The sequence below is a fragment of the Juglans regia genome, chromosome 7 (genome assembly GCF_001411555.2).
Source record: "Juglans regia cultivar Chandler chromosome 7, Walnut 2.0, whole genome shotgun sequence".
NCBI lineage: Eukaryota > Viridiplantae > Streptophyta > Magnoliopsida > Fagales > Juglandaceae > Juglans > Juglans regia.
This window is the reverse complement of record NC_049907.1, coordinates 21,006,232-21,078,320: the sequence shown is the minus strand read 5'-3', so window position 1 is coordinate 21,078,320 and position 72,089 is coordinate 21,006,232. Positions and strand designations below refer to the sequence as shown.

General features: G+C 37.0%; 3 protein-coding genes across 5 annotated transcripts; 1 reads left to right on the top strand and 2 right to left on the bottom strand.

The window, feature by feature from the left end:
• The first annotated feature begins 18,240 nt into the window (after positions 1-18,240).
• LOC109003435 (O-fucosyltransferase 1) lies at positions 18,241-29,820 on the top strand. 2 transcript variants are annotated; one of them, XM_035692566.1, is made up of 10 exons: positions 18,241-18,446; positions 18,544-18,697; positions 23,634-23,712; positions 23,827-23,903; positions 24,216-24,304; positions 25,265-25,388; positions 25,484-25,767; positions 27,083-27,212; positions 28,288-28,899; positions 29,543-29,820. In XM_035692566.1, the coding sequence occupies exons 1-10, from the start codon at positions 18,439-18,441 to the stop codon at positions 29,564-29,566; spliced, it is 1,581 nt and encodes a 526-aa protein (XP_035548459.1). In that variant the 5' UTR covers positions 18,241-18,438; the 3' UTR covers positions 29,567-29,820. The 2 variants fall into 2 exon arrangements, with proteins under 2 accessions (XP_035548459.1, XP_035548458.1); XM_035692565.1 differs by having other exon boundaries at positions 29,476-29,560.
• A 319-nt stretch (positions 29,821-30,139) lies between these two features.
• Positions 30,140-40,759, bottom strand: LOC109003437 (TBC1 domain family member 13-like). Its single transcript, XM_018981551.2, has 9 exons — positions 40,317-40,759; positions 40,103-40,195; positions 39,344-39,448; positions 35,257-35,409; positions 34,036-34,134; positions 33,816-33,944; positions 31,911-32,090; positions 30,588-30,704; positions 30,140-30,500 (listed from the first exon to the last, which is right to left on the bottom strand). The coding sequence occupies exons 1-9, from the start codon at positions 40,638-40,640 to the stop codon at positions 30,336-30,338; spliced, it is 1,365 nt and encodes a 454-aa protein (XP_018837096.2). The 5' UTR covers positions 40,641-40,759; the 3' UTR covers positions 30,140-30,335.
• Positions 40,760-42,781: 2,022 nt separating this feature from the next.
• Positions 42,782-66,181, bottom strand: LOC109003438 (peptidyl-prolyl cis-trans isomerase CYP59). Of its 2 annotated transcripts, XM_018981555.2 has the most exons (15): positions 65,931-66,181; positions 65,216-65,320; positions 64,828-64,945; positions 64,611-64,661; positions 62,218-62,309; positions 62,019-62,118; positions 61,343-61,465; positions 61,123-61,200; positions 60,924-60,970; positions 60,761-60,816; positions 59,906-59,946; positions 54,880-54,985; positions 44,092-44,224; positions 43,230-44,015; positions 42,782-43,134 (listed from the first exon to the last, which is right to left on the bottom strand). In XM_018981555.2, exons 1-14 carry the CDS (start codon positions 66,026-66,028, stop codon positions 43,271-43,273), a joined length of 1,893 nt encoding a protein of 630 aa, XP_018837100.2. In that variant the 5' UTR covers positions 66,029-66,181; the 3' UTR covers positions 42,782-43,134; positions 43,230-43,270. The 2 variants fall into 2 exon arrangements, with proteins under 2 accessions (XP_018837100.2, XP_018837098.2); XM_018981553.2 differs by having other exon boundaries at positions 42,782-44,015.
• Positions 66,182-72,089: the final 5,908 nt, after the last annotated feature.

The following is a 72,089-nucleotide window of genomic DNA, read 5'->3' as shown; positions in this document are numbered from 1 at the left end:
GATCTTAGCCATACTTGGTGAATAATATTGGACACTTGGCACCAAGAAGAACCATGAGATGGTTTGTAAAGGAATTAAGGTGTGACATCATGCCACCTAAGCAAAATTCTATTCCATCCAACCATCCAAATTGTGCCAAACCAAAAGGGTTTCAACCCTAGGGAAACCTTAAATGGTTGGAATTTAATTGAAATCTCAAAAGTTCAGTTGAAACTGAAACCCTAAACGATTTCCCCAAACCCTAAAGTTGGCCTCCAAATCCTATTTGACCCGATTTCAAGCATTTTGTTTAATCACGTGATTAAATCGTTTCCACATGCTATTAATTCCTCAAATTCATGTTATAACATCATTATCCAACCCTTTAAACCTTGAAAATTTTATTAAGCCAAGAAAATTTAGATTTGGGTTTGATAGCGTCTCAAACCCTAACCAAACCCTTTTAAATCCCAAATGAAGCCCACTTGTTTAAGGCCCATGAATTTTGGCCACCTTGGCAAAACTTCTTGAGGAAATTTCCACCCATCGATGTCAGATCAACCTATGCCCTCAACAGCCCTAAATAGTCCCTTGACGTGAGAGAAAAACCCACCTCATCACCCTCTTCCATACGGCAACAGCAGTAGCCCACTCCCCTACACTATTTTCACATATTATTTACCTAACCACCATACCTCAAAATTTCATACAACATCATACCTCCCTTTTCAAAATTACTTGAGGCATGCAAGTCACCGCTTCCCTCACTCACCACTGTTCACCCCCATTCTTGAAAAGAAACCCTTAGAAGCTCTCTCGAGTAGATTCCAGAGACTTTTTGCGTGACATTTTTGGAGCCTTTGTAAGTATCTTATCATAATGATTCCTTCATGAAAGTTGTTCTTCCTCAAGTTTCGTTTTTGTGGGTACCTCGTTTGTTTAATTTCATTATCACTTGGTCGGTCAAAACTTGTTTTAACCATGAAAAGATTATTCTGTGCGATAATCTGGATAGTGTGTTGTGTTTTGAGATTTTTGACAAAGCTAATAGACAAGTCTTGGTCCGAGATTTTTATGTAGTGTTGTTAGAATGTATATAGGAATTTGTTTTAGAGATTATTTGCATTATTAAAGCTTTTGAAGAAATATTTTCTCAGATCTAAAAACTTAGAAACTGAAAGAGGAAAAACAGTTTTTGTTTTAAGAAAATTTGAGTCTTTTGTGGTTTAATCTTACTCCAATGGCTATGATATTTTTATTTAATTATCCTAAGCTTTTTATATACATATTAAGATGTTATTTTGAATATTATTGATATTAGTTTCAAATATATGAATTTTTATGCAAGAGAATACTCGGTTGGGTCAAAAGTTTGATTTTTCCGGCTTGATCCATGTTTTGGTTTATTTTTAGCCATGTAATTTTAAGTTTAATGCATGGATATACTTTAGGACACATTTTTAAACTACTTGATGCTTTGTTTTGAAGATCTCATCATGGTATGCTGTTTGATCAAAACAAGTTGAGAAAATATTTTTGTTTTTGGCTAAGTGTTGGAGCCGAGTACTTCAAGTGAGATTTTATGATTTTTGGTTACTTTTATGTGTTAATTCAAAGCATGTTAGTTCTTAGGAATGTGTTATGAACACGTCAGAAGAAAGTTTTAGATTTTTGGAGTTCTTGGAAATGTTTTGAAATAGGTCAAACCTTGAGATTCAAGAGTTGGTATTTTAGTTAAAGAGTTTGGATCTTTTTACTAAAAAGTTTTGTGGGTATGAGAAGTAATATTTTATTGGATGTTTTAAGAATGTTTTTAAGCTTAATATAGGAGGATCTTTGTTGCAATATTTTTGGTTTGAGTATAAGTTTGAAGTTGGATAAAATTACAACAAAAATTAAGAGAAATGGCCATTAGAAGTTTCGGCCCTATCATGTTTTATATAGTTGTGTTTAGTTTCAATTTTTCTAAGTTGATATTTGAGTTTAGGACAAAATTTACATGAGGAATGTAAATTTTGGTGATTTTTTGAGTTATAATGTGAAACTGTTAAATTAGGGGTAAAATGATCATTTTTCCACATGTAGAGAGTAAAATGATAATTTTACTCTAAGTTAGTATTTCTTCATATTTCTAATTGTTAGTGATTAAGTTTCTAACATTTAAAACTCCTACTTACAGTTTCTCATGTTTCGTGTTTTGCCTCCTAAAACCCAACGATTACTGTAAGTTAGCTTCTAACTTACTATCAGATTACTATGTATGTGTACTGAGTAATGAAACTGTTGTTTATGTACTTATGTTATCCTATATATATGCTATGTTAAATCATGTATGTTTGTTATGCATGTTATATTCCGTCACGACCTATGTATATGTCACACTATTTATTCTATCATAAAATATTTGTTTGTTACATAATATATTCTATCATGTAATGTAATCTGTTAGACATTATGCCATGTCATGTAATGTATTCTGTTACACGCTATGCCATGTTATGTAATGTATTCTGTTACACGTTATGTCATGTCATGTAATGTTATATGTTACACGTTATATCATGTCACGTAATGCTTGTATACCTATGAACTGGCACGTACAATACGTGTATCCATGGCAAGTGCAGATACTTGTAAACTGGCACATATGATAACGCACTCACAACTGATACATATACCTATGATGTGATGCGATAATCGGTAGAGACATACGGCTCAAGGAAAATCATGTAGCACCTACATTTCACTTTTATTAATCATGCTTATTTATTGAAAAACATTCAAGTTCATATATTTCACGTTCATACTCATGTTATTTAACGTTTAGTTCAAGTTCAATTCATGTTCATTTCACGTTCAACTTTATATCATGTTTAAGTTCACGTCAGTTCAGTTCTTCTCATGTCAATTCATGTCATGTCACGTTTCAAGTTCAATCCATGCTCTGTTTAAGTCAGGTCAGTTTATGCCCTGTTATATATCAAGTCAAATCATGTTTATTTATGACTATGATTATGCATTCACGTCTTTACTGTCATGCCTGTATTTGTAAACTGTATATTAAGTTATCCATTAACTTACTGTGATTTGTAATCAAATCTCATCATGGTAGTCCCAACTACCATCCCCCGGAATGGTAGATCGTGTGTCAGGATTAGGAGATGCGGCAAATAATCGTCTGAAGGAGGTCGACTAAATAGCGACGGCACGACGCGAAGCCCATCAATTCGATGTTCCATTTCATCGATAGTTTTATGGTGTCCTTGACCGAGTTGTGCGAGCTACTCGATGGATTAGCGTAATAGTTACCTTAGTTTTACGTGTACTTAGGGAGCTCTGTCTCTAGTACTATTTATGTTACAGCCTTGTTGGACAAGTACTATAATATTTTGGATGCCAGTTATCATGTGAATTTCATAAAGTATGTTTACATTTTGGGATACATTACTTCTAGTACATAGTATTGCTAAAAAAAAGTATCAACTACGAATATTACATATTGTTATATGCATACTAGGTGCACCATATCCTTAATTGTTATGAACGGTGGCAGGTAACCTTGTGTTGCATGTCTCGATACTTTAGAGCCTGTCTGATCCCAAGCGGAATCTGGGATCGTCCCATTCATAGTTAATGAGGATCTACTTGGAGAGTTTTATGCAAATTTCCAACTTTATGGAATGAGACTTGTGTTTGGAAATGTATTGAAGATATGTGATTAGTCTTGAGAAAAGAGTTAAGCTACTCAACCGCCTACTGTTCATGCACTCCACACACCGTTTTTTTTTTTTTTTTTAAAATCAAAACGACTCATTTCTTACATTTGAAATGCTTTCCCAGAAACCCGCCCCCCCAAAAAAAATCCAAATTCAATTTCCCACCCACCCTCCACCATCACCTCTCCGCCACATTCTTGTTGCCGACATCATCACCATCTGTCACCGTCGACAAGGGTAAGAGAAGCCCAAAGAATGGTTTTTTTTTTTCTCTCTTTTCGTTTCCCACTAACTCTCCATTTCTATCATTACTTATTTTGTGTTAAATGAATCTGCAATTTTGTGTTTGTTGGATCTGTGTTATGTGGGTTTTTGGTGCTGATTTTTTGGGTATTTTCTCATACGAGAATGGCATCAACTGTCCACAGCACACATAAATTTTGTATACCATGCCACAAACGCATCTACTGTGATTTTTTGGAGATAATTTTGTATACGATTCACTGGTTTTTGGGTTGCTGATGTATACCAAGCTTCTCACCTTTTTTACTTTTAAAGACTGTCCGTCTTTGAAAAAACTGATATTAATTTGCTACGGAAGTGTTGAATAAAGAATTAAGCAGAAATAAATTAAAGCAATGGAAAAAATTATCGATTTGCTTTTTACAAAAGGTCTGTAGTCTAAGATCATGAAGCAAGCGGACAATTTATGATTGCAAGGCACGCCATCATTTTTGCCAAAAAGTATATAGTTTGTGTAAGCTTTGAAGCTTTGTAAGCTTGTATATTTGGGGAAGTCAAACCTATGCTACCAGAAATGGAATGGTTCCAACCTTTGGTCTGATGGTCCTACTCATGAGTATGGATGTTTTTTATGTTCTGTAATCAAAGAGTCCCCAGATGTGTTGATACAGAAAAATATTTAATACATTGTCTTCTTCTCCTACCAATTATGTAATGAAAAAATTGTTGTGAGAGTGGAGATCACTTAGGCTTAGAAGTCTAAACTCATTAGTTATGTTTGCTACTACACGTATTCCCTAGATCATGAGTTGTACAAGGTTAATCTTGTTCACGGGTAAAAGCCTATGTTACAACTTGGTTTGGTTTTTTTTTTTAAAGAAAAAATAAGCTAGCATGTTCAAAGTCGAAAACTGAACATGCTCCTAGAGGCTAGAGCTCACTGCCATTAATGGTGAAATCTGTCCTCGAGTTTGAGTTAAGCCGTGGCCTACTCATTGTGTATTTGTAAATGGGTAATTTCAGCCTCTATGAATTTAAAGAGCTGTTAGTGTTATGTATTAGTGGTTTTTTTTTCCTTGGTTGCTAGATGTATATACATAGTTGTTAGTGTTATGTATTAGTGTCAGAGTTTTTTTTTTTTCCTTTGTTGGTACAGTTATATACATAGTTGTTCAGTGTAATGATTTTTTTTCCTTTGTTGGTACAGATATATACAATGAAGGTTGAACATGCAAAGGACACTAGAAGTTCAAAGGCCTGCTTTCCAACGAGAGATTAATGTTAATCTGATAATGCATCTTTTATGCAACTATGTCACTGCAGCTGAGAAATTTGAAGTTGATAATGCATCTTTGGCATTGGGTTATAGTGTAATCTGTTTCTATGAAACATGGGGTATTTTGTATCTAACCTTGGTTTTTTGCTGTTTGTAGTGCTTTGAAACATTGGGTTAGAGATTAAGATAATTATTTTGCTTTTAAGAATAAAGGGATGTGAATGCCTTGGAGAATTATAGCTTACAGATGAGTTCCACGATAAGATAAAGGAATTGTAGATTGTTCAAATGTAAATAGGTATGTGCAGATTTACTGGATGAAGGTGGTCTTGTCTTTTGCAGCTTCCATCAGGGCGTTTAGTGATGCGCCCAGTGGTTTACAGATTGTCTTGTCTTTGGCAAATTTACTGAATGAAGGTGGGATGGTCCTGTCTTTTGCAAATTTTGCTGTAAATGATTGTAAAAGCAGTAAAGAAAAGGGTAAGAAATGGGTAAGGTGTGTTCTTAATTTATTGAAGTGTTTGATAACGTCTACAACATATATATATATATATATATATATATATGAGAAACATAATATATATATATATATATTATATGTTCATATATTCAAGAGGTTTGCGAATAGCATTGTCCAAATCATGTTCTGAGTTAAAAATTACAAGTAATCAACTTGAGAAAAAAAGACAGATCTTTTGCAGTCCATAAAATCTAAAGTTTAGGACACAGTTACACAAAACAAGGACTGTTGGGACCAGAGGATAGGATAGACAAATTAACACCAACTCATGTGCTATAAATCCTAGCTACATTCTAACAACATTTTAACAAAAGATTATATTACATTTAGGCTACTGGCTTCAACATTTTAATGTGTTTCTCTAGATCTAAACTGCTTCAATGCTTCCTTCTAGTCACTCTTCATTTTTCCTTGTAAGGATTGGGGTAGCTGTAACTTCAAGATCTGCAGAAGTAGTATGAAGCTGGGGCAACTGTTTAGAGTATTCAATCACCGGATACACTTTTCCCCTACTTCTAACTCATCTAGCATTATCTATAAGAGCAAAAGTAATTGACAGAAACATAGCATTTACGAGGAAACAAAAAGCTAAATTACAAATTGAAAAAACATGAGGGATCCAAATATTTGATCATGAAGTCAATTTTGTGTGTATGTAATATACATCTAAAGAATAGCACAAAACTTTCCAATCTATAAAACCACATCTTGATAACATCCAAATATTATTGATCTATAAGGCAAGTATCCCTCTTTTCCACTAAATACCCCACTGAAACCCTCTATCTTGATAACATCCATACCCAGATGAAATTTCATCAACCTGGGCCACTTTCTACTAGAACCACAAACTCAATTCCTACCAAAATATGATGTTAATATTTAGCTGAGGCAAATATCTCGTACAAAGTTTTTCTTCTTCCTCTTGATTAAGAAAAATGTAGACGTACATAACCTAACCCAATATAAGAAAAGTCCCAAATTGACAGAAACAAACATAAATCTGACATTAAAGAACAATAGGAGGTATAAATAGGAAAATTAAATTTTAAAAAATGACTAATAGGAAACTGAGAATGGGAGGTTACCAATAGGAAAAAGAGGGTTCCTGGTGCTTCTTCTCCTCAAAAAACTTTTCCAAGTTAGGCTTCATAGTACCCATCTTCTACGCAATATATTTAATATCTATCAAATTATTTTACAAGCAAGTATTAGACCCAGAAACAAGGGGATTTGAAATCGACGGAAGCATGGGGGTCGAGTTTACCATCGATTCGAGCTTGCCACTTGCCCTAGATTCACTGATATGGGTCAAGTTTGCCCTAGATTTAAGCGCCAAGCAAAGGGTGAAAAACGTGCTCGGCTTGGAGCTTCGTTTAAGTAAGGGACAAGGGTTGCAGAGAGGGAGAGGGAGGGGCTTCGTAGCGATAGGCAAACCGAAGGTGGGGGGGCTGCGCAGAAAAGGGAGAGTGAGTGTGGATGGCTTCGGGTTTGTTCGCAGAGAGGGAGAGTGAGGGGTCGGGCTCGTCTAGGTGAGGGAGAAGGGCTTGTGAGCAGAGAGGGAAAGTGAAGGTTGGGGTGCGTCGTGAGGGAGAAGGAGGGATTGTGAGCTTTACTCAGGGTTGGGGTGCGTCGTGACAGAGAAAGAGGGATTGTGAGCAGAGAGGGAGACTGAGGGTACAGGTGGGCGACAAACTGGGTTTGCCACGTCAGGTGTGTGTCGTGCGATTGACAGATTGGGGGTTGAGTAGACTTTTTCTTGAGGAAAAGGGATCAACTTGTTGGTAGTGAGTGTTTATAAAATATTGGAATGAACATATTCATAATTGTAGTTCCGACCAACCCTAGAAGTTATCTGGATGACTTGAAGTTTTGTAGTAAGGTGTTGGAAGGTTGGGGATTTTGGAGCTAGCATGTTTCGTTTTATTTTAGATGTACTAGTTTTAATTCTATTAATTTTTAGTTTGTATTAATTATGTTTATGTGTCATTTGGTTTTTTCCAGGCACTATGTGAGGCAATTCAAAAACATTAAAAAGTTCCGATAAGCGGTGCAACTATGCTAGACTTTGCCTAAACAGACTAGGGTTATTTTATGAAAAACATGCATATTCTGTAATGAAAAATTTGAAAACAACATCGGTCATTTTTCTGCACAACTCACTGTATCTAAATAAGAAAAGAAAAATATTTTTCTGACATGATTGGTGTAGACCTGAGTAAATTTTTAGTTATCTGTTCTCGATTGTGTAAAAAGAGCAAATATAAAATATGAAATATGAAATTGTGTATATGATTATGTGATCTGTATATGTTTATCACTATGTTACTGATATGAAATGTTGCATTTGAAAACATCTGGCTTGACATTCTATTTTTATTTCCATTCTGACCTTACTACGGGTGTAAAACTGTGGCCTTTATTATTGTGTTAGTACCAACATCTCATTTTCTGCTGCACCCACTTTAGAAACAAAGTAGTTTTCTGTCTGGTCTTCCTTGTGTACACACTCGGGATTTCGAGAATAATAAGGGGAACATTTGATATTCTATTTTTGCTCGGTTGGCCGTCGGGGTTTGTACATCCCTACCATGGGAGTTAAACCTAGAATAGGTTTTGATTTGATAATGTTTAGTTATGCTATGCCAAAGGACTTTGTATATAAATATTTCTAAATTGTCACTCTGATATTTTGATAACATGTTTGGTTTTACGTTTTGTAACTAGCTTATGTTTACACACTGATATATATTCACTGCTTACTGAGTTGTTGATAACTCACACAATTACATTCAATATTTTCATATGCTTTTGATGGTTCAGCTGAGAATCAAGAGTAAGAAGTATGGGCAGGATTAGCTGAGGATAGTGGATTTAGTACCTAAGGGTACTAAGATTATTAGAGGATTTTATTCAGTAGATTGGATCTTATTATATTGGATCTTATTATATTGATTTGGTTTATTGATATTTTATTGAGACTTTGTGGAATTGTTGATTAATTATATTGAGGTCCTTGTAAAGGAATATCTATATTTAGTTTGAACAAATGAGTTTATGTTTATATAGCCTTTTGGAGTATATATATTGTATTGTTGGGAGATAATTTTAAATAACATGAACTAACTCTCTAGACCTCAGGTTGCAAGGCATTACATTGTACGTTAGATTGATAGTAGAGAATGCAAAATGTAAACACCCAGTCAGTGCAGTACGACACATATAATTGAAGTTCTTATTAGACGTCCAAGTGTCAATAGTTAAACTAACCCGCCCAACTGCCTTAAATACTTTCTTCAACTTCTCCTTATCTTTTTTAAATAGTTTAATATAATCTCTCGTTGCAGTGGTTCGAGATGGTACTTGTAATCTTGGTTCTAGTGATTTACACACCTTCCTAAATTCTTATGCTTCCACCACCCTAAACGAAACCTCATCACAAACTATCATTTCTGCAATTGCCATTCTACATCCTCTGGATCAAACTTATGTGTAGTTTGTTGATCCATGGTTCTAATTCTGTTAGGATTTTTCCTACAAACACTAACATGATGCAGCATACTTGATGTACCATGTTTTTTGGGGGGACAAGCATAAGTCTTGTGGCAGTAATTACACCTCGATTTTGGGTCACTTAATGAGCATCCAACTATTTTTGTGAAGTGGTCCCACACTGCTGAGGGATCCCTACTTACCTTCTTTTTGGGAGGGAGGATGGTGTTACTACTAGTAGACAAGTTAATGTTTAAAGCTAAAGGAGTAGTAATCTCATCGTCTCTTAAATTTGTAGAAGTGTCACTTCTGAAGTAATCCATGATATGAACTGACATATAATAAAAGCATGATAAAGTAAGAATACCATACTATTTTGAACAATGGAAATTCAATTTTTTCTAAATGCTAAAGAGAAACAGATGAAAAGACATAAAACAAACAATCTTGGTTTGGCTCAAACAAAGCATGGCTATGATTCAGTTGGCCACTGGATCAACTCTACAATCAAATTATAAACAAAATTAAAAAAAAAAATCACGGTGGAAGTGTCTCAATTCTAATCACATCAATAAAAAAAAAATTTAAACTGAAGTTAGGAACTCCAACTCACTGACTGCTTTTCTTAGGATTGTGGAAATTTAAAAGTTTTTGGTGAACAATTATTTTAGGGTTGATTCACCCAAATCCCAACCTTCAAAGCTCATGGGGTTTCCCTATTTTGCCGTATCTCTGTTTTCATAAAGTAAAAAGTGCAATTTTTTTGAATGCTGCATCACAATGTTTTCTGTTTGTGCTTTTATCCTTTGTTTCTTTGTAAAAGACTAATCCTCAGATCTTCATTCAAACGACCATAATCACTAGATGGTCATTGCGGTTTACTAGAGAAAAATAACACAACAAATCAAACCTCTCTACCATTCATACGATCTAGTATCTACCAGAGAAACATAACATAACAAATCAAACCCAACAGTCCTAGATTAACAAAGAAAGAATCAGACCCAAATTATGGCGACAAAGAATGCCGATGGAGACGGAATATACCTCAGCAAATCGACTTGATCTTGGAGCTCCAGCCGAACAGTGATGGTGAACGGTGACGGAGATCGCCGATGGAGACGGCATCAAGAATGGCAACGGAGAATGCCACTGGCTAGGGTTTCTGCAGGCAGGTGAAGTGTTTGCTTGGAGTATTCGGTTGCTTGGAGGGGAGAGAAAGAGAGAGAGACACTCGGTTTCCTGAGGTGTGATTGAAGAGAGAGAGAGAGAAAATGAGTGAGAGAGAGGTCTAGGTTTGGAAAGGAACTATCGGGCTACTCTTTCGCCCGTTAAACAGCGAGTTGGATGATTTCCAACCCGTTGTTTAGTTGAACCCGCATTTAACAGGTGGGGTCGGACAGATTTATCTGGTGGGTGAGGGTCAGTAATTTTTGAACAGGCTTAAGTGTAAGGGTGCAAAGCAAAGTTTTAAATTTCGTACCGTATCGGCCGGTACGGCCGAAATTTTTCGTTTCGGCCGTTCGGCCGGTACAGGTATTATATCTGTTCCGTACCGGTTAAAATACCGGCCGTACCGGCTGGTACCGGCCATTTCAGACTGAATTTCGACTTGTACCGGCCTATATTTCGGCCGATACCGGCCGATATTTCGGCCTATATGTTTTTTTTTTTTCATTTTTTTAAACTACAAATTTATTTTTTAACCCCTAATTTAGACTGAACTATTTATAATTTTTATATATATGTATTTATATATAATTTATTTATATATAGACTATTATTTTGAAATATAATTTTTATATATATTTATATATATAATTTATTTATATATCGACTATCCCGAAACGTTATCCCGAAACGCTATCCCGAAACGATATTGGTACCGAAATATTTCGTTCCAGTGTCTTGACCGGTACGACGTCCGGTACGGTATTCAAAACATTGGTGCAAAGTATATTTATCTCTAATTTTATTTATACTCCATTGTATGTGTTCCATATACGAATAGAGAAATATTTTAACCACAAAGACATTTCATAAAAGTAAACCTATAAATTGACGTAACTTGATGTTGTGCATAAGATCATAAAACTGCTTTTATTATAAAGTAGATCTAACATATCATATGAAATCATGTCAGTTTGTGAGTTTACTTTTATGAAATTTTTTTCTGGTTATAACACTTTTTATATGAATATGAATAGACTGGATTGAGGATGTGACAATGTGTGTCATTTTACGCTGTTTACAATGTGTATTCGTTGTTTAAAAAAAAGAAGTGCAACATGATACTTACATTATGTTATCTCATTAAGAATTAATAGATATGAAGGTATTTTTTAATAATATAATATGGTAATATGCATACTATGAAAATAACTAATAAGAAACTTTGGTTAGACACCTTATGTGCTGTGGTTTTTAGACTTAGGACCATGTGACATGAGGATGAGAACGTGTGTCATTTAACGCTTTTTACTATGCATGTTTGTTGTTAAAAATGAGTTAAATGCAATATGACACACGATATTTATATCTTATCACATTATGTTATATAATTAAAAATTAATAGTTATGTAGGTATTTTTAATAATATAATACCATGATATACGTACTTTTAATATAATAGAATAATATTACTCATCATATTTCATGATGTGTAATTAGATGATTGGAGATTATTTATTATATTTTACTTATGAACCTATCATATAATGCCACATGTCAAATTTAATTTTTCTTTAAAATTATTCTAAAAAATCAAAAATAAAATCTCATTATAACAAAACTAGTTTTATATTAAAAATCAAAAAGAAAAAGGGTTGAACTGTGTCTTTATTTTTACATTTTTTATTTTCTTTAATTTTTTATTTTACTTTAATTAAATGTGCACTAGGATTTAAAATTAAGACGTATCAATTTGTGATTCAACCACATTTTCATGGCTAACGCCGATGGATAGAAAATTTTACAAATGGTTGTCTTTTCTAATAATAAATGTATGCCAAAAAGAACTGGTTCAAGAAATAAAAGCTCCAATTAGCTATGTCTCATGGTAACACAACTATCCACGAGAGAAAATTATTAGGTATTTTCTGAAGGATGATACGATATTTTTATTTTATCATTAAGTTAAAATTTATTTATATAAGTACTAACTTTAATTGACATGAAATTTTATGATAGATAAGAGTGTTAATCTTCAAAAATAATGCTACTTAGTTATTTGAAACTTACCGCTCATATGACTATCTTGAAGTGTTTATTAAAAAATAAATAAAAATAAAAACACAAAAAGGGTAGATGGATGTTACCGGTCCAATTTTGGTCAAATTCTAGAACCAAACCGACCGATATATACCGGTTTTGAAATTTAAGAATCGATACAAACCGATTCATCACCGAAATCAAAACTTACAGTTTTTCTGATTTCGATCTGGTCCAGTCTGATTTTTTCAATTTACCATTTACACATGTGGCGCTACATAAGTTAAGACTTGAGAGCCAGTTCCTCTAATGCATGTTCTATATAAGTTAATCGTTTAGCAATCAGCCATTACAAGTGAAGAAATACAGGGAGCAGTGGCATCTATGTCTACCAATTCAGAAAGAAGTATCACAGCTTCCTGAGCTAGTCTATGAGCAACCATTCTGTCCTCTCTCTTAACATGTCTAATTTCCAACAAGAACAAGCAAATAAAAGCTTGATATCTGATACAAGAGGACTAAAACAACCAGAAATAGATTCTTTTGCTTTAATGGCATCTACAACTTGAGAAGAGTCCCTAAAAAAACAGCATTGTAGCCCAAGATCCTTGCAAAACAAAGCAGCTTCAAGTAGTCCTCGAGCTTCAGCTATTGAAGGTTCTAAGCAAAATATCAGTGGCTTCATCAAACTAGAAAGAACCTTACCATCACAGTCTCTAATAACAACTCCAATACCACAAAGATCTAGCAATAATAGCAAACCATGTTAAGTCCTGCAATGTCAATCTTTCTGTCATCTGCTTAAAAATAATACCAAAGTCAGTGGTTGTGATCGAGGCCTGCTGGATTGTTTTGTTTCCAAGTAACCAAAACAACAGTAGCTGAAGGCCAATATCACAGAACACGATCTGGTGTCTCATTCTCTCTCAGAAAAATAAGATATACAAGGTCTGCGAAAACATGTTTCTTATATAAGTTCAGTTTTGTGGGCAGAGCATTTGTACAAGCACGCCACATGAAACCTTGACTGCATTAGTGGTAGGTAGAGCCCAATCTTCTTCCAAATCACTTCAAATTCTTTCTGACTAGATGATTCTCCTTTACTGCCAGGTTGAAGATGCATATGCAGATGATAGGCGCTTTTCACAGAAAAAAAAAAGCCCATTGTCAGTTCCCCTTCACACCAATTTATTTGAACTATTTGATAAACTCACTGGGAGTTTTAGAATATGAGGGATGTCATCCTCATTAAACACAGCCTGTAACAGATCCAAGTTCGACCAACCATTCTGCTTATCAATCAATTCTATTTATCTTTCCAATATAATAATTTTACAAGAGCGCTCTCAGTATCCATTTACCTTTCCAAATATGGATTTGTCTTCCATTACCAACCCTCCACAAATGTTACCTAAAATGTTATATTAATAGTTATATGATTAATTTTAAGTTATATCAAATATTATATTAAAATATTATAAAATTAATTTTATATTATATGAAATGTTATTAACTTTTTGTTATAAGATTAATAGGCATGAATAATAAGATTAAAATTTTATATTATATTAATTAACAATTTAGTATATAATATAATATATAAAATTATATATAATATAAAAAATTAAAAATTATATCTACTAGTCTGATTCCGTCGTTTCAACCGATTTTTTTTATTTTTTTACACTCCTAAAAGAAATCTAGAGTTTCAATCTTTCTATTTTTATGTTTTTGGCGGCCCTTTTGTTTTGAATATTTTTTTTTAATTTTTTAATAAATCACGTGACACCACATGGTAATATCTTGTCAAAATACATTTGAAAATTACATTTCAAATGCCCAATAACATTAGTCAATCTTCAAAATAAGGGGTGGCAATATGTAACACGACCTGTGAACCCAACACGAACACGACACAAAATTAGCGGGTTTAAGTTTGATGTTAACGGGCTCAGGTCAAAACGGGTTGACCTATTAAGACAATTTATAAACGGGTTAACGAGTCAATCTACTTAACATGAAATCAATCACTTTTGACCCTTCTAGAATTTATTTCAAAATTAAAATTTTATTATTGTTAAATTGTAATTATGGTATATTTTAGTATGCTTATATTTTTATTATTGATATTGTAGTTTTAGACATATGTTCATATTTATTATTGTATGGTTTGTAATAGTGATTTTATTATACATTAAAATTTGAAAAATATTTATATATTTTTTAAGATATTGTGGTTATTAATAAATATAGATTTTAATTTTTATGTGAAATTATGTTAATCAGGTCAAATAACTTGTACGTTTTAGTTCAACTCATTTACATGAAACAAACGAGGTTAAATAAGTTGTGTCATTTAATTTATTTCTAATTAATTATTAAACGAATCAAAACGAAAAATATGACACGACCCATTATCTAAATAGATTGGGTTAGAATTTAGAAGTTTGACACGTTTAATTTAATGAATTAAATTTAAGTTGATCTATATAATCAAATATTCATGACTTAACACGACGTAAATACCATCCGAAAACATATTTGCCACCTTGTTCAAAACACGCTAATCAAATAAAAACAAGTACAGCAAAATCTTCATCGACAACGGGAAAATGAAGAGATACTTTGGAAACAAAAATCGAGAATCTCATGGCTCACTTCAACTGATCTTAATACAAGATTTTTCCATCTTTCAACAACAATCAGAAGACGGGGGAATTCCTTAGACTCCATCAAACTGAGTCCAGGTAATTGGTCTATGGACCAAAATACAATTGAACATACTTTCAGAAATCATTTTAGATCACTCTACTCCAGTTCAAATCCAAGCGTCCCAAATAATGTAGACAATCTTTTCGAGAGGCAAGTAACAGACCAAGAAAATGAAGCGCTCTAAGCGGTGCCAACTGAGTAAGAAATATTTGGGGCTTTGAGGCAAATTCCAAATCATAAAACACCAGGACCAGACGGTATGACAACCTTATTTTTTAGACATTATTGGCATATCATCAAAAAAGATGTTATCAATACAGTGCAAGCTCTTTTCAGAAAAGGGAAACTATTGAGACAGATCAATCACACAAATATTACACTCATTCTAAAAATTCAAAGTCCAAATAACCCAACCCAATACCGCCTCATTAGCCTTACAAATGTCATATACAAAATCATCACCAAGATTATGGCCAACAGTTTCAAAGCTACATTGAGCAATATCATCTCTCCATTGCAAACAGCATTTGTTCTTGGAAGGTACATAAAAGAAAGCACAATAATTGCTCATGAGTTATTTCATCATCTCAGAAAAAAGACGGGGAAAAAATGATTGATGGCCATAAAGCTGGATATGGAAAAAACTTTTGATCAAGTGGAATGGAATTTCCTTTTCATGGTAATGAAGCAGTTGGGTTACAACACAGTTTGGATCAATCTGGTAAAAGAATGTATCACAACAGCAACTTTCTCTGTATTAATAAACGGTTCTCATAGATGGTTTTTTAATGCACAAAGGGGATTAAGACAAGGAGACTCAATATCATCTTTCTTATTCATACTGGTTACAGAAGCATTATCAAGAATCCTCTTAAAAGCAGAAGCACGGGGTACAATGGAAGGAGTCAAAATTAGTAGAAACAGTCCTTCAGTTTCTCATCTTCTTTTTGCGGATGATACGATTATTTTTGCAAAAGCAACAGAAAGAAGTGCAAAAACAATATCAGAGAGTCTTGTAAAATATCAGCAGTGGTTAGGCCAAAAAGTTAACATGCAGAAATCCTCCATCTTCATCACAAGAAATACTAGCCAAGCAGCAAAAGCTACAATCAAACAATGGCTACCATACAAAGCAACTTCGGAAAAAATGAAATATTTGGGCCTTCCAACTTCATTTAGCAGAAAGAAAAGGGCTGACTACCAAGAAATGCTAAGTAAGGTGGAAAGAAAGCTGGAATGATGGAAACTTAAGCTGCTCTCCCAAGCGGGAAGAACAATGTTGATAAGAACGGTTGCAAGCACCATCCCAACTTACTTCATGGCTTCATACAAAATTCTCAAGTCAATATGCAAGGCACTTGATACAAGCTTTAAAAATTTCTGGTGGTGCTTCCCTAAAGACAAAAATCACAACTTAACTCTCAAATCTTGGAAGTCTATATGTCAGCCAAAAGCTATTGGACGTCTTGGAATTAGACAAATGGCAAACATGAACCAAGCAATGCTAGCAAAAATGGGATGGGAGATGAGCAAAGGACAAGATAGTCTCTGGTATACAATACTATCTGCAAAATATCTCAAGAACACAGATTTCTGGCAAACAAATCCAAAACGACAGACTCAAGCCTATGGAAAGGAATATTACAAACAAGAGACACTCAAAAAAGGAATGTGCTACCAAATCAATCATGGAGGCTTGATTAATATATGGACACAACCATGGATTCCCACTATGAACAACTTCAAGCCCAAGCCGCTACAAGGAATGGAAGAGGCACATCCATTATTAACAGTTGTAAATCTCCTTACAGATATTCCCAGATCATGGAATACTCAAAATATGCAAGGGCTGTTTGACGAAGAAAGCATAACTGAAATACAGAAAATACCCCTGGCTTCCTTCTCTCGGGGCCAAGACAAAATAATCTGGATCCCAACCAACTCAAGTGAATTCTCTGTTAAAACAGCTTACCAAATGGTAATTAACAATCAGAAGACAGTTTTACAATCCCCAACTCTGAACATCTACAAAAGTATATGGAAATTAAAAATTCATGATCAACATAAGTTATTGCTCTGGAAGCTTCAATGGAATATACTACCTACCAGATCAAGAATCAAAGAAGCTATTCAAGAAATTCCAATTGAAGAATGTCTCCTATGCAACCAAGAAGAAGAAACACCACTTCATCTTTTCTTAAAATGCCCAGTTGCCAAAATTATGTGGTATCAAAGCTCATGGCCACTAAAGCTAGAAACCTTGCCAATTCAATCCATATCAGACTAGATAAAAATGATCATCTCCCCAACAAAAGAATTAGGATTGAGAGAAGAAGAAGCACATCATTTCCAATTATTTGCTGTGATAATCCTAGATTTCATCTAGAAACAAAGAAACAAAATACTGCACAAACACACTTCATTCTCTATTGAATCAGCAGCAATCCAGTTAAACAGAATATACCAAGAGTACAAAGCAGCATGGCAAGAAAGAAAACCAAGACAGGTAGAAAGTTGGAAGACTCCTCCTAAAAACTTCCAGAGCTTTTCATTTGATGCAGCTATCAGAGATTCTTTCTCAGTGGTCTCAGTAGTCTGCAGAGATAATAGTGGAAATTTTTTGAAAATTCAAACAGAAAAGCTCCTCACTTCCAATCCCTTAGTAGCTGAAGCTAAGGCTGCCCTTCTAGTCACGAAAATGACATTCCAAAGACGGCAAAAAATGGTAATCTTGGAAGGTGACTCGAAACTGGTAATAGAAGCCATTGATAACAAAGAAACTGTCCCTCATTGGAACATTGAACCCATCATTGAAGACATCAAACAAATCTCTGCTTCTCAAAGGTATAGGAAATTTGTAAAAATTTATCGATCTGCAAATCGATGTGCGCATTCTGTGGCGCAATGAGCAACAATCAATCTTGTTTTTTATTGCATACCTTCTTATTTATTATCTAGATATCTGTTGTTTCTTGATAGTAAAAATGATCCACCCTATATCATTATTATTATTTTATAATAGATGCAAGCTTGTTTAGGAAAAAAAAACAAAAAAACAAATAAAAATAGGTTTCTCGGACCAACCGACACACGGCGAAGGCCCACCAAAGAGCACCACCGCCAAACCCAACTTCTACGTTTGTACTTTGTACATAGAAAATTCGTATCCTCTTTCACTGAGATGAGATCTGTCTTTCATTTCAGTCTCTATAACAGTCTCAGAAGTGGTGGCAGTTTAGAGACCGAAGAAGCTGAATCCTGAATAAAACTCTTTCCAATTTTTCGTAATAATGAGAAGGTACATTGCTCCTTCCATTTTCCTGGAAAATAGTAAAGTGCCCGGTCTTCCATCGTTACAATCGGAGTTTAGTAATTGAGTTAAACCATTTTCTCAGGCAAGGGCATCATAGGCTCCATGCGAAGCAAGGAGTGGTGAAGGGAATGGTGGGGAGGTTATCGATCGCGGTGTTGGTGCTCCTGATCTGCACAGTTTCGCTGATGTTTTCTTCCTCCAGCAGTGGAACTAGTCGATCCGGAAATCGCTCGGAGGTTAGTTAGGTCGATTTCTCAAAGCGTTTTGGATGTGATTGTGATTTTTTTTCTGTTTGATTGCTGAGAAAACGTGGGAAAATTGAAAGAAATTGGAATTCTGAAAATGCGGATATTATATTATTTGAAACCTTTTAGATGGCTTTGTTGGCTTGAGTATTTGTGTTTTTTGAAGAATTGGAAGGGTAGTAGCTTTATGGTTTATTGGCTTCAGAATCTGAATTAGTGGACCGATTAAAGTGAAACATCGACAACTAGTGAATTCTATTTGGAGACAACTTAGTGAATTCACTCAGTAAAATGTTAGCTTGATCAGAGCGGCTGATGATTGGGAGCTCGAAGCCCTTACCACATATTTTAATCTGTTCTACTCCTAGTTTGAGGACAAGAGGTGAGGTCAAGTTGCTTTGGGCCCCATCCGAGAAAGGTGTGTTCAATGTCTGTTCTTCTACAATGTCCTTATTTCCCATAATAATAACCCCTTTCCTTGTGAGAGAATATGTAAGACTAAGGTACCTTAAAGAGTTGCGTTTCTTGCTTGGAAAACATCTCTTGGGAAGATTCTTACCATGGACAATCTGAGGAAAAGACACATTTGTGCCATTGAGTGGTGTTCCATGGGGAGGATTAAATGGCTTGTGCTTTATGGAGTGACTTCTTCATCTGGGTTGTTTTGGCTTGAGTCATGGAGAGGACTAGGTGGTAGTTCACAAAATCTTAGGAGTGTGGAAGATAGTTCCAAATATCCACAAAGACTGATTGGCCTGAAATCTGAAAAAGGTGGCTGGAGATTCCTTTTTCCGAGTAAGGTTAATTGTTGTTGCATTGATTGATCTAGTGATGATACCACCATGAAAGAAATACAGAACAACAGCAATCAAATCATTCAAGTCGAGGGAAATAAATGATAGAAATTTTGATGATTTAGAATGGACGATGGAGGAGCTCAAGACTTTTTTCTTCAACACTCCTCCACTGGACAGCATCCATGGGCTTACTCTTTGTGATTATTTTGTATCATTTTCTGTTTCTAGCTAGATGACTTTCACGCTCATTGTAATTGGAATGTGCCTTTATCGTTTCATAATGAAAGGATAATTACTTATCAAAAAAATGTGAAGGAGATGTGAAGTTGGGGAGAGTGGTGCAATTAGATAGCTCAGTGTATTTCCATTGTGCACTTTTTAGTCTCGGTAAATAGCATTTCCACAGGTCATTGATAGCTCGCGTGGGTTGCGACCGGGAATCCTTTGTCTCCTTTGCTGGTTCTTATTATTATTATTATTATTTTGATAAGTAATCAAGTTGTATTAATAAAAGAATAGGCAAAGCCATATGTAGTACAAAGAATGCCCTAACTACATAGGGACAATAGATACAAGGAAATCATGGAAATCTTGGCCATTAAAATAAACGGTAGAGGCCCAAGTATAAAGGATTCTAAAAAAGAAAGCAATAAGTTCCTCCTTTGATCTCTCTCTGTCCTTGAACATCCGTTCATTGCTCTCCTGCCATACACACCACATGATGCATATAGGAATCATTTTCCATACCGCCTTGATCTGTTGATTTCCTCTTAGATCAGTCCAGCTAGCCAAAACCGCTACTACTGTCTCAGGCATAACTCAACCCAAGTCTAGTCTGCTAAATACCTCATTCCATAACCCTCGAGCTACTTCACAGTGTAGTAGAAGATGGTCCACAAATTCACCCTCATTCCTACACATGCAACACCAATCTGCAATGATCACCTTTCGTTTCTTCAAATTATTCATTGTGAGGATTTTACCCAAGGAAGTGGTCCACACAAAAAATGATGCTTTGAGAGGCGCCTTGTATCTCCAAATTCTTTTCCAAGGAAACTGAATAGGGAGCTCATGCGAAACGGTTTTATAGAACGAGCGAACCGAGAAAACACCACTTGAAGGTATCCACCACAATGTCTCAGCATGCTGATTATTCGGTTTGAGCAAGTACAAAAGCTTGAAAAAAGCTGCAAAGCTGTCCATTTTCCAATCATTTGCCGCCTGGCTAAAATTGATATTCCACTGGATTTGTTCCTCTACTATCTTCATGACATCCGCCACTGACGCATCTATTTCATTTGCAACCCTGAAGAGATAAGGAAATAGATCCTTTAAAGCACCATTACCAACCCAAGAATCATACCAGAATTTGATCCTAGCCCCATCTCCTAGGCATAATCGTGAATGACGAGAGAAAACCCCCATCCTTTTCTTATATGTTTCCACAACCCCACTCCATATGTCCCTCTCACTTCATCGGTACACCATCCCCCCCATAAAACCCCATATTTGCTCTCAATTACCAACTTCTATAGGGCTTCTAATTCTTTATGGTATCTCTACAACCATTTGCCAAGTAGCGTCCGATTAAAAAATCTCAGATTTCGAATACCTAACCCACCATTAGGGAGAGGACAACAAACCTTCTCCCACCTAACTAGGTGGAATTTAAATTCCTTGCCTATCCCACCCCACAAGAAGTCCCGCTGTAACTTCTCAATACGAAGCGCTACACTTGCTGGAATGGGGAACAAGGACATGAAATAGGTCGGTAAATTAGATAATGTACTCTTTATCAGAGTAATTCTACCACCTTTTGACAGGTACATCCTCTTCCAGCCTGCTAATCGACGCTCTACTTTCTCAATGACTGAATCACATACAGAAACTGCTCTCGAGGCGGCCCCCAACGGAAAGCCAAGATTTGTCATAGGGAGTGAGGCAATCTTGCACCCCAGAGTATTAGCCAACTGTCTAATGTGCTGAACACCTCCAATAGGCATCATTTCTGATTTATCCAAGTTCACTTTCAACTCCGAAGCTGCATCAAAACAAAGTAAGAGAGCCTTTAAAACTCGAACCTGATTATAGTCTACCTCACAAAATATAAGAGTGTCATCTGCAAATAATAAATAAGAAATATTAATAAATCCCCCTCTCGAGGATCCGATCGAGTACCCAGTCACACGCCCATTAGAGACCAGGGCTGTGGTCATTCTGCTCAAAGCCTCCATCACAATAACAAAGAGTAATGGGGACAGCGGATCTCCTTCTCTTAAACCTCTAGAGCTATTGAAATAACCTGTTGGACTTCCGTTAATCAGGCTGAAAATTTCACAATAGATATACACCAACGAATCCAAAATCGTCATTTCTCCCCAAAACCACATCTCCCAAGAAGGTCAAGAAGGAAATCCTAGTTTACATGATCATATGCTTTCTCCATGCCTAACTTACAAATAATCCCTGCATTGCCAGCTTTCAGTCTACTATCCAGGCATTCATTTGCAATGAGAACGGCATCTAAGATCTGTCTATCTTTTACAAAAGCATTCTGGGGCTTTGAGATTATCTTTCCCACAACCTCACTAAAGCATTTCACAAGTACCTTAGAAATAATCTTGTATACCCCATTTACTAGACTAATGGGACGAAATTCCCTGGTCTCCTCGGCCCCAACCTTCTTTGGTATCAAAGCAAGAAAAGTGGCATTCAGGCTTTTCTCAAATTTTTCAACCGAATGGAATTCCTAGAACACCTTCATGAGATCATCCTTCAATACATCCCAGCATGTTTGAAAGAAACCCATAGAAAACCCATCAGGACCTGGAGCCTTATCTTTAACCATTTTTCTCACCACATCAAAAACCTCAAGCTTAGGCCGCCAACCCTCCTGCTCAGTTAGTAGTTGTTCTAAAAAACCAACCACATGATTATTAATCATCTGTTCATCCTTGCAAATAATCTCATCAATTTTCAGCACCTCAATATTGTTGGATCTCCTGTGAGAGTTGGCTACCCTATGAAAAAACTTAGTGTCTCGGTCTCCTTCCTTCAACCATAATGCTCTAGACTTTTGCCGCCACGAAATCTCTTCTAGTAGAATGATCCTCTCAAGGTCTGCAACCATCACAAGCTTTTGGGCTAATTCCTCCTGTGATAAGGTCCTAGACTCTTGTAACCTTTCTAGCTCATGGATCTCCCTTGTCTTACTTTCCTTGTGCTCCCCAATGTTGCCAAAAGATTGTATATTCTAAAGCTTCAAATCTTGTTTTAGAGCTTTCAGTTTACTCGCAAACGTGAAGCTAGGAGTACCCTGTATCTGATAAGATGACCACCACGATTTGACCCTATCCACAAAACCTTTCGATTTCAGCCACATGTTTTCGAACTTGAAATACCTACGTCTTCTTTGAATCCCCCCACAATCCAACAAAATAGGCCAATGGTCGGAACACAACCGAGGCAGTCTCTTTTGCCAAACCTCCGGATGGTGAATTTCCCACTCTGGGGAAATTAGGGATCTATCTAATCGAGACCACGTTTGTGCTGGTTATTATTATTATGGAGGCCCTTAGTAGAACAATCCCAGCTTTGTTGGATAAGGGTCTTCTACTAGGTTTCGAAATGATGAACACCATCAGCGTCATGTCATATTGGATTTCTTCAAAATGAATGACATGGCGTGGTCTTTTTTTTGTTGTTGTTGTTTATCAGTCATGATTTTCACTTTGCAGGGTTGCATTTATCTTTGTATAGAGATTATCACCATATTAGTGCTCCCAATAATGTTCCACTCTAAGTTGATATTAACTTTCTTGGAGAATGAGTACTTGGTGTCGACTAACTCCAGAGTACTACTCACCAGTGAACCAATGAGTTATGAAAGGTGTGTTTTTATGGAGACTTATGTGACGTTGACTGGTACAAGGTTGTAGCATAGAGGGAATTTCTAGGAAGAGTTAATTACTTGAGTTTCATGACAAGCATATGGGTGGGCCTTACGATGTTAAACCAATAGAAACACATGATTTTATGAGCTGGGTTTTTCTTCACTCTTCCTGTGTTATCGGTTGTTCATTATAACTCATTCAACAATTGATCACTCATTTTCTTCCTGTTTCAAGCAGATCAAGGTAGAAGAACTTTGGAGAAGTGCTGATGCTGGTGGCTGGAGGCCATCCTCTGCTCCACGATCTGACTGGCCCCGTACATACTTTTCATTTTCTCAAAGAATGGTTGCCCCATGTTGAAGGGTCTGAATTTTATGCTTCTAGCGGTCCTAATTTTAAATTTTTTGTTTGGTGTTGTACAATGTGGCAGCTCCTCCAGCTCGAAGTGAGAGTAATGGCTTTCTGCGTGTTCGCTGTAATGGTGGTCTGAACCAGCAACGTAGTGCGGTCTGAATCCTTTTCTTTGCTACTAACATCATTACACATTTTCACTCGTGTGTCCTTAAAATTTGCTCATGGTGTGCAAGCCAAACAAATATATTCCTTCCATGTTTGCTCCAATATTTTGGTGTGAGACGAAAAGATAAAAAGAAAAAAGTAGTGAATGGTTGTTTTCAAATGTGCTGCTCAATTTTTGTTACCGAGCTAGAATTTTGGAACCCCTTTGCATGACCTAAATAAAATTGGCATCAGTGTTGTACTGCTTTTATGATGGAGTTGTTTGTTGTAAATTGATATATGCTCTTTTCGATTTTTTAGATTTGTAATGCAGTTCTTGCTGCACGAATCATGAATGCTACACTAGTTCTACCTGAGTTGGATGCAAACTCCTTTTGGCGTGATGAGAGGTATGCATTTTCAAATAGTTTTGTGAACTGACAAAATATATTTGACCTGATGTATTTTTCTTAGAAAATTCTGGACAACATGCCTTGAGCTATGGGTAGTTAGGTTTAGGATCCCATACAGTTTTTAATTATAAAAAAATTTATTTATTATTTTATAAATATTTTAATATATATTATCAAGAAAAATTAAAATTCATAAGTGGCAGTTTGTGATTTGGAAAGTCCTTTTTCTAAAAACATCATACACAGGATTATGTTTCAAAAAACTTTACACAGCATAGGGGGGTCGTTTGACAAAAACTGGTGCACCAAGCATGGATGCACGCATGACTCAAGATGAAAGAAAATTTTAATTGAATAATCTAATAATCAGCCATGGCATTCAGTTTATACGGCTCGCCCCAGGATCATTGCGCCACCCCTTGGGGTTTAGTCCTTGAACAGCCAAAACTTTTTATCTTCTGGTTTACCCCAGATCAGATCATATGTTAAGCCAGTGAAGCCTTAAAATTTTCATCTCTTTAAGATATAGAATTTCCTGTCTATGCAGCCCTAAAAGTACCTTTCTGCTGCCAGAAAATCCCAGGAAGTTATTTATTAGTTTTCAACTTCTTCCATCCATCAAAATTCAACTTTTCAAGTCATAATTCAATCTACAAACCTTGTTTCTTTCTTCTAAAATCCTGAGCCTAGAGCCGCAGATGTTTACGTATGCCATCACAAGCACTGTAGACAGGTTCCTACACATGTCCTGCATCATTGACATAGGAAAGATCTGGAAATCCACCTATGAATCTTATATGGTGGGTTTAGAGTAGGAGAATTTGTATTTCTAGGATTGGTTGAAGGTCTATCAGATGGCTATGGTTTTGTAAAACTTGGAGGTTTCAGAGTTTGAAACATGTAACTTGGTATATCTCATTAGATTAATAACTCATAATTTTTTTTTGCTCTATGCAGCGGTTTCTATGGTATCTACGATGTTGAACATTTTATCAAGACGTTGAGGTTTGATGTGCGGATTGTTGAACACATACCAGAAATTCGCAAAAAGGGAAGAATGAAAAAGATTAAAGCTTTTCAGGTGCAATGTTAGCATTTTCTTCACATTCATGAGCATAAATCTTCAATAATACTTGAAATATTAACTTCGTATTTCTTTCTCTTGACTTTACTCAGTTACGTCCTCCTAGAGATGCTCCTATCAATTGGTATACTACAGTTGCTCTGGAGAAGATGAAGGAACATGGTGCTATATATCTCACTCCCTTTTCGCACCGACTGGCTGAAGAAATTGACAATTCTGAGTATCAAAGATTGAGGTGTAGAGTTAACTATCATGCTCTAAGATTCAAGCCACATATTATGAAGTTAAGTCAATCGATAGTTGATAAGCTCCGCTCAGAAGGTCACTTCATGTCCATACATCTTCGTTTTGAGATGGATATGCTGGCATTTGCTGGGTATGGTATATAACTTTCTTACAATGTTTGTTACTTATAATAAAAAACTTTCTTACAATGTTTGCATACACTTGCAGTTGCCTGAGCCTGTGCTAAGGGGTTAGAGATCAGATAATAATTGCTTGAAATATTTGCTTATTTTATATGCTTATAAGAGAATGGTGTTTGCAGTAGGGGGAGAAGACCCACTAATTGGTACATCTATCGCTAAACCATTAGGAGCTGTACAAGCATTTTTCATTTATTTAAAGGGCTATATCAACTATCCGATCGCTCTATTGTAGTGTTCCACTGCTTGGCTCAACTTAGCTTTGGGCTGTTTATTAATAAAAATGTCCTTAGCTCAAGACTACTCTCAAGTTGTTTGAATAAATGAGCAAAATGGTGGATGCCCTGGTTTTGGAGGGCTTAGGGTTTCTTAGTGGCAGTTGGCATATAAATAGTCTGGTGATGTCATGCATAATAGCATTGTCATGAACACTTTGATTATAAGTACACTGATGGGTGTGTTAAAGCATTAATTGTATGATGCATCTATAAATGCATGTGTGTTTCCTCACATGCTTTTAAAGTGTGGTAAGGATTCCTCTGATCATGCGAGTTTCAAGGCGAGGGTAAATGGAGCACCTCAATTCTGAAAGTTAGCAACTTCTCAAAAAATGTGGGCTGTTGCATCTGCACTATTCGTTTCAATCTTGGCTTAGCAAAATTTAAAAAAGAAAAAAGGAAAATGTGGGACACAACTTGGACACAACTTATGCCCTGAAGTACACCTTGCACATCAATTTTAGTCGCATACAGAAAAAAAGGTTCAACTCTCCAGTTAATGCTTAACAGTTAGGGCTCTTTTATTTCTCATTTCTATATGAATTTTGCAATTTTTTCCCTCACGGTTATTTATAGCTTTTATATCTTTAAACCATTCTCTTGCTTCTTGTTACTTTTTCTTTTAATATTTGGACTTGGTGATGTTATACTTATTAGCAATAGCACACAAATCCAAAGACCCTCACTGCTGGTCCTTCTTCATCGTTTTCCAATCCAATGCGTGTAACTTCCACAACTTGATGTTTGCGTTGTAATTAAGTACTTTCCAGACCTAAATTTGGAGAAAATGAAATTGCTGATTGTTCTTTTTGTCTTGGTGAGCCCCCTTTACCACAGTTGATGGTTGTTCTCTTGTTGATCTACTGGTTGACGAGATGAAATTATATTTGAGAAATATTCTTTTTTATAAGTAAATTATATTTTATATTGTAGAAATATTTGCATGAGAATACCGTTAACCTCAAACATTGGGTGTAATGACTTATAGGTGCTTGGATATATTTACGCCTCAAGAGCAAGCAATTTTGAAGAAGTACCGAAAGGAAAATTTTGCGCCAAAAGTACTCGATTATAACCAAAGGAGGGCCATTGGAAAATGCCCATTAACTCCAGAAGAGGTGATCTTCTTGCCTTTCATTGTCCTTCAATCTATTGTTGGAAAGATAATTTTTTCTTACACAGCCTGTTCAAAGCTTGTCGAGGCTAAGAAGACTACGGGCTGGTTTGGATTTAGAGTTGAGATGATATCATTTTAGATGAAAGATGAAAATTGAAAAAAATATTGTTAGAATATTATTTTTTAATATTATTATTATTTTGAGATTTGAAAAAGTTGAATTGAGATTTGAAAAAGTTGAATTGTTTATTATAATTTGTGCAAGAATTTGAAAAATTTGTAATGATAGATGAGATGAAACACTTTCCGAATCCAAACGGGGGTTTGGATGTTTAGTTGAGTTAAGTTTTTTATGAATAGTAAGTAAGTTAAGATTGTGGAGTGAGTTTTGTGGGATCCACTTAAGATGAGTTTAGATGTGTTTAAATGTTAAGATGAATTTAGATGTATTTATGGGAAGTTGAAAAAGGTTGTGGGCCCTGCTTATAAAGAGGTGTTGAGTTAAAAAAAAAATTGTGTGTCCCACTTGTAAATAAGTTTTGAATTGAGATGAATTTGGTCTCGTTTGTTTTTGCAGATGATATGAGTTAAGATTAAAGTTAAAAAGTTGAATAAAATATTGTAAAAATATATTTTTAAATATTATTTTTATTTTTTAAATTTGAAAAAGTTGAATTGTTTATTTTATTTTGTATTGAAATTTAAAAAAGTTGTAATGATTAGATGAGATGAGTTGAGAAATTTTCGGAAAACAAACGAGGCTTAATGATTTGAGAGTTGGGTGTTTAGATATTAGACTTAACTTAAAATTAAACCAAACTGAGTTCAGTTTAAATCCAAATGGAGCCTAACAGACCATGATGGCATTGGAAAGATACTTTTTCTTACACAACTAGTCCCAAGCTTGTCAAGGCGTAGAAGACTAATAGTCTATGACGCCATTGTGGTGTCTGGTGATATTTTTTGATTATTTTTCGTATTAGACCATATAATTTCTTTCTTTTTTTTTCTTTTTTTTTATGGATAGGTTATAGACTGTCCATATTTTAATATTATGATGTCTCTTCTCTCTGCAGGTTGGTCTGATTCTACACGCAATGGGTTTTGATAATTCTACCAGAATATACCTGGCTGCTGGTGAGCTTTTTGGTGGGAATCGATTCATTGAACCATTTCGGACACTTTTCCCTCGACTTGAGAACCACAGTTCTGTGGAACATACAGATGAGCTAGTTGAGAACGCCAGGGGACTGGCAGGGTCGGCTGTTGATTACATGGTTTGTCTTTTGTCTGACATTTTTATGCCAACATATGATGGCCCAAGCAACTTTGCAAACAATCTCCTTGGACACCGCCTTTACTATGGCTTCCGCACTACAATCAGACCTGACAGGAAAGGTCTTGCACCTATCTTCATTGATCGGGAGAATGGGCGAAAGGCAGGTTTTGACGAAGCTGTTAGGCGAGTCATCCTCAAAACAAACTTTGGTGGACCCCACAAGCGGGTGTCACCAGAGTCCTTCTATACAAATTCTTGGCCTGAATGTTTCTGTCAATCTTCACCACAGAATCCTGCTGACAAATGTCCACCAGATGATGTTGTGCAAGTTTTAAGCAGCCATTTGGAGAGTGAAGATACTGATGACTTCAAGTCATTGACGACCTCATTAAATTCGACAATACCGGAGGTGGAAAGATGAGAAAATTTGACCCAAACTTCTAGCTGGTAGTTAGACTAAGAGTGCGTTTAGATGTTAAATTGAATTGAATTGAGTTGAAATGATAAAATATTGTTAGAATATTGTAAAGCAAGAGAATTTCTCAGTAATGAACCCCACATACATCAAATTGAAAAGCAAGAGAATTTCACAACCATATTACGCGGTAATTTTATACCTGAAAAATGTCTTTTCTTAGCACCTGAGTGATTCTGCTAACATTCTTGAATGCTAAACTTGCAGATTTTCAAACATGTTTCATATTTTGTATTTATATAAATATATAATTTATTTGAAAATAAATTAATTTTTTAATAATAGATTTTATTCTTTTTTAAAGCGACTGCACGATATTTACGTATTCCATAAGTGTATGTAGCATTATTCTATTCTTCTTTGGAAAATACACACTATCTCTAACAAAGAATATTTTTAGGTAGCCCAAATTGTTAATCTTTAGCCATGCTTTTTCTGTTCATTTCCATAGTTCTTCATCTCCATCTTTACCTGTGACTTGTGTCTTTTGCAATTGGTAACCCAATGTAGGTGATGACTACAATTTCAGCTGGTGTCCCTTTCATCTGATCATTTAAGTTGATGGTTGATATTTCAGTTATTCTTGCTGGCATCATCTTAGGAGATGCGTAGTTGGTGTTATCTATTTTGTGCTAGAGGTTCATGTTTCCTACGGTTCAGAGGGGTCGGTCATTCAGATAAAGGTCGCTGGAGCAAATTTGAATTACTTTGAACTACCTGATTTTGTCGAAATTTGTATGTGACTTGAGAACTTATTATAACTCTATTATGAATGTATGATATCTGGTTGGTTGGCTTACGTCCAACAGGGAAAAACGGTGTATCACTGATCTTAATTTAACAAAGACAATTTATTGGGGCCAAACCAGTGGGTACATTTATACCTCATTTCAAAATGCCAAATGCACACTTTATCAAAAGCAATTGTAGCAAAAGGACACTAAACAAAAGTGATCAAATCAGTTCTTTGAATTTTTTTCACTTTTTTAATTTTTTTTTTTTTTTAATGAAAGATTAGTTTTAAAATCATTTTTTTTTATTCAAACAACAAATAAAAAAGAATAAATAATTGATTCGAGACATCAATTAAGTTTGCTGGCAAGCTATACTGAAAATCAACTCATATTATTCTAAATCAAATAATGACCCCAAAAAAAAAAAAAAAAAAGAAGACTTGAAAAAAGAAAGGGAGGGGGGCATGTATTAAGTAGCAATGAATTTCTAGCAAGAAGAAAAAACAGAAACGGATGTCATCCCTGGGCTGCCTATTATTTTTTCACTTTTGATCAACACTTACATCCGGGAATTCACAAACATTAAATTGTGAACACAAGAAAAAAGAGAGGGAAAATCAAGAGTGACTTAGAAAATTAGCCTATGGATTGTACTCGCAACGTGTTGGCAACATAGAGCAAATGACTGATGTTTGTTGGGGGATAGTTTTGGAGCAGTTTGAGATTCGAAGTGAAATCACCTGCTAGAAGGCGCCGCCGTATGAGGATCAGCATAGCACAGCATATCCGAAGAAGGGTTTCCTGCAAACACAAATTGTCAGTTTTTCTGCCTCTTTTTGCACAAATTTAGAGATATATAGCAGAATAATGCCGCCTACGTAATACTACCTGAGGACCTTCAGGGTCACTTAGAAGTGTGTCCCAAATGTGAAGGCTGTCGGAAAAATTGAATTCCTGCGTCAAGAGGAGAGTAATCCACCTAAATGCATAAAATTGGGGGTTGACCTGTGATTTACCAACGAAATAGTAAGTGTAGGAAATTGTCAAACAACCTGAAATTAACAATTATTTTATAAACCTTTGGCAAATTATGACAATCAGACAAGGGACAACGTGCAGAACACACTGCAGGAAATTCCTTGTCATGCTACAGAATAGACAAATGGAAAAACAAGAAGGAAAAAAGAGCAGTGATTGATAGCTACAAGAAAAGAAAAGCCCATATCAGAAATATTACACCCAACTCACAGTAGCACTATCATATTCCCCACATTGCAACTAGGAAAGACAGTTCCCAAATTTTAACAAGACTACTATATCCGCCCCCTTCCAAATCTATACTATTCTTGAACCAATTACTCACTCTTCGTGAAAAAGTGAAGACATACTTTAAAGTTTGTTGAGGAGACAACCCGAGTTTTCATTAAAGACGCTGTGAAAATGGGGTACCAACCAAGGGATAAATCCATGGACTTACAGCTAAAAATATTAGAACAGAACATTTTACACCTTGAAATTTGTAGCTTTTTCAGTATTAGTTGTACTTAAACCCTTAAAACCTATCAATAGAAATTTAAAACCAGCGGGAAAGAAATAAATAAAAGAAAAAACATATGTGACCATTCCGCTATACATATAGGAGAATAAGCCAAGTTTTAAAAAAAAAATCAGCAACTTTATCAATCACTTCATTTTCATAAGTTACAGACACTAAACATTAAAGAAACAAAGTCACAAACACAAAGTTGTGGATGGATCATTCCGACTGGAGTAAAAGGTGAGATTTCGACTCAAGAAGTTATGCGTCATAATATTGCTGATTCTCAACCCATCAGCCGGGATGAATAAACCTTAGAAAAGCCTTTTGCAACTACGTATCACTTACCCATATCATACCCTTCACACTATAATAGTTAAAGCCAAAAGTAGAACCAAACTATGCTTCTATTCAACTTCTATTTTATTCTATTGGAATTTAGTTACGGTACGCTAATCAAAATGGTCCCATTATCTCATCAAAAGATATGGTTTTTTATATATAATTAAAAGTATCAAAAGATATACTTAAGCTATATGGTATCCCAGCTGTGTTCTGAACCATGGGTCTGATGCCTAAATTGAGAGCCGCCCTATTCATTAAGAGAAATTTGCATAGAAAGATAACGAAGACTGAAAAAGCAGCATAATTTATCAGTTAAAATAATTTCTTACTTTGGTTGTGACCTCAAGATGACGCCACAACTCCTCATCATGCTCCTTAAGAAGCTGTGACAATTTTGTAATCGTGGAACGGATTCCCACGACACTATTATCAAGTTGCTGACAGAAGTGGTCACGGAATCCGCTTAATAACTCGACAAAACAAAAGAAAGTGTCTGCTTCAGCAGAGGCCTGCATAACTTATAAATTAGAAAATAATATGCAATATTAAACCAAAGGGAATCACAGGAAACATTTTTTTATCGTAAAATCACAGGAAACATGATAGCTGCAAATGACAATACTTGTAACATTTCCATCACTTTTATGTAATGTCTTCATAATTGTCTATTGCCAGCAACAAGCATTTCATACCGACATTTTTTTTATGGAAAATGCCACTCTCACCGAGAGTGACTACCGACAATCCTCACCGATTGCCTTTTTTTTTTCTTTTTTACTTAATAATTAAGGAAGTGTTTTTTAATGAGTTTGTGATTTTTATTTTATTTTTAAATGTTTAAGGGGTTTAAAAAAATGTTTGAAAATAAAGGGCCAAAGGTGGTCTGGACTTTTCCTTAGGTCGTTACAGCCATTCAAGGAGAAATTTATTTGAGATAGCATTTTGGAAAGATGGAACATCACTTAGCTGGGTGGAAGACGCTGTATGTATCCAAAGGTGGGCAGGTTGCTTTGATTAAAAACACCCTCTATCCTAGCAACTGACTTCTTATCTTTATTTTATGTCCTTGTTGGCATAGCCTAGTGCCTCAAAAAGCTCTAAAGGGACTTCTGGTGGGGAGGAATTGTTGATGAGGTTCAAGTTTCATCCAATGATCTAAGATTTGTACCCCAAATCTTATTTTAGACCACTAAGCTTCTATGTGAAAGTAGAATCAGGAAAGCATTGATCACCTTTTGCTACTCTGTGAGCATGCTAGAGAAATATAAGCATAGATGTTCAGCATTTTAGGGATGGTGGACTTGACGGCATGCCGACAAAACCCTTGCGGAATTCATAGAAATTCAGATGCCTGAAAAATGGTCCCTTTGTGTGAAATGAGATGCATTTGGCAAGAATGCAATGTCCAAAATTTCGAAAAGGGGGAGCGGACAATATCAGAGTTAAAAGCCATTGTACTCAATACCCTCTATATTTGGAGGATGTTCACACAAGTTCCCAATACACCAACTTTCTAGAGTTCAAAGACTTTTGCTCTTTTTGTTTTCATGCTAGTTGGGTTTATTCCTCTTTATACATCTAGTGTACTAGGGTTGTGCTCTGCTGGCTTGGGTATCAAAAATTTGTTTTCGCTCAACAAAGTTCTTTTGAGCAAAAGTGCAAAATACCTAAAACTTGACGTAAATTACATAAATCCAGCAAATCCAGCACAGAAGAAATTTGGTTGTGTTTGAAACCCTGGCACCACATCAACGTATATGGCTAAATAAGATTCATTTAGCTAACTAAAGGTTAATACGGATTCCATCCACCAGTGTAAAAGAACTAGATAAACAATAAAAAACAGAACTTTGATAAAAAACGCTAATTTTGTTTTGGAGTATGCCTTTCAGGGAAAAGAAAATTCAAACGTTTTTCCAAGCCAGGGAATACAACAACAATATATGAGCTATAGAATGAAAGAGAACCTAAACTCATATGCTTCTGAACCAGAAACTTAAAGCAATAGTATAAGACTGTGCACCTGGAAGCATATATCTAAAGGAAAAAAAATAGTTAATATTAAAATCCGGAATCAAGCAACATGTTGTGAGCAAGACAATAAAAGCTTGCATCCAACTACTATCACTGGATACTTTCAAATTAAGTTTGATATACAAAAAAAATAGACTGTGTTCAGAAAACAGACACTTGTTCAAGAAAAAAAGGAACATAAATTAATTGACATTACTTACTGCATATTCCTCTTCAGGGTCATTTCTGAATATATAGAATAGAGGAGCCAAAATCTCATTCATTCCTTGAACATATTTTATGCCTGGATTTAACTTTGCAAATATGATTAATATGTTCTTTAAAGCCTCCTGAAAAATGAGGTGGATATAAGTCAGCAAAGCAGCTTATACTAAACAAAATTGAACATGTATGAATTAACTTTGTAACAAAAGGGAACACCTGATTACATTCTGTGAATTGAGAGTCCCCTGAGAAAAAGTGCATGCCTGGATGGGTGCGCTTCACATCTCGGTCAATCTGTTCTATAATCTCCGTGTCCTACAGAACCAATGTTTAGAGTTACATATTTCACAAGAATGCCGCACAAGCACCTAGTAATCTACATAACTACTGTTCAATTTCCCGAGGCACTGGGATTGGCACATAATCAGCAGACAGTAATCTTGCTAAATATATACTGGATATTTCCGGACAAGCTACAATCTTGACCATAGCCCAAAACCATCATGTTTACACTCATCATTAAACAACAAACATACTTATGTGCAATGTTAACCATCATAGCAAATCCGGGCATATTTCCTAGAGAATAAGAAAACTGTGTCGCGCTGACAATTTTCATACCCAAGGTTCAATTTTCAATACATGAACGTTCTTTTGTACTGGAAGTCAGACACAACTCGTTGGCTCTAGAACACAATATTTTATCCTCCATCTTTATTTGTATAGGCCATAGGGTGAGAAGATGCCACTTGAACTAGAGCTCATTAGTCATTATGGAATGATAAATGACCAGTGTGGTCCAAAATGATTAATTCAATGGGAAAGAAGGAACCTAATCATATAATATTCTAATGCTCCCCCTGCATATAAGCCCAGACCCCCTTAATAAGTAGGGTCCAACATGTTGAATATTTAACTGAAATGAGAAGTATAGTGTGAAGTCAAGATTTGAACTCACAATCTACTCTATTATTATGTGGAAAGGGTTGTTGCAATAAACCATGGAAAGGAAGTTTGGGAGACACGTGTAAGGGGATAATTTTGAACACATGCTTTTGGTATGCATGCGAGAAAGATATCTCAAAATGATAAAGATTCTACAGGGAAGAAAATCAAAGTTCATCAAATGGGGGTCCGATGAATATAGTTGTTTGAATAGCTAGAACCATACAAAAAAGATGGTGCACAGGATCTCGTGAGAAAGTTATTGAGCATCACTATAGTGTATGCACATATTTGAGATCATTCGAGTGAAGAAAGATGGCAAAGAGACAGAGACCAATCACAAATTAGATCCTAATTGAACCAAAACAGTTACACACAGTGAGAATTGCACAACAAAAATTTCATATACAAATTGATTCATAATAGTATTACTGAGCTTCCAGTTATGGAATTTTGGACCAATTTTCAATTGCTCGTCACTTGATATAATACCTGAAAGAATTGGTTCCATATGCTGGTCTTTCCAAGACTCAAAGGATGCTCCCCATGGGTAATTTCTGATCTTGAGAGCAAGCCCCTGCTTTCACTTTTTGAGTCGTCTTTGTCACAACTTCTCGTTTTATCCAACCTCCATGTGATTTCTGACTAACTAGCCAAAGAAACATTCAGAGAACCGCACTTTTACAGAAAAAGAAAAAAATTCAAAATGGATGCAACAAAAAGCACACTACATCATGTTTTAAGAAGTCGTTTATTTTCATTAGCATCCAACTTCTCGTAGATGCGTAAAACTATTGACTATGATACATATCATATCAGACATTACATGCATGTTTGGGATTACGGTAGGAAATATAACTTAGTGCATGTTTGGGATTGTGGTGGGAAATATAGCTTATAGTTTTAGGGCTTATAGTTTATAACTTAAATAATAAGCTCTATAGTTCAAAAGCTGTTTACTGTTTGATAAACATGTATCTAAAGCACTTTTGAAGTTAGTTACATTACTTTTTTAAAAATATATAGTTATCTGCAGGAGCTTTGGTGCCTTTTAAAAAAGTAGACTTTCAGATTTTTTTGGTGATTAAAGCACTTTTTATAAATTTACCAAACATATCATTTTTTCTTTAAAAGAGCTTTTAAATAGTTAAAAGCACTTTTTAAGCTTTCAAACTCAATCCCAAATAGGCTCTTAGAGCTTTAGGGCTTATAGCTTATACCTTAAATAATAAATTCTACTATTAAAAAGTTATTTACTGTTTGGTAACCATGTGTTTAAAGTACTTTCAAACATGTTATATTCGTTTGGAAACAATTAAAAAAGTGTTTTTTGATGTAGAAAAGACATCATTTGATTTTAAAAAAAATTATGACCATATCCATGAAAGTATAAAAATTGTAATTATCTTAAAGTTGTATGGGTATTTTCGCCCATTAACAGTTTTTTTAAAATTCGAACTACGTTCTACACTATCCAGAAAAGCACGTTTGAGGAAAAGCACCAAAATGATGATTTTCCTCAAACGTACTTTTTAGCTTATTTGAGATTAAAAAGTACTTTAATATATAACACCCAAACAACCTAATTTTTCCATTAAAGAGATTTTAAAGTTACTTAAGTACTTTTTAAGACTCCTAACGCAACCCCAAACAGGCCCTAAAAGAACCGGAAAACCCATGAAAAACAATCCAAAATACACTAAGCCCGACCCCAACCCCTTGTTTCCCGTAGAACTAAAACACTACCTGAAAACCCAACTCCAACCTCTTATTTCCTCCTTTAGAACTAAAACTTCACAATGCCCTCCCTTTGGACTTCCCTCTAGTTGAGCTACCACTCTTAGTGTCATAGTTGATTGCCCAATGAAGACGTTGTAACTCCCTGCTTTTCTTGAAACTTGATTTGGTTTCAAGCGCGTGGCTTGCCTCAATCGCAATGATTAATTCTTTAAATTGGTCTTCACATCCTCTATGTGAAATTCCCACAAACTGCTGAATCTCGCTAACTTTAGGCAGAATCCAATCTGCTATTGGAGGAAGAGAAACCAAGGGAGCAACATTATCCCCAGACACAGCATCCAACTGCACTCCCGCCTCTAGACATTCCTCTATACAAGGCACCAATGCCAACCTCATTGGTTCTACAGCAACTCCATCGGTTCTCTCCAATAGTTTCAAGCCCATTGGAGATTCTGGGGTGACAGCAAGTTCCTTCACCTCTAGGGTGGTATCGGATTCTACATCTCTTTCAAACCTCGACAGTACACCATTTTCGTTCAACTCCGACGAGGGAGCCATAGTTTTTTCAGGGACCAAGGGTGTAACAAAAGGCGAATGGCATTCCATTACTAATGTCTCAACGCCGAAACTGGATGTAGACCCCGCTTCAAATATTCCAGATTTCCTTTTGACCCGCCATACTCTCCTCGATCTGGTTATGGAGACAGGGCCGAATCCGATTTTCCATTTTCCTTTAGAGTTTAAAGGGTTCGAGCCTGTCTTGTTTCTTACAACTCTGTTGTCTCCAGCTGAAATTAAGTCTATTTTCGAAGACAAGCAAGTTATTGCTACCTTCAACTCGACCAGTTGGGTTTTCATCTCCTTTAAAGAATTGTGCATCTCTACAAGCGGGTCCTGAGTGGTGATTTGCAAACCCCCCTCATTCTGAAACCCCGAGGCATGACCCGTCTTTAAAGCGGTTGCATAGGATCGCCTCGACACCGGGAATGTACTTGGGTCTTTCCCTTCCAAGCTCTCTTCCGCGCCACCTACACGTTTTCTATAGCCCCCCTACATTTGAGTTGGAGGGACTCGCCCCCCTCCAGCACCTCTTTGTCCTTCCACAGGATTGGTCTTGTCGTGGGAAAAATCATGCAGTACCTCCCCCATCCTTCTCCAGCCACTGCCCTCTTCCTCGGGGATGAATATAAAATTCCTCCTCCCACCACCACCATACTCCTCTACTGCCATATAACGTCCTCGAGAATTTGAGCAGCGATGAGCTATGAAAGTACGTCTGCCTTCCCGGACAGTGGAGTAAAAATCTTGTTTCTCATTTGTACACGCAGCCCTGGCCTTAGCCAACCATTGTGCTATTGTTGAACCCAGAATCAATTTCAAAATCACCCTTCGACTCCTTTCAGTAATACCTAACATGCTCCCCTCCTTCACGAGTGTAAAGGATTTAGATTCTATGATCAACCTCATAGAAGAAACCATTCTGAGCCCAAATAGCCCCAACATCCAGAAAGAAACCTGGTCAGCAACCAAATATCATCTTTCAGAAACCATGGAAAGATGCAGCTGTTGGTCGCCGACTCACCGTAGCCCTCTGAGGCAGCAGCACGGCCACTAGAGCACTTTGGAAGGTGGCAGAAAAAGACCTAGGAAAAATCAGGTGGCCGGTGGGATGACTGTCGCCGGATGGCCCTCAGCGAGGTCACCGAGGCCCGTCGGCCTTGTCTGTGGAGGTGGTGAGGATGCCCTCGCTGGCAAGTGTGGTTGGATCTCGCGAAAATAAGCTTCGAGAAGTAGTCTCGCGAAAAGAAACTATTCGCCGAAGAGGACAGAGGACAGAGGCCGGGCGGCCCTCGGCGAGGACGCCGGGGTCCGTCGGCCACGTCTGTGACGGAGGTGAGGTGCTACTCTCCGATCAACAGTGGGTAATGGGTGACGGCTGGATGGGTGTACTAGGGTTTATGAGTATCAGATGGGAGATGTACGGAGAGAAGTTTTTTGCTCTGAAAGTTCGGCAAGAAAGGCCAATTGTCAAGACGCATGAGGAAGGAAGTTCATTTGAGGCAATTTTCCATCCCTTACCCTGCTTATTCTAAAAATCGAACACATTATTAAAGCCAATAATGTGTTTTTATTGGTAATAGGCCATGCCCAAGCACACAAGACATATACAAGAACATCACCTATGCATGATTATCTAGTGATACAAGAAACACATTATCAAAACCAAAGATAATACCCATTGTCTTTAAACTTCTAGTTCACACTGCTTAAAGCAAGAGGAATACCATGAATATTATTAATTTAGTGTATTATTATCTCTTTCTATAAGCAAGAACAAGCATACTAAATTCATTTGTTCATTTTGGCTAGAAAAAACAAGCACATGAACACGTGATCCTATTCCCAAAGGAAATAATGTTTTGAGAAAAGAAACCTTTAAAGAAATTGCATAAAAGAGAATCAAGGTTCAACATTACAAAGTCAAGGAGGATAAGGCAACCAGAACTCCCCATTGACTAAGAAAAGCATACACGTGCAAGTGCACAGATATATGTATGTATGTATGTATGTATGCACGTATGTGCGTATGCAACTATGCATATAGACGCCGAGGGTAAGATTAACTATATAAAAGTGCTATATATCTTAAATTCCACCATTACTAAAGTGGTGGATGATTGACTCAATCCATGCTAAAAGTTAATTGCAGGCTTTTTGTTTTTGGCAAAATTGTGTTCAGTTTATCTGGTTTTGCCATTCCTTGTCATCTCAATAAACCAATACCACATGAAAATAGAAATGGAGTCATCAAAAATTCAAAATCCACAACATGACTTACAGGATTCATCAAAAGCTCCTCTTTAAATTGCTTGTACTGCAACCTCCTCTTAGCTAATTCTGATGACCAAAGCCCACGATCTGGCGGCAGATAGCCCAGCAAGAGCTGTGACAACCAACAATCCCTAAAGTCAATATCAATTCTATTCATCACAACATAGCTACTGCCAGAAACACTCATTTTTCTCCCTTTTTAATATCTTAAAGAAACCCTGCAAACTAGTAATGATTATGAAGAAGAAAAACAATGCATTTTCTTAACAAAAGGCCTCTATGCAGTCCAAATTTTTGTTAAAACGTTAAATGAAAACTTTGAATCCTAATTCTATGTTATTTTCTGACCCCAAATAACTAGATCTGCCACTGCCACGCCACTCAACTGACCAGGCCAATTCCAGCAATTGACTAGAGGTATTTTTTCACTGAGAAATATTAGACCTAAAAAATGAAATACAAAAGGCTTAGAAAAAAAATATACAAAAGGCATGCTTACAAATGGGTTAACGAGATACATCAAATCTACTGTATAGCCAAGTAATAAAAAAGAAATGTTACAATCTGCCGCATTAAATTAAACAAACCAGTTTGTAAAGTGATTGTAAAGAATCTTTTTATAATTCTCGTAGTACTTCCCCTGCATTTCTCTTCCTATTTTACTGTCCATTACTGTTCACATAAACTCTTTTTTTTTTTTTTTTTGCCTTGGTCCGAGTAATTTCCGTGCAACTCGTCCGTGCAAATCATTTCCCAAACTACATACCTTCCAAACCATGGAACGAATCCCAGGGATATCCGGTATACCCTGTGATGAGATTCTTCGCAAGTCTCGTATGTTTATCACTTTCTTCGATATCTAAATTTCCATAAATACCACCAAAATCCGAGTCAATTTTCAAAGTTAATTTCAATATACATAAACACAACATTTTACAGAGAGAGATAGAACCGGGGGGAGAGGGAGGGAAAGAGCCAACCTCGGCGAGGAGCTGAGACTGGCGAGAAATGTCGACGGTGGAGAAGTCGACTTCTTCGGAGATGTCATTGTAACTGAGATCGCTGCTATGACTATCGTTGGAGGGAGAATCTTTGGTTTCGGGCGGCTTCTCAGGCTCTACTCTGGTGGGAGAGGGAGGGGCCGGGGGGGTTGGAGGATCTAATGTGGGTTCCACGGCGGGGGAATAGGAAATGGTGGTGGTAGTTGTGGTGGAGTGGCGAGAGAGGCGCTCGTCTTCTTCGAGAGAAGGAGGGGAGGACCAGAGCGAGCTGTTGAGCCAGTCGGGCACGTGCTTGTTCACCATTGTTAAATTCTTAGAACTGCAATGCCTACAGAAATTTGGAATTCCCGGGAGCAGAGGAAATCTTCTTGCGGAATTCTTCTGAGGGCTTTCACAGTCGAGAGAGAGACTAGAGTAGAGGAGCCACGTCACCGCAATTTGTTCATTACATTTACTGTTAGTTAACATAAATTTACCGTTAGTTATATCGAGAATATCTTAATTATTTAGATTTTTTTTAAAAAAAAAGTCATGTTCATGATATGGTATGCATTATTTGAATATTATTTAGTCAGTCTTTAGATGGAGATTGTTCATATAAATCCATACAGTTATATTTAAAAAAAAATTAAAATTAAAATAATATATTTTTTAAAATGATATATATATTTTTTTTTACCATCATTTATCAATAGAGCTGCATATACAATCTCTCACTCAAAATTATAAATAGAATTTCTCTTTATATATATAATTATTGATATATACTTAAGAAAATTATAAATAAATATTTATGTAAACTTCGAGATTGTTTTTATAAGGAAAATGCTGGAGCTCCCGCTGGAGCTCTAGTGTATTTTTTATATGTGTATTTTTTAATTTTTTTTATATATATGTTTTTAATAATTTTTAATATTTTAAAAAAATAAAAAAATTCATAATATTATTAAATAATACTTTCTTAATCATGAAGTAAAATAAAAAATATTTTTTTAATATTTTTTATTTTACTTCATAATTAAGGAAGTATTTTTTAATAATTTTTTTTTTACTTCTTGATTAAAAAAGTGTTTTTAATAATATTTTATATTTATTTTATATTTTAAAAATATTAAAAAACATTAAAAAAATTTATATAAAAAATAATTTAAAAAAAAACACAAACAAATACATGCTACAGCCCCCCGCGGGAGCTTCCAGCGGGGGCTGTAGCACTATCCTTTTTATAATAATGTTTTTTTCATAATTGATTTTGTCAATCTCAATCATGAACACATGAATGATGAAAAAAGCCACTTAAAATGATATTTTTAGACTAATTGCTTCTCTTCACCCTTGATTTTGTTGACCTCAATAATACTTAATGATGTGACACATTTCAAACGGCTTCTATTCAAGTAAATGATGAAAAAAGCCACTTAAATGTGTCATATTACCAAGATTGACTTGGGATGAAAATATTTAAAATGAAAAATAGTATAACTCTTGTTGTTATCAAATATAATATAAATATTTTTTTTTATCAAAATTTGACAACATGTGAACAACTTCAAACTCGTTCAAAACGTAAATAATTTATTTGTGAATATAAAAATGATGGTCTCGTTTGTTTTTACAATCATTTTCATCTTATATCATCTAATTATTATAATATTTTTAAATTCTCACACAAAATAAAGAAGGCCAAGACCGACTCGTACGAATAAAAAGTAAAAGAATAAGTTTGAGCACTCAAAATTCTCTCGCATTTGACTTTGAAAAATAAAAACCTTAACACAAGTATGGTTAATATGACTTGTGGAGTTGATTTAAGCATGTTTTGCATTTGTTAAGTGAAATTAAATCCTTATTCTCGTTGCATATCAAATAAATAAATCCTTATCCTCTTTTTTAAATGACTTTTCATTGAAGTAACCGACGTAATAAATCTCTGAAAATGCATCATATCAACCATCGTACCTTAAAATGATAAATTTAAATGAAGAATAGTATATCTTTTTGCAGAAAGTGCAGTTAAAAAGAAAAAAAAAAAAAAAAAACCCGACAAGAGATCCTATGTTATCTGCATCACAGTGGATTAGATTTATTTGATATGGGTCCCCTTCCAACTAGTGATTGAGAAGTGGCAAAAGCGTGTATGAAGAGTGATAGTTGCGAAAACTCAGATCGGGAAAAGGTAACAGAGAAGGTGCTGGAATGGGCATACATGGCAGCTCATGCCTTGCACAAGTACAGCAACCTCAGGCCCACCAACGCAGGTAAGCTTCCAAAGGCTAACCTGCTTGTTTGCCCACGTTCCTAACACCTGCAAAGACAAGCAAGTCCAACCACCATGCAATGAAATAATGATGTCTTATTCCACATTTGGTCTTGTGTTTTTTAATGCCTCGCCATTTCTTTTTTGTATTCTAACAAGTAATAAAATAATGCTGAGCCAAAGCAGCTTACTAAATGAAGCTGTAACTGAAAGCTCCACCTTCTGTGCTTTGTTAACCTGGCACTTCTGAATATATCTCATGAAGTATGGTTTAGTAAAAGAACAAAAACAGCCACTCCAACTATTCAAGGTTTTCCTCAACAGAATCCTAACATTTAATCAATTGCCAATCTATTTGGAGATATTGCTACACAAATAGTCTGAAGGAAGTCAGAGCATCCCAAGCACATTATAGCAATAATCCGGTATTTGTGTTGGACAACCTTCAGGAAAAAAGATGCATGAGAAGCCAAAATTTATCTGTCACTCAATTTGATGCTGCAACTTATGATAGGACCTTCTGGAAGCCCCCCCACCAATCTGGAAAATTGAATAACAAAAATTTGTATCCCAGGTCAAATGCTTTTTAAATAACAGTACACGCTTGAATACATTCCAAAGTTTAGCTTCATTACATGAGAGAGCAATGATAGAACAAAACCATATCAACAAGACTTCATCTCCTTCTGTCTCCTCGGTGCCTTCTGTCGTGATCATCACCATCATCTAATGAGTTTCGCCTTCCATGTTCTCGCTCTTCTTTCCTGCCTTTGTGGCTATCATCGACTGCACTTCTTTTTCTCGGACTTGGCTCATCCCTTGTTTCTCGTCTGTCGCTGTCTACATTTCTCTTCTTATGTACTCTCTCATCCCTCCTTTCCTCATGACTATCATTGTCTACACTTCTCTTTCTATGATCTCGATCATTGCTCCTTTCTACATAGCTACCATTATCTGCATCCCTCTTCCTATACTCTCTATCATCTCTCCTTCCCACATGACTGGAACTATCTTTATTTTTCTTCCTGTAGTCTCCATCATCCCTCCTTTCTGCATGGCTACCATTATCCGGTGTTCTCTTTCTATAATCCCGCTTATCCCTGTTGTTATCATCTAGGTCTCTTTGTTTATGCTTTTCTCTATCCCTTCTCTCTTCAATATAATCCCGATCTCCTCGGCTTCCACTGGATCGACTTGCTTTACTATCGCGCCTCATTTCATCCTCTTTGTATCCTCTCCTCCTGTCACTCTGCCTGTGCCTATCACTCCAGTTTTTATTTTCTTGATGCCTATGCTTTAGGTCTTCAGTATTTCCATCATTTATCTTTTGTTTCTCAACCCTGTCATCTGGATCATGACCTCCATGTCTCTTATCTTGTCTTGGACTTTCAAGAGCATCTCCATCAAATACCATTTCGTACCTATAACAATAAATAGCATTAGAGAGAGAGAGACAGACAGACTGAAGGGCAGAGAATCACATGCAAGATTACAAACCTAGAATCGTTGTCTCCTCGCTGTCCTGTATCCTCCTTTAGAATATATTTTTGAGTTTGGTGTCCAATGGCTGGGCCCCCAGTGCAGTCCTTGGCAATGTGATCAAGAGCACCACATTTAAAGCAACCACGTCCTACAGCCAAGTAGAAATAGGGACATGTTAATTTCAGAGGATTATAGAAACTTACTGAGATTTTAAATGATAATCACATTCAAGCAACAATCCTAAAAGATATTGACTTGGCTTTATTTTGCCTTCCAGCTACTGCCACATTAAGACTAACAGTTAAAGAAGTTAATATTAAGGTATGTGCCAATTAGTTTAAGTTTTCATAATGAAAATCAGGACATCATGTTGCCAACCTAAATTCAGATGAATATGGACACCAAAACCATTATCTTGTTTGTAGCACAGTATTGATCTTTATTGAGCCAGCATAACATGCATGGATGCTTTCATATAATCAAGATACTGATTGCAATCCAAGCAGGACATCCAATACGGAATTTTTTATTCAATTGAAGCAGGAATCATGAAACATCCTGTTGTAATTACTATTAGTTCTTAACCCAACCCCCGAAAAACAAACAAATGGAATTGCAATCCAAATGGGATGACATATACATTTTTAACATCCACCTCCACTGCTCTGACAGCCAAATGCGTGCTAGTTACCAATTTCACCTATTAAATTAGACCAGGTATGCTGTAACATACGGGCCCTAAATTAGGGCTTAGAATTATTATTTTTACAATTGTTACTACTATTATTATTATTTTAGTAAATATTTTAACAGATCAGTTTTAAAATAGTGATTTTATTTGATTGGGTTTCGTCCCCTATCAACAGCCCATGTATTCTTCTGTTGGTTTCCTAGTTTGAATAAGTTTCCTAATCGATAACCAACACTCACCTCAAAACCCTCTCATAAAATCCTCTCTTTTCCTCTTCATCAAACCCATGACATTCCTCCATCAACCAGCAGCATCTTTGCGGCCAGAAACCTTCCCCACGTAAATTCTAATTTTCTTTTACACAGCAGAGCCCGTAGCCCTCCTCTTAGCAAACCAAGGTCCTCTCCTCGCCAGAAACCACCACAGAAGATGCCATTGGCAAGTCTTCCTCCCCTCACAACGTGCATCAACCCCTTAAAACCCCTCTGTCATCTCTCTCTCCACCGTAAATAATAGAACAGCCCTGTGTTTTGCCCAGCCACCATCAACCACAGAGGACGTCGGAGCACCACCCACGCTGCCCAGAAACCGCCGGACAGCCAAACTCCGTTGAATCCCCACTATTCCGGTAAGCCCACTACCGTCTGCCACCCTCTCTCTCTCTCTCTCTCTCTCTCTCTCATATATGTCACACCATCATGTTCAGAGGGACCCTCCAGTCACCACCGTGAACCTCAGCCAGCAACCCAGACCCACCATCGCAGTGGTTCTTCTTCCTTCTCTCGATGAGCATCGCACAGCCATTTCCCGTTATTGTTCTTAGTCCCGTGTATTTTCCAGATGGGTAGCCACCTTTTTAATTCATAATGGGCCCTTGGGCCTTAAGGCCATTCGGCCAAGTGCCTTGTTAATCTATTAGAGGGCTGATTTTCCACATGGACCTTGTTATATGCTGGACTAGATTTTTAATGCTTTTCAGAAACTAGGCACCTGGCCTGGGAGATGTAGAAGGGGTGTTCTGGGAGTTCAGAGGCCATTTGTCAGGGCTATCAGATGAGATTTCAGCTCTTATGAGGAAGGTTGACTGGGGCTTAGGCACGTTAATGGGACAAAGAAATAGGGTTACGCAGGAACAGGCCTGGAAAGGCTGTGCAGAAAAGGCTATGCAGAAACAAGCTTGCGCAGGAACTGTTGAGGCCCACAAATCAGGCCTACTTAGGGTTTCCTAGCGGGTTGGGGTCGCGACCCAGAAACCCACCAAGCCCGTGAGCCTTCAAGCCTACCAAGCTCGTGACTCCTGTCAGGCCCAAGCTTCTCCCTCAAGCTGGTGTGCCCTAATCCCGCCGGCACCTTTGCTGGCAACACAAACATCGCCGCAGGACCCTGTCGTTCCTATAGGGGTTGTGTTAGACCCCCACGTCGAGTTGCCTCTAGAGTTGCCGCACATGCCATAGTCATGGTGGGGAAATGCACCTTGGCTAGCCCACAACCAAGCATTGGCTCGTGGGATGACACGCATGGGGCGCCCAGCATGCATGCATGCCTTGGCCCGCACAATAGCACCCACGGGGCCCCCAGCATGCGGGCTAGCGAGGCTAGCATGCGCGCAGCACAGCACCGCGCACCCATGCCCGCGGCATCACGCGCATCAATGGGCCGCACGCCCATGCGCTTCCCAATGCACAGGCCTGTGCGCACATCAGTGGGCCGCGTGGCCTTGCGCGCACCCTTGTGCCGCAAGACCATGCATGCGCCTATGCGCCGCACAGCCAGCCCAGCCCGTGCGCGCGCGCGCACACGCCCAGACTTAGCTTGCCGCACGCCCGCGTGCCCATGGCCCTCCTGCCGCACACCAGCACGCCCATGCCCAGTCTGCCGCACACCAGCGAGGCTAGTGGCACGCCCCATGGCGTGCCATCCAGCGCACGACTCCAGCCCGTGCCTTGCGGAGCAAGTCAGTGGCATGCCCACCAGGCATGCCATCCAGCGCACGGCTCCAGCCCGTGCCATGCATCCAACGCCTAAGCCACCAGCTTGGGCCATGCCGAACCACTTAGCCATGGACCAACCAACATGCAACCACTTAGTCCACCATGGGCCCATGCATGTCATACTATGATTTAGTCCATGACTTTATCTTATTATTTTTATTTTAATTAATTATTAATTATTTACTTTCAATGGACCTATTGGGGGTTTTCAAGTTGTAACTTATAAATAAGATCCTTAGTCATTTCATTCACATCTTTTGACAAATTCCTAAGAGGAGAGACTTTTGTTTGAGAGATCACAAATCGGTGCCATAGCACTTGGGCTTTTTGGGTGATATTCGTTGATCCCAATGAGAGGATTACATTTTGCAATTCTTTGAATAAGTGTAGTTCATTTATCTTATTCTTACAACTTGGTTCAATTCATGAATCCAAGTTGTGTTTATCAATATATGAGGTTTATTCAATTCTTGTACAACTCGGGAATCAAGTGTTGAATTATCTTATTTGTTCTTTTTATTATTCAAGGCATAAGTGTTCTTACTTGTGTTCTTGAGTGATCTTCATATTGTTCTTGGTGTTCATCCATATTTTCGGCTCTTCAATCCATTTCACTCATAAAAGTCGACTAACCTAGTGTTAGTCTACTTTCCATAAATTGTTGGATTTTTCCAACCCTAGTGGCCAAACCCTCTTGTCCATAGTGAGCAAATACCATTCGGCCAACACTTCCCTAATTGGGAAAAACCCTAGCCGCCCACTCCACTTTCCAAACTAGGATTCCTATAATTTAGGAATCCCTAGTTGACCCAAACACTTACCCCATTCGGCCAAATCAATCCATTTGAGTTCCTTGAATTTAGGAACATTCCATCAATCACTCCCCAAGCTTGTTCGGCCAACCCTAGCCGCCCAAGCCTTGCCCTAATTTCTAAGCCCTAAACACAAACCCTAGCCGCCAATCTCCATACTTCCAAACCCTAAACCTAATCCAAAGTGGTGCCAACCCTCATTCTACCTCATTGCCGTGCACCACTTTTCCCATTGCTACCATACACTTTACCAACCTTTCATTAATCCATTCTAGCCTAAACACTTGACCATAACCCATCCAAGTGGTCATCTTGACCAGCATTGTCCGAGAATCAAGCAAGAGAAGAACGGAGGATCGGTCATCACATCAACCATATTGACGTGGAGAACATAGTGTTTAGGGACTTGACCGAGGTCCCTAACAGGTTGCCTGTGCGCGACTTAAGGGCACGGCAGCGACGGCATCAACTTTGACAGCACTGTTTAGAGAGGAAAATGACGCTACCGTCGTTTCTCAAGCCATCAGAGGCTCGACGCCGCCACAAAAACGACCGATATGCTCAGTCGAGTCCTTGGGTTACAACATGTACCCTCTCAGCTCGAGATGAAGTCTCGCTGTTTAGAGAGGAAAATGACGCCACTTCTCAGGCCATCGGAGGCTTGATAGGCTCAGTCGAGCCCTTGGGTGGCAACCTAGACCCTCTCTTGGCTCGGAATGAAGTCTCCACAAACCCAATGGTCGTTGCCCTCTCTGGCCAGCCCATTCCCATAGTCCCCACGGGTCCTCTCTCAATGGATGTCTCCAGGGTCCTTTGCTCAGTTGAGGAAGAGGAAGAAATTGGTTCCGAAGTGGAGGAAGTCTCATCTCCAACTGGGTCTGGAGACATTGTGCCTTTCATTTAACTGGGGGACTTAGGGGATGATCCCAGTCCTATCTGCTCTCTGCCCCCAACTTGACTGCAGTCTGATCCACAGCCAAATTGGGTTTTGCAGAAGATAGAAGAGATTCAGCATTGTGTAGGGATCTCCTGTGTTGGTTTCAAGGACCCATTGACAGCGCTATTCACATCCATTGCAGCAAAACAGTCTCACTCACATCAATCCGCCATCAAAAGAGAAGGGGAGCTAAAGAGGCTATCATGTTCCGTAAATTATGAATCTAGGGAAGGAAGTGTTAGCAGGGGGAGGATTATGGATAGGGCGAACCTAGGCGATCCATGAAGCCCAAGATCCTTCCATGTTCGAGGCTTGAATGACTCAAACAAACGCCTTAGAGTGAAGAACTTAATCCAGGATTGGAAGGCAGACATTATCTGTTTGCAGGAGACTAAATTGAAGTATGTGAATAGGAAAATTATAGGGCTATGCAATTGTGCGTATGCAGGATGGACTAGTCTTGCTTCAAAGGGTGCATCAAGGGGTATCATTGTGATGTGGGACAAGACAGTGGTTGATTCGGTGGAGGAGTTTATTGGGGAGTTTGTGGCTGCATGTTCTTTCACCACTTTGGAGGATGGATTTGGTGGAGTTTTGCAGGCGTATATGGACCTAATAACGACAATAGTAGGAAGCTTCTTTGGGATGAGATTGCTGGCTTGTGTAACTAGTGGGAGGGCCCATGCATTGGAGGTGATTTCAACATCACTCGGTTCTCGAGTAAGAGGTCGGGGGTTTCTTACTCGGGATGAGCCATGGCTGACTTTTCAGCCTTATTTCTTGAACTGGACTTGATTGATCTCCCACTAGCAGGGGGTGACTACACTTGGTCAAATGGGAGGGCATGGTCTCGGCTGGATAGATTTATTGTCTCTCCTTCCTGGGAGGCTCACTTCCCCACTCTATGCCAGAAATGCCTCCCTAGGCTTTGCTCAGATCATTTTCCATTTTTGTTGGACTGCGGGGGTCTTCATGAGGGGCGGAGATAATTTAAATTTGAGAATGAGGCTAAAGGTGGAGTGGTTCATGGACAAAATCAAAACATGGTGGTCCTCCTATCATATCTCGGGCACCCCAAGTTTTGTTTTAGCCGAGAAACTAAAAGCCTTGAAAAATGACCTGAGGACATGGAACATGGAAGTCTTTGGGAATCTAAATGACCAAAGGTATAATTTTTTTCAAGAATTGCGGCGATTCGAGGACAAAGAGGTGACTAGGGCCCTCACGGCAGATGAAAAGGAAAGGAAAATGATTGTTGTAGCTGAATTGGAGAAAATCACACTTTTGGAAGAGATATCTTGGAGACAAAAATCTTGGGCCCTTTGGTTGAAGAAAGGGGATAAGAGCACTAAATTCTTCCATCGGGTTGCTAACTCTCATCGAAGAACCAACGCCATCGAGGTTCAACATTCCGAAGGGAGGATCATGTCAGACAAGGCAGCCATAAAGGAGCACATAGTCCACTTTTACGACCAACTCCTCAAAGAGCAACACCCCTAGCGGCCCAAGGTAGATGGACTAACTTTTGATTCTATCGATTCTCCTAGAGCAATGTGGTTGGAAAGGCCTTTTAAAGAGGAGGAGGTGTTTAATGTGTTAAAAGGGATAGGAAAAGACAAGACCCCAGGCCCAGACGGTTTCACAATGGCTTTCTTTCAGGCAAGCTGGGACATTGTCAAGGAGGATATCATGAAGGTATTTCTCAAATTTCATTCTTTCTTGAAATTTGAGAGAAGTCTCAATGCTACATTTATCACCCTTATCCCAAAAAGGGCAAGATCGGTGGAGGTGCAAGACTTTCGCCCCATTAGCTTGGTGAGTGGGGTCTATAAAATCATCTCCAAAGTGCTAGCCCAGCGGATGAGTGCAGACTGTGCAGTGATGAGGAAGATCATATCAAAATCCCAAAACACCTTTGTAAAAGGGAGGCAAATACTTGACTCGGTCCTCATTGCTAATGAATGTTTGGAAAGTCGAGTCAAAGTCAGCATTCCAGGTATTTTATGCAAGTTGGGTATGGAGAAAGCTTTTGATCATGTAAACTGGGATTTCTTGGTGCACATATTTAGCAGGTACGACTTTGGGGAAAGGTGGTGCCAATGGATGAAGCATTGTATCACTACAGCCAGATTTTCTATTTTGGTGAATGGCACTCCTGAAGGCTTCTTTGATAGTTCTCAGGGATTGAGGCAAGGAGACCCTTTATCACCTCTTCTTTTCATCTTGGTAATGGATGTCTTAAGTAGAATGTTGAATGGAATGGTGGATGGGGGTTTCATCTCGGGTTTCTTAGTAGGTGGCTCCACTCATGGTAATCTCTCAATCTCTGATCTTCTCTTCGCTGACATGCTGATTTTTTGTGAGCCAGATCCTAATCAGATTCACTCTTTAAGAGCTCTCTTGCTCTGTTTTGAAGCCATCTCTGGCCTCAAGGTCAATCTTACAAAATCCGAAATTGTACAAGTTGGTGTGGTTGATAATCTAAGTGTATTGGCCGATTTTCTGGGCTGCAAGGTGTCATCCTTGCCCATGAAGTATCTTGGTCTCCCTCTAGGGGCCCCTCATAAATCCAAGACAATGTAGGATGGGATTGTCGAGAAGATCGAGCGCAAACTAGCGGGTTGGAAGCGTCTCTATTTGTCCAAAGCTGGCAGAGTCACTCTTATCAAGAGCACACTCTCTAATCTACCCACATATTTTCTTTCCTTATTCCCCTTGCCTGTAGGTGTGGCGCATAGATTGGAGAAGACTTTTTGTGATTTCCTATGGGGCAATCTTAGAGCTCGCTACATGCGCTGAATCTACATATTGACGGAGAGGATCGTTTACTTTGGTCATCCTCAGAGAACAAGAGCTTCGCAGTGTGTTCCTTTTACAAGGTATTATCGACACACCCCTTCAATGCATTCCCCTGGAAGTGCATATGGAGGACTAAGGTTCCCTTAAAAGTGGCTTTTTTTGTTTGGCTAGCATCCCACGGCAATATTCTGACTATTGATAAGCTAAGAAGGCGCGACCTCTACCTAACAGACTGGTGCTTCATGTGCAAAGCAGGAATCAAGAAGCAGAGGTAAGTAGTATGATCATACCTTTATGTGTGCTGTAATTGTTAAGTTTTTGCATGAAAAATGTGATGTTTACCTATGCTACGCTACGAGCCAATTCAAGGTTAGCCCCTTTTCACGAACCTCTGTGAATTATTATGATATGCTTGTAAATGAGCCTATATATGCTATGCTGATATGGATTGTTGTTAGATGGATGAGATGTTATGAAAATCACTTGTATGCCATGTAATGTTCATGTAATGTTCATGTAATGTTTAGATCATGTTATGCCATGCCTATGTTATGTTATGTTATGTTGTGTAAGACTCATGTTAATATGCCATGTTCAATGTTATGCCATGCACAAGAGTATGTCATGCCATGTAACTTCATGAAGTCAAACATGTTCTTATGCATTATGAAGTTAATAAGAAAACACATGAATGACAAGCAAGCTTTAAGATTGGCCTTAAGTTATGGGTGGATGTGCAAGCCACGGACTCAAGCGTGGTCCACCACATGAAAGATATGATGTTTTGAGGTGACACAAACCCAAGCATGCTTCACCACAGGTTATGTTATGTGGTGCCATGGACTCAAGCGTAGTTCACCATATGATATGTGATAACACGGACTCAAGCGTGTTTCACTACATGTTATGATATGTTAGACGGTGTCACGGACTCAAACGTGGTTCACCATATGTTAAGTGATAACACAGACCCAAGTATGTTTCACTACATGTTATGATAAGTTATACAGTGCCACGGACCCAAGCGTGGTTTACCCTATATAATGATATGTCATATATGGTCAACGACAATTGGACCGATGCACACATATAATGATGGCCACTAAATAAGTGAAAGACAAGATGAACAAGTCATGTATGATAGTTAGGAAATGCATGGAGTCAGTCATTCATGCATCCACATTACATGTATTGCCATGATTATGTATGATTCCACTCATGTTACTAATGAATGATATATATGTTATGTGAATGTGTGATGATATATGTAAGTTTTCAAAATTAAGCCTAATTGTTAAACTAAGTTAAGTTTACAGTATGATGTGCTATTATTGAGTCTTTGACTCATTTGTTTCTTTCTCTATTTTTATGTTTTAATGTCCCAAATGATGATTTCGTGGATAACAGAGCAGGAGTGCCTGGAGGAGAATAAATTTCCAGAGACTTAGTCTATGATTTAGACATTTAAGCAGTGTTGGTTTCACATAGAACTAGCTTATGTCATTTCTTTTATTTCTCAGCTTTTATGTTATGAAAGACTGTCATACTATGAGTTTTATGATCGAATAGATGAGGTATTTTATGAGACCGAATCTCTTTACCAGGCGTTATGTTATGAATATATGTAACATTCCTGACCTACGGGAATGAGTGTTACATATGCGCACTGAAATCTGTGGGAGGCTTGGGTATCTAAAACATGCTTGTGTTTAATCAGGCTTTACTTGGAAAACAGTTGTGGCGATATCTACCGGGGAGGGAAGTTCTATGGAAAGTTGTAGTAAATTCCAAATATGATAGTGCTTCGGGCTAGTAGGGGTCTAATGAGGTAAATGGACCACAAGGGGTAGGGTTGTGAAAAAATATTAGAAAAGGATGGATGGTCTTCACTAGACACTAGACTTGAGATGCAAGATGGCACTAGGACCAAATTTTGGCATGACTTTTGGTATGGGTAAGAGATCTCTCAAGGAAGCTTTTCCAGAAGTACATAGGATTGCAAGGAAGCAGGAGGCTTCGGTGACTAATTTGAGGTTGCGTTTGGATGTTGAAATGAGTTGAGTTGAGTTGAGATAATAAAATATTGTTAGAATATTATTTATTATTATTATTATTATTTTGGGATTTGAAAAAGTTGAATTGTTTATTATATTTTGTATTGGGATTTGAAAAAGTTGTAATGATGAGTTGAGATGAGTTGAGAGGATTTTTGGTTCCAAACGAAGCCTAAAGGTACTTTCCAAAGGCTCCCCTCAATGGAATGTCAAATTTTTCAAAGCAGTCCAGGACTGGGAAGGTGACTCCTTCACAGACTTTTTCAATCTATTATAATCCTGGAGGCATAGACAAACTTCTTTGGAGTCCATCCAAGAAAGAGAAGTTCACAGTCCGCTCATTTTACCAGGCCCTAAACTATTCAGGACACGAATTCCTCTCTATAGAAGAATATATGGAAGGCTAAGGCACCCTTAAAAGTTGCTTTCTTCGCTTGGGAAGCCTCTATAGGGAAGATTATCAGCACAAATAACCAAAGGAAACATCAGATTATTGTCATGGATTGGTGCTGTATGTAGAGAAAGGGAGGGAAAACTGTAGACCACCTCCTACTCCATTGTGAGGTTGCTAGCACTCTGTGGTATGATTTATTTCGCAGAGTTGGTTTAGCATGCGTTATGCCTAGCAAGGTAGTAGACCTCCTTGCTATCTAGAGAGGATTAAGAGACAGTACACAAAGTGCAGACGTATGGAGATGGCTCCCATTTTCCTACCGCGTTGTAACTTTGAAGATAATGAACGCACATTGGATGAACTCAAAACTTTGTTCCATAAAACTTTGTTCCTTGGTCAATCACTGTAGATTTAAATGGACTAAGCCTCCATGAATTCCCTGTATCAGTTTCCAGTTCCATCTAGGTGTTTCTCTTGTACACAACACATGTACTTGGGCTATGCCTATTATTATTAATCAAATTGACATTTTCCTATCTAAAAACAAAACTGTCTAGAAAGTTTGGGGTACTGCTGCCCAGATTTCATATTACCATTTAATGTAGTAAAACATTATTGATTTATGGTAAAAAAACCAAAACGAAACAAGGATTTATACTTGATGAACAGCAAGTACACTTCCATCAGGAAAGATACGGAAAAAATAAGTTGAACGATATGGAAAATGGTCCCCACGTCTTTGGTGGTATCTTTGGAGGGAGAGGAATGCAAGAAGCTTTGAAGATTGTGAGCGGTCAATGGAAGAGCTTAGAACTTTCTTTTTTAGCACTTCATTTCATTGGTCAATTGTAATAGATTTCAATGGCTTGAATCTCCATGACTTTCTTGTACCTCTAGACAATCATGACTAGGTGTTGCTCTTGTATATGTCCCGTTTACTTGGGCTATGCCTATTTCTATCAATAAGATTTGTATACTGAAAAAATAAAAGTTGAAAAATAGTGCAGCCGCATCATGCCAAAAATTGAAAGAGAGAGAAATGAACCAGAAAAGGAAAAATAAAGATTTTTTTATAACTAGGAAAAAGAGATGAAACAATAATCCTTATAAAATTGCAATATTTACCTTTACCCATTTGGTGATCTTTGCGTCTGTACTGGGACCACAGTTTCGCAACACTCTGACTAAAATCCACATGTATCCTTCGATCATCAATTAGGGCATTATCCATCTGCCATTAAAATTAGATATAAGAAGTTTGAATGAACAAATAGATGCATAACAAAGCATGGTTTTACAGCAAAATAAAGCAGGTAATCAATATTGATTCCTCTAAATCTTCTATTCTTATTTATTTATGTAAGGAAAATTAAAACATAGCTCCTATAGTTAAATCTAATTGCACTTTACCTCCCTGACTTATGAAAAATATAATTTGGATCAGATTTAGTGTATTTTGCTGAGCCAATCAAGTAATTCCACATTATTTATTTATTTGATACCCTTATTTGCATATTTCCTTTTACTTTCCTCAAAACCTCTGCCAAATTGGCTGGCCCCAGTCTATTCCCTTCCCCTGGCTTTGTTTATCACAACCCTGAAAGACCACTTCCCAGTTACGGCTCATATAATTTGAAAAGGGTGCCAATGACCTCTAGCTCAAACGATACTGCCTCAATGTAAGAATAGTATGGAGGTGAAGTTGTAGGCCAAAGATCTACAGAGTGCATACAATCAAATGAAACAACCAGCTACCCCCACAGGGTTACAGAGTGCTACAAGAATTTATTTCTAAGGAACAAAATGAATGATCATGAAAAATATTCATTTTTCAACCTGTGAAGAAAATGAGTTTTTTTTTAATTATTAGTAATGCAAATTGCAAATTTTACTAAGAGCACAAAGGAGTGCAACCCAAGTACACAGGAAGCATATAAAATATATATCTTTTTTTTTATTGGCACCGGGTGTCCGAGAATAGCGTCCCGACTAATACCGGGGGTGCACAGGCCGTCAGCAAGGAGTTTCCCGCAAGTACACCTCATATAATTCAAGGGGAAAATCCTCCAGTCCGATGGCCCCTAGAAATTGTTTGCACCCAAGAGGATTTGAACCTTAGACCTAGGGGGAGCATACCACCAATCCCAAGGCCTTTACTACTTGAGCCAACCCCTAGGGATTATAAAATATATACCCAATTAGCAAGAAGAAGAAAAAGAAAATCCTTAAACTCTAATAGGTTGGAAAATTGCAAGATATTGTGAACAGTAGTCCAATTATCCATGCATAGAGATTGTTGAAAATTATTACTTTTAATTCTGACACTGTCCTCTCACGGTTTTCTAAAATTCGGGCATTGCATTCGTGGAAAAATGCACCACACTAATAAAACAAAAGTCCTTAATGTCCATCTTCGAATAAGGGCAATGAAAGTAGCATTGAGGTTATTCTCAAAACTCATGCAAGACATACAATAGGTCTTCTTCAATAATCTCCCAACAAGTCTGGAAAAAGTCTAAAGAGAAAGCATCAAGGCTAGGGGCATTGTCACCATTTATACCCTTCACCACCTCAAATACCTTACCCTCTCAAAGGCTCTCTCCAGCCACACTAACTCCTTTCCACACTAGAATCAAAGCTATGATCATCCGACATTGGTCTCTAAGAAAATTGTAGAGAATAAAGACAGGTGTAAAATTGTAAGACATGCTCCCTAACTTCTATGTTGTCTAAAGAAGCTGCACCATCAATAACTTGAAAGTTTATCATGTTATTTCTAATTTTCTATGATTCAAATTGGCCATCTAATGGAAGAATTTTGTGTTCAAGTCTCCTTCCTTGAGCCAAAGAGTTTGTAATCTGTGTCTCCGACATGTTTTCTCCAAGAAAAGAATCCATTCTAACTAGCTAGAAACCTTACTCATTTTCAATAGATCATGCTCAGATGACATGCGTTCTTCTGCAATAGTATCCAGCTCACTAAGTTCCACCATGAAGTGTCGCTTCTTCTCTCCAACATGGCCAAACACGTCCTCATTTAATTTATCCAAATTTAGTTTCAAGGCTTTCAATTTTCTAGCCAGATTATTACTGGGGGAACCTTGAAAGTTATAGGACCTTCACCATTGTTTCACCCTGTCCATAGATCCCTCAGTTTTCAGCCATGTCCTCAAATTTGAAACGCCTACTGCTTCACACCTTGTCATCACAAATAAGCAACAAAGGAATGAGGTCCAATAATAAACTAGGAAGACTTCTCTAAGAAAATACTAGAAATTGGATTTCCCGATCAGGAGAGAAGGAACCTATCAACTCTAGGCCATGTCGGAGAATCATGGGTACTGCACCATGTAAATTATCATCCTACAAGGGTGATATCTACAAGGCTTTGCTCAAAAATGAATTTAGAGAACTCCACAATAGCTTGGGAATAGCACATCTCACCTAACCTCACGCTCAGATAATGGATAATATTAACTTCTCCCCCAAATATACACCATGGTAGGTTCCACCATCTAACCGGACCCACTATTTGTCCCAAGAATTATTCTAATCATTATTGGGTCCATAAACTCGAGTGCAAGCAACACAAAATTGTCATTGATATTTTTTTAAGTGCATGCAACAGTGAGATGATCGCTTGACTAGTTAGTCAATCCTGTTCCTTTTTTTCCCCATTGATTCCCTTTAAAGAAAGGGAGAGAGTGAAGACTGTTTATGGAATGATCTTTTGTTTAGGGAATTCATGTTAATCACACCTATAGTTTTTAGAGTAACTTAAGAAGTAAGGTACACTTCTCACCTGATAGTCATATAATATGACTCCCATTCACATAGTGCAACTATTAGCTTTAGTGATTTCTAAAATATTTCTACCCCTACTTTCAATTGTTTTTACACGTCAGAAGCTGTAGTAATAAATATGCCTACATATGTTCTTTATAGGCAAAATAAAAAATATATATATACCTACATATGTACATATGCACGTGAGCATTTATGTGCGTCAACATAAAAGAAAAAAAAAAAAAAAATTACATGTCAACTATCAGTTGTGTATCGCAATAATAACTCAATAAGGAGAAAAAGGGGGGGGGGGAAGGAAGAATGGACTAGTCCTCTATCATGTAAAGCCAGAAATGTCATATTTCACATGTAAGTTGTCAAAACAAAATCATAAAATTTTAGCTTCTTAACATAACACTAAGGTTGCATTTGGGTAGTGAGGTATTCTAAGGTATTCTGTGAATAGTGGTGAAAAAATAATGAAAAAGTAGTAATAGAATATTGAATAGTAGTGAAAAGTATGTGAAAAGTAATAATAAAATAATGAATATCCTACCCAAACTAGGCCTTAAGACTCTTTGTAATGCAATAATATCCTAAAGAGAAGTACTTAAGGTTAATTTGGGTAAGTCCGAGATAGTACCGGTGGGTCGAGTGAGAAATATGAGAAGATTGGCAAGTATTTTGGATTGTCAAGTCTCCTCATTGTTAATTAGATACCTCGGACTTCCTTTGGGGGCTACATTTAATGCTAGTATGGTATGAGATGGAGTGTTGGAAAAGGTAGAGAGAAGGATGGCGGGGTGGAAGTTTTGTATTTGTCAAAAGGGGGTATAATCACTCTTATTAATACTTTGTCTAATCTTTATTTTCTATCTTTATTCCCTATTCCTGTTGGTGTGGCAAATAGGTTTGAGAAGTTATTTTGAGACTTCTTGTGGGGAGGTTTAGGGGAGGAAGCTAAGTTTCATTTGGTTGGTTGGGATAAGATTTGTACTCCTTTGTCATGTGGTGGGTTGGGGTTTACAAAATTGAGCATCTTCAATAAGCCATTACCTGGGAAGTGGTTATGGAGGTATCAACAAGAATGTGAATCCTTGTGGAGGGCTGTGACTGACTCAAAATATGGGAGTGCTTGGGGAGGATGAGTTCTAATGAGGTGAGAGGTACTCATGGTGTGGGGGTGTGGAAGTGTATTAGGAGTGGTTGGGATGATTTTGTAAAATAAGCTTTTTTTGTGGTTGGTGACGGTTCCATAATTCGTTTTTGGCATGATCCATGGTGTGGCGGTAGGGTTCTTACTGCTGTTTTTCCAGATCTCTTTCGTATTTCTCAATATCCGGATGCTTCCATGGATGAGATTTTGGACTCTTCTAGTGGTTCTTCCCTTGGAATGTTCTTTTTTCTAGAACAGTTACTGACTGGGAAATAGAGGCTGTTTCTAAATTGTTTGGCTTACTGTATGCTACACAGTTTGGGCGGGATGCGAGTGATAAGATGGTTTGGAGGCACACTGGTAATAAGAAGTTTTCAGTTCGTTCTTTCTACAAGTTGCTGTCTAGGCCGAATGGGGTACACTCCTTTCCTTGGAAGTGTTTGGAAGAGTAAGGTGCCTTCAAAGGTGGCTTTCTTTGGCTGGTCTGCTGCTTTAGGGAAGATTTTGACTTTGGACAATCACAGGAAGCATGGACTAATTGTTTGTTTTGGAGTGGTGCTTCATATGTAAGAAAGCTGGTGAATCGGTGGATCATTTATTATTACATTGGGAGGTGACTAGGGTGTTATGGTATGAAGTGTTTAATAGAAGTGGAATGGCTTGGGTGATGCCTAGGAGGGTGGTGGATCTTTTTGTTTGCTGGAGAGGTTTACAGAATTTGCAAATTGCTGCTGTTTGGAATATGACCCCTTTATGCCTTATGTGGTGTATTTGGGATGAGAGGAATGGTCAATGCTTTGAGGATAAGAAACGTTCAGTGGATGAACTTAAACGTTTTTTCTTTAATACCTTATTGCAATGGGCTTCAGCTATTGTGTTTAATGGAACTAGTGTCCATGATTTTCTTGTTGCTTTTTCTAGTTCCTGACTTGTAACTAGGTTCGGTTTTTGTATACTTCTTGTGTACTTGGCTTTGCCTTGCTACTTGTCTCAATAAAATTGCTTATTCATCAAAAAAAAAAACTTATAAAAAATTTTCTCCAGGGAAGAGGTTACAAAGTGTTTAATCCAACTAGAAACATGTAAGAACAGAACCAAGCTGTCGTAAAAACTGGATGCATGTAGCTAGTACATCGGGGTCATTAGATATGCAAGAAGATAAAGAGCAATTTGAGAGAAACAAGACTATAATTTCAGGCTCCAACCTACCTTAAAATATGCTTGTTCACAAGCCTCTATCGTCTCAAACTCTGGCATGGGGAAAGAAAACTGATAGCAATCAGATCATAATAAAAAACTTGACACTACAATAGAAAGTAAGACAACACCATAAACTAAGAAAATGACGATATGCACAACAATTACCACGTAGACTGCGGTATAATGATACCCATGCCTATTATCCCCACTGATCGATTTCCTCCAAATGCTCTTAGTCAAGCCAGGGTTAGGCTATGGTTTGGTCTATCTAGAAGGAGCACCTAGGGATCCCCTATATATGAACCCACCTAGCATGCTCCTCATGGGTCCATTTCCTCTTGACACATACCCCAGTGGATAGGGGTACAATTATAGTCACACTTACAAATTTCCAACCGATGGTCTCCCCCTCCTTGCCTTTGTTTTTGTCTTCTTTTTTTTTTGGCTTTGAATTGAAAAAAGAATATAAAAGGAAAAGATAAAGATAACCACAATTAGTTATGCATTCCATTAATGGAAAAACCTGTTTGAGACTTTTAAGATTTCTTTTCCTCCTTTCCTGTCCTTTTTTTTTGGCTTGGATAGAAGTAGAGAAGGGCATCATCCTAAGGGATTTTAAGTGCCATATTAATAAATGTCCAAGTAAAAAGTTAGAGATAGCTGTAAACCAAAAATATCACTTCCTTCCCCAAGCTAAAGGAAATGCAAATTAAACACCATCATTATTTTTTTTAATAGGTAATTGAAAATTTAATTAATAAAAATAAATATTCTAAGTAATTACAGCAGTCTTGTACAGAATGCAAAGAAATATTCACCAGGATAACAAATGGAAAACCAGGAGGAAAACAAATATTTCCCCACCTACGAAAGCATAGCATAAACTGTCACCGGTCTTGTAGTCACGAATTATTTCAGCCCTGTAAGTAGCATTTACTTATGAGAAATGCATGTAGCAACCCTGAAAACACCCACCCCAAAAAATCAATAATTTTCAATACCAAAAACAAACTATATCATCACTTACGATAATACTGTTCCAAATCGAGAAAATATGGTATGCAAGTCCTCATCCTGCAGTAAAAACAAGTAACCATTAAAGATGACCTTAAGATTAAAAACTCATTAACAAAGAGCTTAATATGAGTATATTTTTTTCTCAGATGAGAATAGTATCTTCCTAGTAATAGGAATGATAGAAATCCCCTATCGCCATAAGCACTCACTTCAGTAACAGGATTCAGTTTACAAACAAAGAGCACATTATCAGGAGGCTTCATCTCAGCATCAGGAATATCTCCAATCTATATGCAGATAAGGCAAGAAAAATAAATAAAAATAAAAAACAACTCATTTTATCAAAAAAAATCTGGGATCTTTTTTTTTTTTTTTTTTTTTTGGATATGTAGAAGTACTGGGATCTATGCATATGTATCCAATGCTTACACTCTCAAGTACAACTGCTCTTGAATGTGCTTCCTTTGAGCGGAGAACCTCCTCAAGCTCTTCAGTACCTAATTGCTCATCCATAGGCACCCAATCATCTTCAAGCCGCACATCATCATCAACCTGGTTAGAACATAGAGATAGTCACGACTTTGAAGCAAAGATGCTTGCCACGTTACCACCAAATCCTCCAAGATGCCACAAAAAGAAAATGAACAATGATGACCCACTTTGTCTTCTGCTCACCTTGTTTAATGCACCCCACAAAGTAATATAAATTTACTTGGCATCATGTTGGACATTTCAAACTGACAACCAAATATCTGCCAATTATGATACTCAGAATTCCTATTCTGAATCCCTAGTTTTTTCTTTTTTAGGTAATTTCTAGTCTGAATCCCTAGTTAGAAACATGCCATCAAGGTGAAAGAATCTTGTATAATTCTATTACGTTTGAGCAAGCTTCCCATGACATTGTTAAAATTAGAAGATATTCTGATAGACAGGAAACAAAAAGTATCATCATTTCAATAAATCCTAATTATCTATAGATCTCATTGGCCATCTTAACCTAAGGAACTTATGCCTCTAAGTGCCTTGTAAATGACTACTCACCCATTATTATTTGGCTTCATGCTTCCTCATATAAAAATAATAGCTGCAGCTTTTTCATTACCTCATCTTTTGGCTTTCCTTCAGGGGAAGCCTCAGGAATCAACTCAGGTAGCTGGGAAGGATCATCAAAAGGATCATCCAGTATGTATGTGTGTTTGATTCTGTTCAACAAAGGAAGAGATAAGAAAATATGACCTAATAATCATAATTACATTGTCGGTTTTACAAGATAAAATATATAGAATGGAAATAGAATCGACCGTATATTCCTATATGGTCTTCCCTTCTCATCCACATAAGCTTCATTTATCCTGGTCAATGTATCGAGCCCTTCTGCTACTTCCCCAAAGACCTGCAATGACAGCAACTTTTGTGAAACGATTGTACATTGAACCAACACTATTTGGATAGATTATCCCATCATAAACTCTCATTAGCTACAGATATATAAAATCATCAAGAAAAAAAAAATTCTTTAGCCACAAAAGGGATTTAAAAAAAGTAAATTCACAAACTGATATGGCTTGATATAGTACATCAGATTATAAAGTTACTTTTATTGTAAAGTAGATCTAACATATCACATAAAGTCACGTTAGTTTGTGAGTTTGCTTTTGTGAATGTAGCCCTTCTCATGAAAAAAAATACACAATCTCTGTACCCACACCCTGGCCTATCTAAAGAGTTCACTTAGGGGTCGTTTGGATTTGAAGATAATTTGAGATGATTTGAGATGAACTGAGATGAGTTGAGATAGATTGTAAATAGTAATGAAATGAGTTGTGAATAGTAGTGAGATTTGTGAGTTAAAATTGTTGAATAGTAATGAATAGTAGTGAGATGAGTTGAGATGAGCTGAGATGACTTGCGAATCCAAACGTCTCCTTAGTCTTAACCCCTAGAAGTTGGCTCAAGTGGTAATGGTCTTGGTCTTGGTGGTATGCTCCCTCCAAGGACTAAGGTTCAAATCCTCTTGGTTGCAAATAATCTCTAGGAGCCATCGGACTGGGGGATTTTCCCTTTTAATTACTCAAGGTGCACTTGCGGAAAAATATTTGTTGAGGGTCTATGCACCCCCGGGATTAGTCGGGACACTATTCTCGGACACCCGGTGCCAACCAAAGAAATTATAGACATCTAGGATGCAATGACTTTATAGCAAGAACGACTGGATAAGTAGAAAGGTTTTTTCTCATGTTGATACAGAGAATGATTTTTTTTATTGACACCGAGTGTCCAATAACAAAGTCCCGACTAATCCCGGGGGTGCACAGGCCCTTGGCAAGGAGTTTTCAATAAGAACACCTCGGGTAATTCAAGGGGAAGTTCCCCCAGTCCGATGGCCCCTAAAAATTGTTTGCACTCAAGAGGATTCAAACCTTAAATCTAGAGTGAGCATACCACCAAGACCAAAGCCTTTACCACTTGAGTCAACCCCAAGGGGTTAAAAAAGTTTGCAAAATCAAGCTCAAAACACGATATTGCCTATATGCCTCAATATTACTTGCTCTCAAAACTACACTGATCAGGCTATATGGATATGAAATCAATGTCTGGGTAAAAACTTCTTCAGCTAAACTGGAAGAATCCTTCACATTTCAATAGACACTAAAAAGATGCATAGAATATTAACATTGTTAATAGTCTAAATGTTTATTAGCAAAAGAATATCCCTTTTTATTTTTTGTAAGTATTGCAGTAATGCCACACTTATTGCAGTAATGCCACTAGCCTTCTAGCTACCTCACTTACAAATGAAGTGTTTTATGATGCAACAAGAAGAATTCAATAAATTTGTAACACCCCAATTATATTGGAGGGTAGTAAATGAGAGATTGATGAACAGAATCCCATATTGCTGGGGAAAAAGAATTTTTCCATATTTATAATGATCTCAAAGAAGCTCTAGTTGTAACTATAGTTAGTACTTTTACTAGAACTAACCTCTTAAAAGTAATCTATTTCATTACACCTCCCCAAAGGGAACTAAAGGACAATAAGTTCTGTCCATGCTGTCCAAAGGAAGATAAAGCGCTAAACACAGGCTTCTTGACGGAAGCATATCACACAAACTAAGTAAAGAACATTAGAAAAAAGTTGAGATTCCTCCCCGAATCCACCTCTCCTTTCACATCCTTTATCAAGGGGAAAAAAACTCTTTAAATAAGAAATTAACTAGGAGAAGCGAAAACTACGTCCACATCTTTGATTCAAGTAAAGGAATCAAGAAGGTACATGACATCACAAAAGTGGATGACTAGCCAAAACAAAATCATAAAATTAAACATTCTTTTTTCTTTTTTCTTTTTTTTTCTTCTTTTTTTTTTTTTTTTTTTGGTCAGGGAACCTCTCCAAGGCAGGGCCCTTCAGACCCATCCCTGCAGAGTAAACCCCGGTCCCATGCACCGCACCCTCGAAAGTTTCCCTACACGAAACTGGTTAAATCGCTGGCTTTTCACCAAGGGGTGTGGCCCCTAGAGATTGTTTGCACCCAAGGGGATTTGAACCTTGGACCTGGGGGGAGCATACCCCCAAGCCCAAGGCCTTTACCATATATTCCTAGGGGTTAATTTATTTTCACATATATTCCTTTATTCATTACTGGTACAAAGAGAAATAGAAACCAAGAAATCACTGGGATAAGGAGACTCACAGCATGCTTCCCATCTAGATAGTCCAGATCATCACGTAAAGTGAAATAGAACTGAAATAAGAGAAATTTCATGAGCAAAAGAATAGGTTCAGACGAGAACTCAGTAAACTCTAATTCTCAATAAGATGCAGGAGAGATTTTGAATGTTCTTCATCTTCAAAAGGTTATATAGTAAAAGAATCCTCAATACCATTGAGCAAGTAAGACACTCTTATACCTGAGAAGCATTAAGATTCTCTCCGGCACTAGCCATGGCAATGGTGCCAGTCTTGGAATGCTTTAAATCAAGATGAATCTCGTCACTGAAAAACCGAGCTTGATCACCATATAGAAACCTGAAAGGAGAACATAGCATGATATAAGTATGTTCAATTAGGTTGTGTTGGGGCAAAAGTTACTTTGCATGGCAGACAACCATCAATACAGAATGCAGTGAATGGTAACCCAAGTTAACAGAGAACAAAGCAGAGTCATGAAATCATGCACTAAGAAACAAGAAGTGTAGACAGCTATCAGAATAGAGAATTTCCAGTAAGATTAATGTAATTTCCCACAAGAAGTGGGGAAAGTTTTATATTGCTAATAGCTCATATAGATGTTCTTACTTGTAGATAGAATCACCACCAGACCCTGTTCCAGTCGGGTCACCAGTCTGTGCAGTAAAATCCTTCTGAACCGTGTGAAATAGGCACCCATTATAGTATTTGATCCTGAAACAAAAAGTCGAAATAAATATGGAACAAAATAGAAAACTAAGACATTCTATAACCAATGCCCAAAGCAGTTTATCAAGCTCAGAAAACAAATTTCCCACGGTCATGGTTTATTTGATAGTAAAAATTACCAATAAAGATTATTCCAACTTAATATAAAAAGTTATAAGACTCATCAAAATGGACAAAGTCGAACAAAGAAAACAATCCATAGAGAAAAAATTCCTCGAGGAAAATAAATCTTGCAGTTACAAATCAACTAATTAGATATTAATTCGCACTTGTGGAAACTGAAGTTGAAACAACTGTGCGTCGAAAGAAATTTGAGGGAACAGGCGAGTTTCAGAAATGTAAGAAACACAAACTACGTGCAGCCCCATTAACCCTCAAAAAAATAACTACTGACAACAGAACTGAATCTCCGCACTCCTAAAACCCGCTAAACATAGACATTCAGATTAATAAATAAAAAAGGACTCCAACAAGGACGGTCAGAGTTCAGCAGCCAACAAATTGATTTTCCACTGAGAAAGTAGGAAAATAAACGAATCAAACTTCTCTTTTTCTCGGGAACCAAAAGGATGTTAAAAAATAGACAACAACTCACTTGCAAAGCTTTAAGAAGTTTTTGGAGGTCAAGGGGCACTTATCCGTGTGCAAATCCACCACTATGTCCCCTAAGCTCGTTACGATCAGCACCGACATCCTTTATACAACAGCACTCAGCTACGAATCTCTGCGATTTGCTTTGCTGCCGAAAAACATTGCCAGTAACAGCGAAAAAATAAAGCAGCGATCAGCTGAACCCTATGAAAGGATGGAGGAGGTAACTATACGGCGTCGTCCAACGCGCGTGGACAGCAACGGGTCACTGCTTCGGTCGAAACGTACGGAACGCACTCTACGTGCTATTTATTTCCTTTTTTTAGGCTTCCAAATTATCAACAATTATTTCTTCATAAAATTATACTCCAAATTCTAACCATTACTATGAGATTTGGACAATGAATTGAAATGAGAATTAAAAATTAAATATAATTTTTATTTTAAAATTTAAAAAAGTAAAATTATTTATTATATTTTATTTAAAAATTTAAAAAAAATATAATAATTAATTAGATTAGATTAGATTATATTAGATTAGATTAGATGAGATGAGATGTCACCGTCAAATTAGAAGAATCTTTTACTATAAATTTTAGAGTTACTTGCAAAAATAGTACTTGAGTTTTCACTTTTTTATAATTTGAGGCATAAGTTTTTTATTTTTACAAATTAATATTTAAAATTTAAAAAACTCGTAATTTAAGACTTTCATTCATTTTATGTTAAAAAATTAATAGTCACGTGGCAGTCTTAAGTTACGTTTAGATGTTGAGTTGAATTGAGTTGAGTTGAGATTTTTGTAAATAGTAGTGAGTTGAGATGGTAAAGTGAGTTTTCTATGCAAAGTCACATCTTTTGAATATTGATTTTGCATATGAAGAAAAACTCTCACATTGAATTATACATATTTGAATCAAATAATAATAAAATCTTTATTATTTTTTTAATATTTTTTTTTCTTAAATCAATAGATCATCCAACTGCATATAACCAAAATTAATAGACCTTCCATTGGCCAACCAAAGTCACGAAAATCTGTTTATTTTAATTCATCATTTAACTGCCAACCAAAATCACGAAACGCTGCTTATTTTCATACAAATTCAATTGCCAACCAAAATAAATTCTATACAAATTCAACCTTCTTACCAAAATAAATTCCATATAGATTCATAATTTAATACAATGTAATTCTATACAAAGTCATACACAAGGTTGATTTTAATATAATATCCACAAACTCCAAAAGTGATACAAATCAACAAGTTTTTCCACCACAGCTCCACAATAGTTTACATGTTGTTGATAGCAACCAGCAGTACAATAATACCCAAACAATAAATCTACTCACAATCGTGTTTGGAGAACCTGCACGGAACCGTGTCCTACGTGGCAAGGAATGGCTTCGTTTTGCATTTTGAATCCCATAATGAGTTTTCCTACATATTTCTGCCTTTTCACATCTTACTTCGATTTCTTCCACTCGAAACAAACCCTTCTCCCTATTCCCATCCTCCCGACTCCCATCGTCTTCCTCCACTCTGCTTCGTCGACACTCGAAATGAGTAAGCCTCCACTCTGCTTCGTCGACCCTCGAAACGAGTAAGCCGTTCCTCCGCTCTGCTTCCAAATTTCATGAAAACTTCTTCGTCTTCTCCACCAGAGCCCCGAACCCACTTCGTCTTCTCCACTATATCAGAAATCCGAAGCCTACAGAGCAGGTAGGCACTTCTACTCCTCGAACCCAAGACCCACAAACACCAAATCTGAAATGTAAAACCCACATAGCGTCGAAACTCTAATCCTAACCCGAAACCCTAACCCTAACCTGAAACCCTAACCCTTACCCCAAAAAATTTGTCCATCCTCTGCCCATAGAGGAACTAACCCGAATATTGTTGATCTTGTGCAATTGATTAAGTGGAAATTTATTGCCCACTCGAGGATTTCGTGTCTTGGTATTAATGCTTTGATTTTAATTGATTTGTTACATTAATGTTGATCTTCAGGTGGTGAACGCCGGAAAATAGTCCTTATAATGGGGTAAGCGCGCACATGCTTGATAAATTTTATAACTTCTGACTTATTTGGATGGGTTTGTTGTATTGGAAAAGCTGCTACAGGCTGTATTGCATACTAATTATAAGCATATATTGATCACTTTAGTTTTATGTAAGAAATCATTATTCTTTTCTACTTGAATATAATATTATAAAATCATCAATATTTTATAAGATCGATGACCCTCTCATATTGTAACCTGCTTGTTAATTATTCTGATTCGCCTAGCTCATTGCATATATAGATGCCCATGCATGTGATGTGGGGAAAGAAAAATGGATTTTTGAAAATGTCTTTGCTTACCAATTTGCAAGGTTAATTTAGGCTACATTCATATAGACTTTTTAAGTTGGTTGATTATTCAAGTTTGATTATGCAAGTTTTATTATTTGTACATACAAAGTAGATTCAAGTCTACCACAATTTGTGTAAGCATATTCTAGAGATGCAAAGCTTTTGTGTTAAATTTTATTATAAGATTTCAGTTTTAAATTCATACAGAATTTCTTATATTGCAAAATTGTCTTGCTTATTTGATGGATCTTTGCAATGTGTTAATTGGATTTGATGATCAAAAAAATTTCTTAACTACTGGATTTTGTTTTTCATGGCTTTACTTACCAATTTTTGCCTTCGTGGTTTGACTAATACAAAGGATCCATGGTTTGGTTTTTCAGAATCACGCATGGCATCATCCCAATCATCATCTTTATGTAATGATTTTGTCATGGAATCACCTATTTGTTGGTGTGATTTGAAAACACCACTAAAGACATCCTACACTAAGAAAAATCCAAGAATGAGACTTTTTGCCTGCCCAAAGTATAATACGGTAAAACAATTTTTAATTTGTCATATTTGCATATCGATTTGCTAGTTGACGAGTTTATTTTATCATATTAATTGGGAGTTTGTACTGTGTGTAGGGAGATGCAATTTGTGAATTCTTTGTATGGGCATATATCCTACAATTACTAGAGGAGAACATTTTATTTGGAGAGACTAAGGCGTGGAAGATGTGGGATGATGTATTACAGCGCGAGTATGCCGTGCGGAAAAGGGAAGATAAAATGAGAGAGATGGCGAAAAATCTAAAAAAGGAAAAGCGAAAGTTATTATGTTTGTATTGTGTTGTCACCTTTATTATTTTGTTTGCTTGGTTTGGATAAATTCCATGTAAAAAGTCTAAGTTCATTTTGGCTGATTTAAGTAACCATCTACCTTATAATATACGTTCTTACACACAGTATTTGTGTATATTTTGGGATGATATAAGAAATTTTCCTTTGAATCCCTTTGGAAAATTAAATGTAAATTAAATGTAGTGGAATGAATTTCCATTTGATGAGCATTGGATTCTAAGTTGCTGAAATTTAAAAATGTGTTGTACTGCTTTTGTTTGGTGTAACTGTGAACTAGTACTACTAGGTATTGAAATTGTTTCTATTTTCTTCATAGGGTTGGAACACAAACTAGTAACCATGTTGGTACTGGTATTGCTAGGTGTTTGGAATGTTTCAATTTTCTTGAAAGTAAAATCTACCTTGCACTTTTTCTAATTTTTCCCCCAATATTAGTTTTTCCCTGAAGTTATAATTGTATCATGTGCAACCATTTACTGAAAGGTGTTGTGAAGTGAATGATTATGCTCTGAATTTTAAGACTGCCATAAGTCTAACTTACATCTGAATAGTCGGTCATATACATATACATAGCCAGCCATAAGTCAATCCAACTCCAATCAAGACCACCTGTATTAGCGTCTGTGCTCAAACCAAGCGTGGCAATTGAATAGCCCAAAAAACATATGACAGCAACATATACATATACCAAGCGTACAAAAAACATCCAACAGCTTTCATACACAGCAACAAAACTAATTTCAACTTTTTGCCGAATGCTATTGAACATTAAAAATGTAACATTAACGCAACTGCCAAAGGCTATTGAACAATCTGCACCTAGCTGAAACCTAAATGAGCCAACCACCTAAAAATAAAAAATATAAAATAAAAAACTCGAGCCATTGTCTAAAACAGAATACACCTCCTGCTATGCTATACATGAGTCATCTAGCTAGATTCAAACATGAAATTATACATTTTCAAACTACTTTACAATAATTTATGGTTTCACTCCTCTATGAAAGGCGCTAAAATATTGACAATAATTTATAGTTTTATGTTCCGTGACACGCAAAATATGTTGTTCACAAGTGTTGAGCTCTCCAACCAACTGCAAAATTCTCATCACTGTCATCATCACCATAAAAAAAAACCTAGCAATCTGCAGTTCCAATTTCTTCTTCCTCAACATTTCAAGTTTCCCTCTATAGGGCCCTGTAGGAAATGAAATTTAAGAACCATAACAGCACCACTTTAATTAGACTTGATTGAAAAGAAGACCAAAAAAAAAAAAACCATAGGACAACACAAAAGTTGTAATTGAACATGGCGGTTTATATTTTGATGAATATAAACAGAAGAAGCGGTGGCATTAATGTATGTCTTTGTGTTTCAACAGAAGAATACTTCTAAACCTTCCCTTATACCTAAGCTTGCTAAGGCCAAAAAGAGGTTAGTTCCCCCCATTTGTCCCTTAATATTTTTATCCTTGTTTTGTAAAGTTATGATAATTAGTTTTCTTTCCATATTATATGACACAACAATAAGACTTGGGGAGCTTCAAACCCAATTCCAACTACAGATAGACCCTGAAGAGTATGTCAAAGACAATCTCAAGTTTGGTCTTGTTGAAGTGGTTTACGAATGCACAAAGATTTTATACTCCACTAGTAGTTTGATTATGAGGAATTGATGCTTTTGATATTCTTGGGTGATGGTTTGAAATTTTTACGGGCTGGTCTACTTCAGGCTTTAAACAGTTGGAAATTGCTATTGGTGGATTCTCAAATTGGTACCACAGGCCTTTTGTATGTGACTTGGAGGGTGCAAAAAAGATATTTTAATGCCATTTAGTTAAAAAAAAATTTATATAAATCTGAACTAGTTTTTCAGCAGGGATTGAATATTTAGAATAATGTGCCTCAGGTGTCCATGATTTGGTTTGTATCCTTGACTTTTGGTGCATGAATGATAACTAGGATAATTGATGGAGGTGCTGATGATAGAGTTTTTAGAATTGTGTACTATGGTTGTTCGTTATCATTGTGAATGAATGTTTTGGATATCTCTTCATTTTGTAAAGATTGCAGTTTCTAATTTTCACTCTTAAATTATTTAGAATGGCTTCATATTATGCATTCCTTTTCATATGGGCTTTTTTCTTTCTAGTTTAATGAACTTTGAGATGGTATGCTGTGAAAAAGGATAATAGATGTTATAGGATGAATGACTAGAAGCCAAGAAGACGTCCTGCCTTCCTAAGAAGGTTTAATAGGTCATGTCAATATTTCAAGGTGGTTTTTAAATATTGAGAGGTTGATTTTTAATTTCTTAACATTCATAAATTCTTTAGCACCAATGCTAAGTTCTGGACTTGCATTTACAGATGCTATATAACTCCAATTATATCTATCAAATATTTTGGATATCATGCAATTACTTCGGGAAAGACGTTCGCTACAGATTTAGGAACACAACAAAAAGTCATTAATGTGATGATATTTAGCATGTGCGATTATTCAACAGAAACATTTAGAAAAAATTAGATTAGCATACTTACATGAATGATAAGAACATAACAATTGACCAGTGGGATTTTGTCAATATTCTGCATTCAAACAACAAAAAGCAGTATCCTATTCGATTAAATAATTCATTAATGTATTGATCAAGCCTAATAAATACAAAAGAAAATCCAAGAAGAATTACATTACCTTATAAATGTCAAACCAGTATGTACGCTTTACAGGATACATGACCCTTAACCCAGAGAGTATGAGACTATGCAGAACAACTACTTTATAGTTACAGAACAATGTAGTTTTGTAAGCAAAAATTTCCAAATTTCCAACAAACCTTTACAGATTATTGCCCGTATCCAGAATAGTCATACCTGCATAGAATTACCCATTGAAATGCTTCTCAAACAAATGTAAATGATATAAAAGGAAAGCAGAATATTATAAAAACATACC

What these genes read in the sequence shown, in the direction of transcription:
- LOC109003435 (XM_035692565.1), top strand. An exon ending in AAAAGATTAAAGCTTTTCAG is followed by an intron (nt 25,389 to 25,483) that starts GTGCAATGTTAG and finishes GACTTTACTCAG; the next exon opens with TTACGTCCTCCTAGAGATGC. An exon ending in GATATGCTGGCATTTGCTGG is followed by an intron (nt 25,768 to 27,082) that starts GTATGGTATATA and finishes AATGACTTATAG; the next exon opens with GTGCTTGGATATATTTACGC.
- LOC109003437 (XM_018981551.2), bottom strand. Translation starts at nt 40,640, where the DNA reads ATGGTGAACAAGCACGTGCCCGACTGGCTCAACAGCTCGCTCTGGTCC. An exon ending in ACCCTGAAGAGGAATATGCA is followed by an intron (nt 32,091 to 33,815) that starts GTAAGTAATGTC and finishes TAAGTTATGCAG; the next exon opens with GCCTCTGCTGAAGCAGACAC. An exon ending in ATCTTGAGGTCACAACCAAA is followed by an intron (nt 30,705 to 31,910) that starts GTAAGAAATTAT and finishes GGTAAATCACAG; the next exon opens with GTCAACCCCCAATTTTATGC.
- LOC109003438 (XM_018981553.2), bottom strand. Translation starts at nt 66,028, where the DNA reads ATGTCGGTGCTGATCGTAACGAGCTTAGGGGACATAGTGGTGGATTTG. An exon ending in AGAATCTTAATGCTTCTCAG is followed by an intron (nt 64,662 to 64,827) that starts GTATAAGAGTGT and finishes CTCTTATTTCAG; the next exon opens with TTCTATTTCACTTTACGTGA. An exon ending in CGATTTGGAACAGTATTATC is followed by an intron (nt 60,817 to 60,923) that starts GTAAGTGATGAT and finishes TGCTACTTACAG; the next exon opens with GGCTGAAATAATTCGTGACT.